General features: G+C 42.8%; 3 protein-coding genes across 3 annotated transcripts in view; 1 reads left to right on the forward strand and 2 right to left on the reverse strand.

Moving 5' to 3' along the window:
• LOC308081622 (HMG domain-containing protein 3-like) overlaps nt 1–6175 on the reverse strand; it is a gene marked incomplete at both ends in the record, with an annotated part of 8336 nt that extends 2161 nt beyond the window's left edge. The window contains 4 exons of the mRNA XM_080457981.1: nt 1–180; nt 2832–2960; nt 5872–5976; nt 6082–6175. The exon at nt 1–180 is cut by the window's left edge and continues 39 nt beyond it. Of these exons, the coding sequence (XP_080314107.1) occupies nt 1–180; nt 2832–2960; nt 5872–5976; nt 6082–6175 (508 nt within the window). The remainder of the gene's footprint in view (nt 181–2831; nt 2961–5871; nt 5977–6081) is intronic.
• A 5548-nt stretch (nt 6176–11723) lies between these two features.
• Nucleotides 11724–30507, reverse strand: LOC308081620 (multidrug and toxin extrusion protein 1-like; the record flags this gene model as incomplete). Its single annotated transcript, XM_080457979.1, has 17 exons — nt 30334–30507; nt 28584–28685; nt 26855–26923; nt 26171–26319; nt 24766–24808; nt 24626–24670; nt 22555–22652; nt 21914–22011; nt 21386–21567; nt 20924–21032; nt 20106–20181; nt 18146–18215; nt 17769–17901; nt 16258–16352; nt 15957–16020; nt 13948–14169; nt 11724–11974 (listed from the first exon to the last, which is right to left on the reverse strand). Exons 1-17 carry the CDS (start codon nt 30382–30384, stop codon nt 11724–11726), a joined length of 1857 nt encoding a protein of 618 aa, XP_080314105.1. The 5' UTR covers nt 30385–30507.
• Nucleotides 30508–46027: 15520 nt separating this feature from the next.
• LOC308081621 (leucine-rich repeat neuronal protein 1-like) lies at nt 46028–51151 on the forward strand (the record flags this gene model as incomplete). The annotated part of the gene is made up of 5 exons (XM_080457980.1): nt 46028–46075; nt 47830–48085; nt 48130–48194; nt 48860–49261; nt 50450–51151. 5 exons carry the CDS (start codon nt 46028–46030, stop codon nt 51149–51151), a joined length of 1473 nt encoding a protein of 490 aa, XP_080314106.1.
• Nucleotides 51152–72089: the final 20938 nt, after the last annotated feature.

Raw genomic sequence — 72089 nt, forward strand, 5'->3', positions numbered from 1 at the left:
TTGTGATGATAACTGGTGGGCCAAGAACTATGTTTCCTGGACAAGCAGAGCACACAGTTTCTAGCGGAATAAGCTTTCGTGGACATTCTTCATTTTTGACAGATAGGACATTGTCAGGTAAAACAGGTGGGTATTTTTTCGAGGAGTGAATGTATGAGACCATCCTGTGTAGTTGGTCATCTTCAGGAGGATATTTTATGCCCACAGTTTCCGATAAGGGTTCTTGTTCATTCTCTGATGTCATCTCTGTGCTCTGTACCTTCCTGAAGAGATGTCCCTGTGTCTCAAATAAATGCCATTTGGCCATGTATTTGTGGATGCATGACATTCTTGGACTTGCACATAGACAGTGCCACGTAATGAGTCTTGTGTCTTAAGTGACCATGACTCGCCCAACTCGGCTGTAATAGCTTACAGTAGGTTCATAGACGGAAATGTATCGTTTGTGTTCCGACTTCATGGTGACATCAACTGTGACTGGTACACGACACACACACACACACACACACACACACACACACACACACACACACACACACACGCACAAACACACACTGTTAAGACCCTGCATGGCTCTTTTAGAGCACCGGTTCTCAACATGGAGTACTGGGGGTCCCAGTACTGGTTTATAGTCAGGAACCAAATGGACCCTTACAGGTCTGTAACTCTGAGAGTGTAAATGAACACTGAAGATTTTCCAGTAGATTGCCGTCCCAGAGATAAAACATGGTTCCATTTGTACACTCTCAGAGTTACAGACCCAAGGGTCCATTTGGTCCCCTGGTGGGTCCAGGAGGTTGATAAACCTATAAAATAGGTGCTATACTGTAGCACCAAAAGAGGTTCTTCTATATGATTATGAGCCAAAGAACCACTTATAGTGCTTTAGCACCACTTTAGTCAGACACAAGGAGTATGAAATGTACAATAAAATACTAATAAGTCATATTATAACTTCATATATAAAAATGGCCTCAAGCAGCAGGACAAGCAAGGGATTATTTTAATGTTCATGAGTTTAGAGCAGGGGTCTTCAACCAGCGGTCCGGGACCCCTAGAGGATCCTCAGAGTTACTACAGGGGAGCCGCCAAGTCTTGTGAGATTGGAACCTTTTTTTTCACATTAACCACTTGAACCCTAGAATTCATTTTCTGAGGGGAACGTTAGCCGAAAACAGCAGATCTACAAGCTCACAACACCTCGCACTGCGAGTAGATCTGCTATTTTCAGCAAAGAGGTTTGATATGGGGGGGGGAAAGGAGCAGACCAAGTACTAAGTATTGAACGTTTAAGTGGTTAAATGTCTGAAATTAACAATAAAAACTGAATTTAAACAACACTGATTATAGTCAATGAAGCTATCTATGAAATCTATGACAAAGTTTAATCTGCAACACAATTGTAATAAATGTAGTTGGGGTCCCTGCTTCATCTCTCTCTCTCCTTGGCCTGAAAAACGTTGAAGACCCCTGGTTTAGAGGCAAAGACAGCAGTCCCTCTTTAGTTGAAGTCTAGTGCCCCCTAATGGCAATAATACTGCATTTAGGGCAGCACTGTTTCCAGAACATATTTATGTAGGCCTAAATATCACTTTAAAAAAAAAGTTTTTATTAATATAAATATTTTTTATTTTTATCTTCAAAGTGTCCCCTCACCCCAAAATAACAATAAAATAAACTAGAAAATGTGCTCCTCGGAGCACAAGTCTCCGCCAGCAGACAAAATAGCACGGGTCGTCTTGGTAGAACGGGTCGTCTTGGTAGAATGCGCGTGGTTTTTGGTGTTCTGCAGGGGCGACTGAATATGTAGTGTCTGCATCTAAAAAAAAATCTTCTTGAAGCAATGTGTCATATGGGAGTCCTCGTAATTGACTGGTTTGTTCAAATGCTTGTCTGTCTTCTTCATCTTCATTGTCTTGAACAGTTTCAGCAGTTGATTGGTGTGTTTGATCTATGTCAGTTTTCTCTAGTGCTACTTAATGTATTTGATCAAGGTGGCCAATTGTTACAGTATTAAGACTTCGGCCTTGTTGTGGGATCAATTCAACTCTATAGTCCTCTTCTGTGTTACTGTTGTAGATGAGTATGCTTTCTTAGCTTTGGCCTTCTGCGCCTTTGCTTGACCAATGTTAGGTGTTCTCAGAGGGACACACACACGCACGGACGGGTGATTTGTACTGGAAGGTACTGTTCCAATCAAGAGTGATTGATCCTGTCTTACCTCACTTCAAAAAACATAAATAAATGAATAAACTGAATGAGTCAACGTTATGATCCTTCAATGAATCACATATTAATATTCTGTGATGCACATGAATGTATTTTTCTCATGATACTGCATGTTCCATATATGGATAAAACACATCATCTTTGGTCTTCTAGATGTATTATATTAAAAATAATCAGAAACACATAAAACAGACACTGACAACGGTGTTTAAGTTTTAATATGAGTTTATTGAGAGGCTGAATATGAACATTATGGGAGCTCTTTAAAGCACTGGTTCTCACACTTGTTCAAGTCAAGGACCCCTACATTAATATGTACTTGGTTGTGGACCCCCATCTGAAAAATGTTTGTGCCAGGGACCCCCAAAAGAGAAGATTTGTGTTTAAAAACAATTAAAAAGGTTTTACAAAATGTTCAAAAATAGCAGATGTACAAGCTTGTATATCTGCTATTTTTTTCAATAGACAACATATAAAATATGGATAAATGGTTAAAATGGTTGTGACATTATATTAACACATTTTGTTGGAGACCCCCTGGAACCCCCCCTTCCCCAGTGTGTAAAGTTAATTAATTATGAAATAATGTAATCTCCACCTACCTGTAGATGGATTGTATGCGTTGCCGATGTTAGTGTGAACGTTCTTGTAGATCACAGTGGTGAGAGAACTAAATGGTCCAACTGTTCCATCATGACTCAAACCAACAGAGAAGGCCACCTTTGGTTTGTCTGTCAACACAGGAGCATTGTTATATTGTTTATAATATTATAAAAGCATAATACGATACTATTAACCCTACTGTATTATACTCTGCTCCTCTTATCCCTCAATACCAAATCTCTTCACCGAACAAAGTAGATACAAGCTCACAACGAGTCACAACACAATGCACTGTGTTTTCTGAATGTTTGAAGACACTATAGGTTCATGTGGTTGAGCCAATCAAATGTATCTAGACAAATAAATAATAATAACAATAATCATAATAATCATAATCGTAATCATAATCATAATCATAATAATCATAATAATGTTAAAATACACATGTAAACAACAGCATTGGAGACAGATAAAAACCCTACCCCAGCAAAAATGATTGATGGTTGGGAACCAAATGAACCCTTACAGGTCTGTAACTCTGAGAGTGTACACATGGAACCAAATGGACCCTTACAGGTCTGTAACTCTGAGAGTGTACAAATGGAACCAAATGGACCCTTACGGGTCTGTAACTCTGAGAGTGTACACATGGAACCAAATGAACCCTTACGGGTCTGTAACTCTGAGAGTGTACACATGGAACCAAATGGACCCTTACAGGTCTGTAACTCTGAGAGTGTACACATGGAACCAAATGAACCCTTACAGGTCTGTAACTCTGAGAGTGTACACATGGAACCAAATGAACCCTTACAGGTCTGTAACTCTGAGAGTGTACACATGGAACCAAATGGACCCTTACAGGTCTGTAACTCTGAGAGTGTACACATGGAACCAAATGGACCCTTACAGGTCTGTAACTCTGAGAGTGTACACATGGAACCAAATGAACCCTTACGGGTCTGTAACTCTGAGAGTGTACACATGGAACCAAATGAACCCTTACAGGTCTGTAACTCTGAGAGTGTACAGATGGTACCAAATGGACCCTTACAGGTCTGTGACTCTAAAGGGCCGTTCACACTGAACACTATAACTATAACCAGGGTCCCCACACATTTTTAGCAATGAATTTCCAAAACTTTTCCAAAACTTTTCCAGAATATTTAGCCCAATTTACAGGCCTATATAACAATCATTCAGCGCAATAATGTGTCTCTTACTCCTATGTAGAATGCCCAAAGATAGGCAGTGTAGCAAAAATAAAGCATAGAATATAGAATAGTACAATGTCATTCAAAATTAGGGCATAGCTCACTGGAAGACTCATTATGGCATCCGTATGACTTATTTTATTTAAATAATATATGCCATCACACAGCCCATTCGGCGAAAAACTACTTATGTTACATATTTCGTGTAATGTTATACATGTTTATGAAAATGTTTTGTATTAACAAAATCAATAGCCAAAAACAATGCATAGCCAAATATTTTTCCAGGACCCTTGATAAATTCCAGGACCTTTGATCAATTCCCAAACTTTTCCAGTACTGGATAATTTTTTTTTCAATTTCAAAATATTTCCAGGAATTTCATGACCGTGGGGACCCTGTATAACTATAACTATAACTATAACTATAACTTTAACTTTAAGTATAAAAATATAGTTTTAAAACCCTTTTAAGTCAAGTGAATGGCAGAGTTCACACCAATTAAACAAAAAATACAATACAGTTATAGTTATTGTTATAGTTATAGTGCTCAGTGTGAACGTTGCTTTAGAGGGTTCAAATGGAAGCAAATGCACCCGTATGGGTCCATTTGCTTCCATTTCTCTGCTTGTACTTGTAGTTAGTGACAAATAAAAGCTTCTTGATTCTACATGTGTCTCAGAGTTATGAGGCTGTGTTGGTCCTGAATTGAACTGTATGTCAGAGCTAGACCAGAGTCTCAATGTGATGAGTAACATTTTAAATCAATTCTTAAAGAGATAGACATACAGTGTAGTCATGCTAGGAGGAGAGAAATGTGTTCAATTATTTAGTCTCCAGTTAAAGCCAGGCTGTCTGCACACATTTCAGAAGATGGAGAGACTTTAGACTAAGATAAGATCTGGACAGAAAATATAACATTTTGGCATTCAAGTCTTTTGTATTAAAACTAAACAGTTGCTATATTACTGCAGTGTCAAATACAGAGCAGGATATTATATAATGATGTTGTCAGGTGGAAACATCATTATGTCTAAAACTGTTACTTTCCACAATTCAAATAAAAAAATACCAACAAAATAAAAGCAGATCTACAATATCAAAACATGTTGCAATGCGCCGGGTTTTGAGCTTGTAGATCTTTTTTGTTACTTTTTTTTAAGTGAAAAGTATTGAAAATGGGAAATACTCCAGTAAAATAAAAAATCCTCAAAAGTGTACTTAAGTACAGTATTTCAGTAAATGTACTTAGTTACTTTACACCACTGCCACGCAATACTTCCCCCCCTACACAAAACCTCTTTAACAAAAATAGCCGATCTGCAAGCCCTCAACACCTGGCAGCACGAGGCATTGAGAGCTTGTAGATCTGCTATTTTCTGTTGTGGTATCTGAAAATATGAAACACCGTACTTATGTTTGAAACGATACTTCACTGTTCCCCTCAGAAAAGGGATGCTAGGGTTCAAGTGGTTCATGTAAAAAGAAGTTCCTATCACACAATGATTATTTTTAATACAATCCTCCTGAATCTATAATCCTAATATGTATTAAACATACTTACTCAACAGTTCCTGAACTTGACCCTCAGCAGAAGTCAGCCTGGTTACTACGGTGGACAGCTGAGCATGGTGGGCTGAAATCACAACCTTAGCATTAAGTCTAATCCATCAGAAATACTCCTGCTGTTTCATTTAAAATGCATCAACAAATACAGTGAATTACATCTAAACAGCATCTATTCTCTGTTATTTACCAAAGTAAGTTGTTTTTCAAGTCTGTCCTCTCCTACCTGCATTCACTGAACATCTGCTGTTCAAATTACCTTCACTTCCTTCCTTCAAGTCTTGGATCTGGCCATCACTGGTACTGAGTCTGGTCTGGAGCTGTTTGACCTGGGTCTCGCTAGCAGTCTGTTTGGCAGCCATGACTGAAAAATATCACAGAGAAACACAAGTTAAACTATAAAACATTTTCAACACTTTTCAGCCTGTACCTTTACAACTTCTTCAAGGTAGCTTTAGTCCATCCTCACCTTCCACTGTGATCGTCAGCTTCTTGGATTCTTCCTCGCTGGCCGCCACCTTGGCCTCCATGTTCCTGATCTTCTCTTGCTGTACCACCACCATGTCTCTCAGCTCCTTAAGCTCAGTCCAGAGGTCAGGTTGTAAGAGGGCACCTGGTTCAACATTGTTCTTATTATGGCAAACATGATACTGTCCATACAGGAATGTGGATGTAATTTGCAAGTTTATTTATAAAATCATGAAGCAAGTAGCATGTTAGCCTAACAAGGCTTTCTCCTGGGTCCTCTGTACCTCTCTGCTCACCTCATCCTCCCAAAACATAACTCCCCCCGTACAGAGTTAACCTTCTTATACTGGAAAGAATAGGTATGTGTTTCCCCTGAATTTAACAAGAAGGAATTCACATTAAAGCAGGAGTCAAACCCTTAGATCCCCTTAACAAAAGAAATACACACCGTTGTCCTAAAAGAAGGACCACACCACCTTGCCCTGGGGGTCATCATATAGCAATAGTGGTGTAATACATACACACACACATATATATATATATATATATATATATATATATATATATATATATATATATACACACATATATATATATATATTATCGGCCTTTCTCTGTCCCAGCAACACACTCAGTGGGATACCCACTGAGTGTGTTGTTTACTGGTGCTATAGATCCCACTGAGTGTGTGTTGTTTACTGGTGCTAGATCCCACTGAGTGTGTTGCTGGGACAGAGAAAGGCCGATAATAAGGTGGATTTTCACAATCTTGGGAAGATTGTGTGGCTCATTTTAGTCGACTAAATCAACTGTACATTTAGTTGACTAAAATGTTCTGATCCTAAAACATTTCACATGACTAAAATATGACTAATTCTACACAAAAGAGTCAAGACTATGACAAATACCAAATCAACATTTGCTGTCAAAGTCCACACTGCTGCCATGCAGCCAAAACAGGTGCAACTCAGGTCACACACCCATGAGGGCATGACTCAGGACATTATTTATCATTATGTTAATAGAATGAATGCGTAAGTAAAAGTATCAATACTGCAATGTAAAAATACTCTGTTACAAGTAAAAGTCCGGAATTCTAAATTTACTTGAGTAAAAGTACAAAACTATTGGTATAAAAATGTACTTAAAGTATGAAAAGTAGAAAGTACTCATTGTGCAGAATGTCCCATTTCACAAGTTATACAAATGTATAAAATGTCTTAAAAATCATTAGAAAATATCCGATCTACAAGCTCACAATGTTTTGTAATAATAATCAAAATCTACAAAGTAACTAAAGTTTTCAAATAATTGTAGTGGAGTAAAAGTACACTATTTGCCTCTGAGATGTAGTGGAGTGGAAATAAAAAGTACACACACACACACACACACACACACACACACACACACACACACACACACACACACACACACACACACACACACACACACACACACACACACACACACACACACACACACACACACACACACACACACACACACACACACACACACACACACACACACACACACACCCCCCCCCCCCCAGGCCTGGTGCCAGGATGAAGTGACTGAGGGGGCAGTTGAAAATGGCGAGGGGGCACATCATTTCTATATAGTAAAACATTATGTTATCATTTTGTTATTCCTATTCATTGATTTAACAAAACAACAGCCCCTGAAAGGCTAATATACAACACAAGAAAGACAACTATTTATTTCACAGTGAAGAAGTCATAAATCTGAGTTTTCTCATTGACTTTACATTACAGAACCACACAGTAAAAAAAACTCCAACTAATTGCACGACTTTGCGTCAGATGTTTTCACTCAAAGTTCGGACAGTAAACGTGTATTTAGTCAAATATCTCCACTTTTCCATGATATTCACAACATTCTCTACATGACGGGATGACATTCATAGCAGCAGCAAACACATGTAAACCTCCTTCAATGAACACATACAGTATGGACACACATACAGTATGGACACACACATACAGTATGGACACACACATACAGTATGGACACACACATACAGTATGGACACACACATAGTATGGACACACACATACAGTATGGACACACACATAGTATGGACACACACATAGTATGGACACACACATACAGTATGGACACACACATACAGTATGGACACCACCCGGTCTGAAAGGGTTAATGGCTCCAGTGATTGTACGGTGAGAAATTAGGCCGGGGCAAGCTTCAGATAAAAAGAAAGAACTTCAGTTTCCTTACTGTTAGTAGTACATCTTTATTTCGGTCCATTTAAAAAACAAACAACAAAATACAAACATACATTAGAGTCCACTTATACAAGTGGCACCGAAAAGGTGTAGGCTGAAGCCGTGGCTTATTTTGCCTACCCTTTTTGAAACTTCTTTGGTTAGAAAATAAAAGAAAATGTAGTAACACATTGGTTTAACTAAACTAATTTCATCAGATAAATTGATAGAATAGAAGAGAAGAATCTACGCAAACATTGTTTTTAACAAAACTAGAACAAGTCTAAGGAAAAGACAAAACTTTTACATACACTGTTTACAGAGCAACAGAAGTTCAAAATTTTCAAAAAGTTTCACAACAAAATAAATATCAGTTTCAAACATTGTTATATCGAAACAAAGCATAATTCAGAAGGGCTATCCAGGCACCAAGACAGAAAAAAGACAAAAAAATAATAATCTGGTTTCACCTAGTACAATTCAATTCTATGGTTCACCATACCGTGTGGTTTTTTGACCACAGAATATGGGTCCATTTTTACACACCGATGCTTCACCATACCCTACTCTGTGGCTAATTGGTCACAGAGTAAGGTTCTGTCTCCACACACAGATTTACATACACATACATACTCACCACAGCACATACACCCATTTCATGCTTGCACACTTATACACATACTTTATACTTACACTCACACAGGCACGTCACTATGTCCAAAGAGAAGCATGATTTTACAAGTCAGCTTTGTCTGCTGTACATTGATTTTTTTAATTATTGTTGAATGTTAGTTGGAATGCTTTATCATAGTACTGTTTTATACTTGTTTAATACCTTGTTTTTGAACATCCTTTTAAATGTGGTGACTGTTTTGCACATTTTTAGTTCTTTATCTAAGTTATTCCATAAAGTAACCCCCTTTACCGATATACACCTGCCTTTTGTGTTGGTCCTTGCACTTCTTGTTTTAAATATACACGCCCCCCTGAGTGAATACTGGGACTCCCTAGCCTCGAACAGCTCCTGCATGCAGGGTGGAAGTATTTTATTATGTGCCTTGTGCATGATTACAGCTGTATTTAGATCCACTAGATCTTCTAGTTTGAGAGTTTTTGTACTGATGAAGAGTGGGTTGGTGGGTGCAAGGTAGTCACTTTGAGTTACAATTCTTATTGCTTTCTTTTGTAGCATGTAGATTGGTTTGGTGTTTGTTTTGTATGTGTTCCCCCATACCTCCACACAGTAGGTTAGGTATGGAAGTATGAGGGAGCAATACAGTATGTAAAGTGAATTATTATTTACTAAGTGTTTCATTTTATATAATATTGCAATTGATTTTGATATTTTTGTTTTAGTGTTGTTTATCTGCTGTTTCCAACTGAGTCGATTATCTGTTGTGATTCCCAAAAATGTATGCTCATATACCCTTTCAATTTCAACGTTATTGATTGATAATTTGACTTGTGTGTAAATTTTTCTGTTGGAGAAGATGATATACTTGGTTTTGGTTAAGTTCAAAGATAATTTGTTGACATCAAACCACTTCTTAAGGATCTCTAGTTCCTTTTCCACTGTCTGCAAGAGCTGCCAGGGATCTTTCCCGGAGCTATGTAGACTGGTGTCATCAGCAAATAGGACGCACTTGAGCAGTGGCAATGCTTTGCATATATCATTGATGTACATGATGAATAGTTTGGGGCCCAATACTGAACCCTGCGGCACTCCATGTGTAGTTTTTAGCAATTCTGAGTCAACATTGTTCATGTGAACAAATTGTTGTCTGTCATTTAGGTAGCTTTTTAGCCATGCATGGGCGACTCCTCTGATACCATACCTCTCCATTTTCTTTAGTAGTATGTTGTAATCTATAGTAAATGTTATATTTTTATATATATCATATTTTTGAGAATGTTAGTGTCATCTCTATGACAATCATAATTATATTCCACATTTTGTTGTTTTTCATATTTTCAAAACCCTCTATAGGCTATAATGATCTAATATGCTCTGTAAATGGGAATAGTCTTACCTTTAATGTGCACCATTATGATGAGGAGACAGCTTTGTGTTATCACGTTCATTCTGTTCTTCATTCAACAGCACGTCAGTCAGAGGTTTGAGACATTCAAATGCACCGTGAATTGTACAAGTAAAACGAGCTATCAATGATTGACACACTGTGTAACTCTATCTATCAAATTTGATAGATAGACTTTAAAGTGAGTTCAGTAATGTCATGAAATGAAATGAGCCTTAGTGACGTCATTGTGACATAGAGGTGAACTTGTTACACCATGAAGTCAGCAGGTCTACTTTAGCAAAACACATTTTTGGCACAAAATTCCTCAAATCACGAATGCCGTGTCCGATTGCCGTGAAAGGCCTAAGAATAAATGGCACCCTTTTCACATTGGCCTACTATAGCGCCTACTATAGCGCCACCAGGAGGCCACAATAACCTGCCTGACCTGGCGGAGACCTGTGCTCCGAGGAGCACTTTTTCTAGTTGGATCTGCTTTTAGGTACTCTGATAAAGCGCATCTCCAACCATAGGGACACCGAATCCCCCGTATATACACAGCAGATCCAAAATGACAGGTGGTAGCTGGGGTGGTGGAGGGTGAGCAGCTTTTTTTGTTTTGTTTTGCAAGACAGTAGTGGTGAGAGCAGCAGCATCAGCATTAGGGGTGGGACGATATATCGATATCGCGATATATCGCGATACTTTCTCCCGCGATAACTAATCTATATACTGCTGAGAAATATCGATATATATAAAAAAAAAAAAAAAAAAAAGTTTATTTTTTTATTTTTTTTTAAAGTTTGTGATACGTTGTTTTCCTACTCTGTATTTGTGTAATGATGATTTTGAACTGTTTGGTGCTATTTTATGTGTTTATGAATTGAATACAAGGACTATCGTGATATATCGTTGGTGAAATTTCATGCAATATATCGTGATATCGCAATATATCGATATTTTCAGATATCGTGATATATCGTTGGTGAAATTTCATGCAATATATCGTGATATCGCAATATATCGAATATCGTCGAATATCGTGATATATATTGTTATCGTGGGCCTAATATCGTGATATATATCGTATCGTGAGGTACCCATATCGTCCCACCCCTAATCAGCATGAGCAGCAGCAAAAGCAAGCAGGGATGAGTAGTGCAAATGTCCAGTTAAATAGAGCGGTCTGAGCATGAAATGAGTGTGTGAGTGGATGTGAACGTGGAGCTGAGGCGGCTCAATGGTCAGCCGCCAACAACTGCACTGAGTTCCCTGACAGAACTTGCTCTGCGCATGTCTGTGCCAAGCCCGACGCTCATGCCTTCCTGTGAACAACTGTCTGTTGGAACATCAGCAATGTGTCGCTGTGTGGTCCCTCACTGAAGCAACCGAGTGACCAGCTCACTGACAAAGATGCCGGCAGCGAGGACGAGGAGCATGACCACAAGAGTCAGGCCACGCCGTACCACCAGCTGTCTGCATGACAGAGCCACCCCCACTGTTGTGGCAGCTGCCACGCCCTCGCCCTGACTCGAATCAAGCGCTCCTGATACCACGTCCGCCTTCTGAGAGATCAGAGAATCAGTTGCAGTGGCCAACACCTCCTCCAGGGGTATGATAGAATGCCCTGATTGAGGGAGAAGCAGAGATGGGGAACAAAAAGGTGTCACGAGCCGTGGCTTATTTTGCCTACCCTTTTTGAAACTTCTTTGGTTAGAAAATAAAAGAAAATGTAGTAACACATTGGTTTAACTAAACTAATTTCATCAGATAAATTGATAGAATAGAAGAGAAGAATCTACGCAAACATTGTTTTTAACAAAACTAGAACAAGTCTAAGGAAAAGACAAAACTTTTACATACACTGTTTACAGAGCAACAGAGCAACAGAAGTTGAACCCTGCGGCACTCCATGTGTAGTTTTTAGCAATTCTGAGTCAACATTGTTCATGTGAACAAATTGTTGTCTGTCATTTAGGTAGCTTTTTAGCCATGCATGGGCGACTCCTCTGATACCATACCTCTCCATTTTCTTTAGTAGTATGTTGTAATCTATAGTAAATGTTATATTTTTATATATATCATATTTTTGAGAATGTTAGTGTCATCTCTATGACAATCATAATTATATTCCACATTTTGTTGTTTTTCATATTTTCAAAACCCTCTATAGGCTATAATGATCTAATATGCTCTGTAAATGGGAATAGTCTTACCTTTAATGTGCACCATTATGATGAGGAGACAGCTTTGTGTTATCACGTTCATTCTGTTCTTCATTCAACAGCACGTCAGTCAGAGGTTTGAGACATTCAAATGCACCGTGAATTGTACAAGTAAAACGAGCTATCAATGATTGACACACTGTGTAACTCTATCTATCAAATTTGATAGATAGACTTTAAAGTGAGTTCAGTAATGTCATGAAATGAAATGAGCCTTAGTGACGTCATTGTGACATAGAGGTGAACTTGTTACACCATGAAGTCAGCAGGTCTACTTTAGCAAAACACATTTTTGGCACAAAATTCCTCAAATCACGAATGCCGTGTCCGATTGCCGTGAAAGGCCTAAGAATAAATGGCACCCTTTTCACATTGGCCTACTATAGCGCCTACTATAGCGCCACCAGGAGGCCACAATAACCTGCCTGACCTGGCGGAGACCTGTGCTCCGAGGAGCACTTTTTCTAGTTGGATCTGCTTTTAGGTACTCTGATAAAGCGCATCTCCAACCATAGGGACACCGAATCCCCCGTATATACACAGCAGATCCAAAATGACAGGTGGTAGCTGGGGTGGTGGAGGGTGAGCAGCTTTTTTTGTTTTGTTTTGCAAGACAGTAGTGGTGAGAGCAGCAGCATCAGCATTAGGGGTGGGACGATATATCGATATCGCGATATATCGCGATACTTTCTCCCGCGATAACTAATCTATATACTGCTGAGAAATATCGATATAAAAAAAAAAAAGTTTATTTTTTTATTTTTTTTTAAAGTTTGTGATACGTTGTTTTCCTACTCTGTATTTGTGTAATGATGATTTTGAACTGTTTGGTGCTATTTTATGTGTTTATGAATTGAATACAAGGACTATCGTGATATATCGTTGGTGAAATTTCATGCAATATATCGTGATATCGCAATATATCGATATTTTCAGATATCGTGATATATCGTTGGTGAAATTTCATGCAATATATCGTGATATCGCAATATATCGAATATCGTCGAATATCGTGATATATATTGTTATCGTGGGCCTAATATCGTGATATATATCGTATCGTGAGGTACCCATATCGTCCCACCCCTAATCAGCATGAGCAGCAGCAAAAGCAAGCAGGGATGAGTAGTGCAAATGTCCAGTTAAATAGAGCGGTCTGAGCATGAAATGAGTGTGTGAGTGGATGTGAACGTGGAGCTGAGGCGGCTCAATGGTCAGCCGCCAACAACTGCACTGAGTTCCCTGACAGAACTTGCTCTGCGCATGTCTGTGCCAAGCCCGACGCTCATGCCTTCCTGTGAACAACTGTCTGTTGGAACATCAGCAATGTGTCGCTGTGTGGTCCCTCACTGAAGCAACCGAGTGACCAGCTCACTGACAAAGATGCCGGCAGCGAGGACGAGGAGCATGACCACAAGAGTCAGGCCACGCCGTACCACCAGCTGTCTGCATGACAGAGCCACCCCCACTGTTGTGGCAGCTGCCACGCCCTCGCCCTGACTCGAATCAAGCGCTCCTGATACCACGTCCGCCTTCTGAGAGATCAGAGAATCAGTTGCAGTGGCCAACACCTCCTCCAGGGGTATGATAGAATGCCCTGATTGAGGGAGAAGCAGAGATGGGGAACAAAAAGGTGTCACGAGCCGTGGCTTATTTTGCCTACCCTTTTTTAAACTTCTTTGGTTAGAAAATAAAAGAAAATGTAGTAACACATTGGTTTAACTAAACTAATTTCATCAGATAAATTGATAGAATAGAAGAGAAGAATCTACGCAAACATTGTTTTTAACAAAACTAGAACAAGTCTAAGGAAAAGACAAAACTTTTACATACACTGTTTACAGAGCAACAGAAGTTCAAAATTTTCAAAAAGTTTCACAACAAAATAAATATCAGTTTCAAACATTGTTATATCGAAACAAAGCATAATTCAGAAGGGCTATCCAGGCACCAAGACAGAAAAAAGACAAAAAAATAATAATCTGGTTTCACCTAGTACAATTCGATTCTATGGTTCACCATACCGTGTGGTTTTTTGACCACAGAATATGGGTCCATTTTTACACACCGATGCTTCACCATACCCTACTCTGTGGCTAATTGGTCACAGAGTAAGGTTCTGTCTCCACACACAGATTTACATACACATACATACTCACCACAGCACATACACCCATTTCATGCTTGCACACTTATACACATACTTTATACTTACACTCACACAGGCACGTCACTATGTCCAAAGAGAAGCATGATTTTACAAGTCAGCTTTGTCTGCTGTACATTGATTTTTTTAATTATTGTTGAATGTTAGTTGGAATGCTTTATCATAGTACTGTTTTATACTTGTTTAATACCTTGTTTTTGAACATCCTTTTAAATGTGGTGACTGTTTTGCACATTTTTAGTTCTTTATCTAAGTTATTCCATAAAGTAACCCCCTTTACCGATATACACCTGCCTTTTGTGTTGGTCCTTGCACTTCTTGTTTTAAATATACACGCCCCCCTGAGTGAATACTGGGACTCCCTAGCCTCGAACAGCTCCTGCATGCAGGGTGGAAGTATTTTATTATGTGCCTTGTGCATGATTACAGCTGTATTTAGATCCACTAGATCTTCTAGTTTGAGAGTTTTTGTACTGATGAAGAGTGGGTTGGTGGGTGCAAGGTAGTCACTTTGAGTTACAATTCTTATTGCTTTCTTTTGTAGCATGTAGATTGGTTTGGTGTTTGTTTTGTATGTGTTCCCCCATACCTCCACACAGTAGGTTAGGTATGGAAGTATGAGGGAGCAATACAGTATGTAAAGTGAATTATTATTTACTAAGTGTTTCATTTTATATAATATTGCAATTGATTTTGATATTTTTGTTTTAGTGTTGTTTATCTGCTGTTTCCAACTGAGTCGATTATCTGTTGTGATTCCCAAAAATGTATGCTCATATACCCTTTCAATTTCAACGTTATTGATTGATAATTTGACTTGTGTGTAAATTTTTCTGTTGGAGAAGATGATATACTTGGTTTTGGTTAAGTTCAAAGATAATTTGTTGACATCAAACCACTTCTTAAGGATCTCTAGTTCCTTTTCCACTGTCTGCAAGAGCTGCCAGGGAGAGCTGCCAGGGAGAGTGAAGCTTCCCAGTGTCAAGAGGTAATTATTTGGGGTTGACCGCTGTTCATCTAAGCGTGGTTTGATAGCGCAAACATGTGATGTTCCTTAAGGGAGATGCTGGTTTAGCTATCAGAAGTGGTACATTATTAATCCTGATGATGGAGGCTTATTTTGTTGTGAACTGTGAGGAACATTTCAAAAACAATTCCACAAAAATCTAAAGTTTGTGCAGAGATGTGTCAGGAATAAGAAAATGGAGTTGACTTACTTTTATTTCCGATGCCAAACATCTCTTTCCCCTCAGTGATTGGAACTCCTGCTCTCTCCAATGCCTAATTACAATATGTAAAATGTCAGTTCAAAAGCATCTCATCCAAGTAAATTGAGTGATTTAATTTTCAGTGTATAATCATAACAGAAAATGCTTTCCACATTCAGATTGAATATGTATTGTAACTGTATTGTAATGATAACATTTTAATCAAATGTAATGTAATGAAAATCTAATCTACGAGTCATGACATTCATCCATTGACAGGGAATACCATAGGTGTATGTCAGGCACCTACCTCTGCAGTGGCCTTTTTCCAGTCCAGTTTACATAGGTAAACTATAAAAAATATGGACAGCAATGTGACAGAGGTGAAAAGTCCCAACCACAGCCCTGCAACAGATAGGGTAAGGATAGAATAATTGGCTCTAGTGCAGTGACTCTCTCCAAGAACAGCTGTACTGACTCACTACTGTCTGTTTCTACTTTGGACTGTGGATAATAACTGACATGTAAATAAGTTAGTACTGGTCAGATCTATCGACTGAACAGTGACCTGTTCACCTTTGTGTATCCTGGCTGCTGTAAAGACTGAATTCCCCCCTGCGGAATCAATCAAGTGCAATCCATCTACGCATCTATCTAAACCAGACTGAGTCTACCTCTACTTCCCAGGTCATTACTAGTTCTAGCAGTAACAGGGTCCACAGGAAATCAGTTGAGAACCACCACAGTTATGGCTAGTTTATTAACACGTTGGGTGCCAGAGTTTTATTTTAAAAAGTGACGTTGAGTGCCAGAGATCTCACCGTTTGTAGCGCTACGCTGTTTTCAGCTGCAGACTCCACGGCGAGCACCCGATTGTAAACAATAGATGCGTGCACGATGGTGGATGGTCCTGGCTAACGCCTGGAACAATAACATCTCTCACGCGAGTCACCACGGCGGAGTGATCTCGGATCGAAAATGAGTGGTTTTCCCCACTGTAAAAGAAATATGTATTTTTTTGCACGGAGATAGAATGGGAGCGGACGGGAGCCAGTTTCTTTGGCACGGTGATCCATCTGTCCCTTCCTTCTCAGAGTCACCGTGGGTGATTCCAGAGCTGCGCTAGCCCCCCCCCCCCTTTGAGGAAAAAAACGCCAATCATGGAATATGAAAAATCTGAAAAACCTGTTTCGTTCAATGACCATAGAGATACTGTGTACCGATTTGCAGGATTTTTGGACAAAATCTGTAGGAGTACTGTCAAAAATGTGTGCACAAATCGGCCTCCTGGTGGCGCTATAAAAGGCCCATGTGAAATATTTGGGGCAGAGGTTCTGCTCTGGCATCCAGGGAGTGTGTGTGCACAGTTTCCCTGCGATCAAGCCAACGGTGGCAGAGATTAGCTGATCACAGACGGACACACGGACGGACAGACGGACACACACACGGACGGACGGACGGACGGACGGTCACACAGGGTAAAAATGTGCCTTTACTTACTGCATGGGTTCTCAAACATACTGTATGCATGTCAAGGACTCACAGATTGATACGTATTTGCCCATGGACCCCCATTTGAACATAGTTTGTAAGAGAAGATTTGTCTAGATTTGTCAACATTGTTAAAATTTAACAGCCCAAGCTTGTCGATCAGCCATTTTTGGATAGCCGGAAAATAAAATAGGGGATCAAACTTTTCCTCATTTTAATGTGGACCCCCCCCCCCCACCCCCAAGGACTCCCTGGGGGTCCCCAGACCCCACCTTGATAACCAGTGACTTATTGGACCTCTGCCATTATACACCGTTCATCTCTACTCACCTACAATGCCCATTTTGACATGGAACATTAAGACCACTCCAATGGGTAAGCCGATGAAGTAGAAACCGATGAGGTTAACTAGTGCACCGACAATCTGTTTCCCTGCTCCTCTAACAACCCCTCCAGTCACAGCCTGTGAAGATTTAATACACATGAATCCAAATGCCAATCTATGTATACATGTTATACATACAAAAAAAAATCTAATCATGTGGATCTCGGGAAAGGAATATAATCTTTGACAAGATCTTTGTCCATATTTTAGAAATTTGCCCAAAATAGGGTCAATGGATTCCCCCCAAACTGAACCCTGTACATGACCATGCAAAGCAGGCTAGAACTAAAATAAGACATTATAAAATTGGTATATCCCTCACCGAAGTGGCATCAGACAGATGGATAAAACCATACATTATCATGACATCAGCAACCCTCGTAACAACATCTCTGAAAGAAAAGCAAAGCCATTAACATTGTCCATCTTAAAATATATACACTTAGTTTTAAAAAATGTGAGAGAAGATACACTGAAACAGGGGCATCAATTCGGTCCAGAAACGTTGTCAATGGCCAGGTTTCCCAAAGAGATGCTGCGTAGGGAGTTACGTGCGGTCCTTACGAAGGGTCTTACGTGCGGTTTCCCAAATCCGCACGTAAGATCCTCTCTCCACACAGGCTACGCAGTACCTTAGCAAGCACGTAAGGTCGGAGCTGTCCTATATCAATCGATGCCAGACTAACCGATTGTTCCACGGAGTTTGGCTGTAACAAGTGGGATTACTCGGCCCATCAATAAAATAATGCTGAAAATGAATACGCTTTAAGCGCTGGTGGTAACTGTGACTGCACAATACCCTCGTTTTAATTTTAAAATCTATGACTTCCTTTTTCTATATCAATGTAGGCTATAATATGAAGATAGACAGTGGTGTACTGTGGATGTTTAAACTAATGGAGTGCAACATCAGGCGCGCGTGCACACGCTCGCGCATACACATGCATGATCCTATTTAATATGTAGGCCTATTAACCCACAATCGAATGTTATTCTATTTAATTTACTTTTTCTTTTTTCTTTTTTTAAAATAGCAGATTTACAAGCTCACAATGCGTGTGTTGTGAGCTTGTAGATCTGCTATTTTCAAAAGATTTGTATACATATTAAACTTGTGAAATGGGACATTCTGCAGTTTAGGCATATTTAATTTACAGTTTATCTCAGCATCATCTATCTACCTGTGGTCTGTGGTCTGCTCCTCCAGGAGCAGACCACAGAGAGGAGAAAACAGCAACGTGTGCAGCGACACCAGCGTGCTGTAGGGGCCCCCCTCTCATGTGTGGACTTCATCTACCCCACATGTGGCAAACCATGCGGGTCACACATTGGCCTGCACAGTCACATGCAATGGCACAACCGCAATCCCCCTCAATAACCCATTCTTGGAGCAACGTCATCATCGAAATCGATGGACAGCCATAAGCAAGTAAGTAAGCAAGCAAGCAAGTAAGTGTGTCTGTGTGTGTGTGTGTGTGTGTGTGTGTGTGTGTGTGTGTGTGTGTGTGTGTGTGTGTGTGTGTGTGTGTGTGTGTGTGTGTGTGTGTGTGTGTGCGTGCGTGTGCGTGCACGTGTGTGTGTGGTCTTTTTATCTATCCATTTCACTGCATATATTCGCTACGAAGGGTAAACTGCTGCGTAGGACAGCACTACGTAGGCTACGAAGCTTCTAAAAACGTCATCCAGGAGGTCTTTGTGCGGTTTCCTGAAGCCAGATTGGCAGACACGTAGCGCTGTGCTCTTGAGAACCTACAACGGTGGTGTTTCCCGAAGCCAGTTAGATAGCACATAACGCACAACCAGCTGCTACTAATGAAGGTAGTGTGTAGCGGGGTTGCTAATGCGCAGCTGCGTGGAGGCTCTTACGTAGCTGCGTAAGCTACGCACGACATGAAATCGCTTTGAGAAACCCGGCCATTGAGCGTTTCTGGAGATGACAACGTTCCCTCTGGCGATAGGGTTGGTCCCGCAACGAAAATAGCAGACCTACAAACTCACAAAGTGTCACATCCGTGACGCATTGTGAGCTTATAGATCTGCTATTTTCGGCACACGACACCGTCATGCAACAAAGTATAAATTAGGCTAAGAAACTGCTAATAATCGCCCCACCGTTTACTTGTGACCCCGACGTTTATTTGGACCGGTGTTTAATACGCAAAATGGGGTCAGAGCCCCGGTGGCTATTAGGTTCCCGGCGGCTATTTGCTAGTAGTAGTACAGTTCAGTACAGTATATAGGGGTTAAGTGGTAAAGAGACACGAACGTAAGAAATTACTCACTGCTCTGGGGTGAAAATATATCCTACAACGTCTTTAGTGAATCCAAGAACGGTCCCGACACAACATGAGACTATAACTGAATTGGGGAAAAGAAATACATACAGTGCATTAGTAATATTGGCCAAAGCATGGCAGAATACTTGAATACAAAACTGACACTTCGAAAGGAATTAGAGGACATCCTTTGTCAATAGGATTTTGATGTAATAAACCAAATTAAGACATTTAAAGTTCAGTTTATACATCAGCAATTAGTATTACATATTAACAAGCCAAAGACTAAAGGCTAATTTATACTTTGTCAAATGACCCTTTCAAAAAGTTATATATTTTCAGTTGAAAATAGTAAAACAAAAACAAGATGCTAAACACAAAAACTCAAAGGACCACAATGGAAATATGCTATTGAACTTTGTACTTTATCATTTAGAAAAATATGTACAAATGCATATGTTTATGCAATATGCATTATGCATTTTTGTCAATAAAGAAGTCAATCAAACAATATTTACAGAAAATATTGGATTTTTGGCGAATGACACTGTTTTACGATAAAGTATAAATTAAACTTTAATCACAATTTTTATACTATGAGCTCACAACGTTTTGAGCTTGTAGATCTTCTATTTGAGCTAATTTTGAAAATTGTTGAAAATGTTAGCCTGGGCTCCAGGTTTAAAGTGGTCTTTTTCATATGGATACCACTTCACACAGAAGAACTCCTGTTCTGTGTGAAGTGGTATCCTCATTGAATGTCTGCATTAGTAGATTTATTACAGTCGTGCATAAGCGCATTTCATTGATGCAGTGGTCCGTACTTGTGCAGATGAAGGAGACCTTGGCCGACAGCTTGGCCTGCTCCATGTTACCAGCACCAAGAGCATTCCCAACACGCACACTGGCTGCTACAGAGAATCCAATTGGGATCTGTGGGAAAGGATGAGGTAAAACATGTTTTATGTTAATAATAAAACTAAAAACATAATGTACTGCAACAACATAATTATTCCATTCTCTTTCACACAGATGCACATACTGTATATCTAAAACACATCTAAAATATATTTGTGAAACTATATTTCCATAGCCCAAAATGTTTTTCCAAATAAATGTATCATGTACAATGCTGTAGGCCAACGTTTAAAAGAATAAGACCTTTATTGCTTCATTTTTTCCTGTTCATTGTGTCCAATTTCACTATTTCTACCCATACTTTGTCTGCAAACTATATTTGTATACAGTACTACTTCTACTAGAAAACATGTGTTTTCTAATTTTACCATGTAAGCGACAGATGCCAGTTGCCAAACAATAGACTGAGCGGCCAGCTCAGTTTCACTTATGACACCGGCCAGGAAGCCTCCAATCTGATACAACCACAACTCCAGGCACAGCATGAACATGCTGGGGATGGCTAGCTGGATGAATGGTCCCCACTCCTGAAAACATTCAGTTGACCACCCTAGGGATCAGACGGTCATGGGTCACACTCTTATTTAAGTTAACAAACGTTATTATATCGTGTAACTTTACACTGAAACAGAAGGCAGTCCACATTCTAAACAGAAAAGGACCCTGGATGCTGTAACAGTCAAATAAACTGCATTTCCCTTTAAGCTGCATTACTGTTTTACAGTATGCATACGTGCATGTGTGTGTATATCAATACTGTTAGCATGCGCGTGATGTCGTGCATGTGTCATGCTAAATAAATGTCATGATCAGTAACATTACAACACTCAAAACTGTATTGTGGTCTAATGACTCGGATTTAATTAAACATTATTCCAATGGGAGACACATCTCACCTTCCCATGTGGCCTTGTGTAGCCTCCTCCAGCAAATGTAAACGTACAGGAACACAGCCAAGGCATACTGTGTGATAGTATTAGCTGCAGCAGATCCACTTCAACAGGGATGAAGAAGAACAAAAAGGTTTAGTGCAGTTAGTGATAAACTCTGTGGCATTACAGGGATCCCCCACACAGTAAAATCCTCCTGTTAATATAAAAGCTGCAATCCATAGGATGTGTGTCCTTCTGGGGTTTTGAACGCAGGGCTTGAGGATTGTACTGTGCACCTAGTGCCACCTACTATATCAGGGTAGGTCATTTGCTGAAGCCGGGTATGATGCAATGTATGATTGATTGACTTAACCCTTTTTAAATAATGCTGTCAATGGCGATACTGTTAAGACTAATAGCAACATCAAACAAGGCTGTAAAGGCTAATTTATATTTTGTCACATGACCCTTTTAACACTTTTTTCACTCTACAAAAATTATGAATGGCAGAATGGCATGTTTTCATTGTGCGACAGCAATGACATAAGTAATAGTGGCCAGAGAATTGTTTTTGTTTTGCTTGTTTTTTTTACTGTAGTACTCTACAGTAGAGTCATGAATGAGTGAATGCATTCGGACATAGCCATAGAGGAGGAGAAACTTACGCGACACCCATGTCCAGAGGATAGAGCAAGATATAGTTGATAAGTGCATTAAGGAGATTCCCCACAGCTCCAGTTATCACCTGAGGCCATATGATGCCCTGCAAATAACAAACACCTTGCTTTTAAGATCACTTAGCTGTTTGTTCTTTTAAGAACTTTTCTGCCTTTATTGATAGTTCAAGTGAAGATGGACAAGAAAGATGCTTTACTTTCATTTGTTTCACTCCGTTTTATTATTTTACCTTGCTCTTATTATTTATTTTATACTTGTTTTACCAGCTCAGTGGCCTTGTGGTTAGACTGTCCACCCTGAGATTGTCAGGTCAATCTCAATCAGGTTCAATCTCCAGCCGAGTCATAGCAAAGACTGTAAAAATGGTACCCAATGCATCCATGCTAGGTACTCAGCATCAAGGGTTGGATTGGGGGTAAGTCCCTGTGACATACTAGTGTCATGTCCAGGGGGTACTTGCTGCCTAAGAAACAGGCGAAAGGCTCCTGACCTCTGCGCCACGAGAACCATTGGTTCCCAATACTACTTTATCCTCTTCCTCCTCTACAGCTCATTCTAAACAGAGTGATTCGAATAATAACTATTCGAATCACGCCAGGTCAGGTAGGTTATTATGGCCTCCTGGTGGCGCTATAATAGGCCAATGTGAAAAGGGTGTCATTTCTTCTTAGGCCTTTCACAGCAACCGGACACTGCATTCATGATTTGAGGCATTTTGTTCCAAAAATGTGTTTTTTAAAATTAGACCTGCTGGTGGCGCTATAACAGGCCAATGTTAAAAGGGGGGTATTTCTTCCTCGCCTAGTGGGAATGTGTATGCAAAATTTCATGTAAATCGCATACTGCGTTCATGATTTGAGGAATTTTGTTCAAAACGGACCTATCCTGCAAACTTTGGAAGCCAATGTTAGCCAAGTAGGATGGAATATGAAATATCGAACAGAATTGTCTTGATCACATGACTATAGAGATACTGTGCACCGATTTGCGTGATTTTTTGGACAGAATCTGAAGGAGTAAGAGCAAAAAAAATGTATTACAAAAGTCAGCCACCTGGTGGCGCTCTAAAAGGCAGATGTGAAAAATGCAGAGTAAAGGTTTTTCCTTGGCCTCTAGGGAGTGTGCGTGCAAAGTTTGACGCATATCGGTGCAGTTATAGGTAAAAACGTGAATCGGCCTGTTATAGCGCCACCATGAGGCTGATTTGAAAGTTTTCAAGTGGCATTTCTTCCTGGGTCTAGTCGGAATCTACGTGGAAAATTTCACGGAAATCACATGCTGCGTGCATGATTTGAGGCATTTTTGTGCAGGATGGAATATGGAAAATCGGACAGATCCGTGTTGATCACATGACTATAGAGATACTGTGTACCGATTTGTGTGTTGTTTGGACAAAATCTGTAGAAGTGTTTTTCAAAAGTCGGCCTCATGGTGGCGCTATGACAGGCTGATCTGAAAAATGTGGGCCAGAGGTTCTGCTGTGGCATCCAGGGAGTGTGTGTGCGCAGTTTCACAGCGACCGGCCCAACGGTGGCAGAGATTAGCTGGTCGCAGACAGAAGGACTGACGGACGGACGGACGGACGGATGGACGGACGGACGGACGGACGGACGGACAGGGGGCAAAACATACTCTCTTGCCAGCCTTTCGGCCTGGCGGAGACAATAACATCCATTCCAAGTCAACGCAGACTTTTCTGTTTAAGAAAGCAGACATCTCTGTGAATACAGATATAATGAATCCTAAATTAACATTAATTACTATCACTAATATGTCAATTTATAATTTAGGCATTTAGCAGACGCTCTTAGCCAGAGCGACTTACAATAAGGAAGGTAAAACATCAAATGCAGGGGAGACAGTGTAGTGCCTCAGTAAAACTGGACCACAGGTAAACCAACAACCTCGCATCAGTCTAAACAATATACTATAAAAATAATAATCTGTACATTGAACTATAGGATACCCAGTAAACAATGGACCTAGATAAATGACCTGTCTAATAACATGCTACCTATAGATTTTAGGCATCATAATCTGTGGCATCATAGACCGCACCTGATTTTGAAGATATCGCCCCTGCAGCTGGTACATGAAGTTAGCCTGTGAAAGAAAGCCACAAAAATAGCAGGGTTGAATGGGCATAAACAAACCATTAGGTATCAGAAATGGGTATACTCGGAGTGAACTCGACTCACTGGCAGAGCTGGCATGAAGATCATCACATACAGCTGGGCAAGTCTTTATGGGAAACGGACATAAAAGGTAAGTTGTAATGACAGCAAGGACATGCAATCGTGGCTTCACTTAAGTCACACAATGAAACAGTACACAGGACATGTGACTTCTAAACATCTATGCCATTTATTTGGCAACATTGTATGAAAGTATCAACAACTTGCAGTTTTGTGTGGTTCATTGTAATCTGTCCAGGGTAATGCTGACATGTAACCAAATAATCCCAGATGCATTAAATAGCCGATCTACAAACTCAACTCATCACGATGGGACACATTGTGAGCTTGTAGATCTGCTTTTATCATTCTTGTCATATCAACATATACCTAGAAAAAGGTCCTCGGAGCACAGGTCTCCGCCAGGTCAGGTACGTTATTGTGGCCTCCTGGTGGCGCTATAACAGGCCAATGTGAAAAGGGTGCCATTTCTTCCTCGGCCTAGTGGGAATGTGCGTGTGAACTTTCACAGAAATCGCGAGCTGCGTTCATGATTTGAGGCATTTTGTTGAAAACTTTGGAAGCCAACATTAGGATGGAATATGGAAAATGGGACAAATCCGTGTTGATCACATGACTATAGAGATACTATGTATAAAATCTGTAGGAGTAAATGGGTTTTGCACAAATCGGCCTCCTGGTGGCGCTATAACAGGCCCATGTGAAAAATGGAGATTAGCTGCTCGCAGACAGACGGACACACGGACGGACGGACGGACAGGGGGTAAAACATACTCTCGCCATGCCTTTCGGCCTGGCAGAGACAATTACTGGATAACCCATTCTAACGTCTGTTATCGTGTATGAGTTTCTGCATGCATGTTGCATGTACTGTATTGCAAACTTTAAAGACCGCGACCCCCCCAAAATAATCATATTTTAACTGGGGACCCCCCACCCTAACAAGATCTTGGAATTGTAGGCATTTAGTTTGACTTCTGCTGTGGCTGCACTGCGAGGCGTTGTGAGCTTGTAGATCGGCTATTTTCACAAAATGTGCCTCCTTCTTACGTAATATTTGACAATATGGCCAATTTGGTATTAAAAAGGTCTTAAGTCATTTAATTGTAACTTTAGAAATGTGCAGATATACCCTGTATACACTTATACTGCATGTTGGTTTGCTTACTGATGAGTGAGAAAACATTGCACATTAAGCTAATCATCTGGGGACCCCCCCCCCAAATAATTTGGGAACCCCCCCTCCCACTGGGGTGTGTGTGTGTGTGTGTGTGTGTGTGTGTGTGTGTGTGTGTGTGTGTGTGTGTGTGTGTGTATGTGTGTGTGTGTGTGTGTGTGTTTATGTGTTTATGTGTTTATGTGTGTGTGTGTGTGTGTGTGTGTGTAAGTGTGCGTGTGCGTGGCTGACCGGGCGACCTCAGAGCTCTGTCTGACAGCCAGCAGTATGGTCTGGGTGTTAAGGAGGAGCGCCCAGCAGGGGAAACAGGCTAGCAGCAGAATGAGGACCCCTCTTTGGAGAATCACTCCTACACGCTTCAGGTTACCACTCCCATACGTCTGCATGGAAGAGACGGTACAGTCAGTCATGACATGTGTCAATGGATTTGTAGAACTTTTTCAAATCACGCAAGATAACGTGAATTACTGTGGGCATGCTTCCATCAGCTAAGCTGAAGCAAGTCGATTCCTCAAAGAACTTTGTCATCTCACCTCGAGAGAGGAAGTTTTATTGATCCAACAAACACATAATAATACACAAAAACTCTCAGATGGAAATATGGATGATATGGATGATTATACTGAATAGCTATTTGTGTCCTCTCTTTCTATTGTTGCTTGTATCTACATATTGTCTACCGAAGAAAAAAAGTGTTTAATGTTATACAGACATTTTAACCACTTCATTCCTATATAGTTTGCTGTATGACTACAGTAATAGTTGCATGTCGCAACACGTTGTGAGCTTGTAGCTCTATGTGAAAAGGTTTAACATGTTTTGCATTCTCAAAACAGGGATAGCAGGTTGAAAGCGGTTAATGAGTGTGATATTAAAGTGAGTGTGAAAACAAATACAAGAAGTATATTTTATTACCTGAGATATTAGAGTATCAAAGGCCAATGCCAAACCAGAGCCAATGGATAAACCAGTGACGTTAATCACCTAGATTGAAATCAAACATTTGGGTAGAAATTTTAATCCGCTCCAGGCACAATTAATGAATTTCAATTATATATCTTCAAAAGCCCAACAATGAAAGATTACTCTAAGAAAGTGGCAAAGATGTTTTTTTAACCAGAATGTAGTTAGACTACATGTCTGCAATGCTTGGAGAAGGACCTGTCACCATGTAGGAGGGCTGACAACAAAAGGAAAGATTAGCTTTATCACCTATACAGTAGGTTCAAAATATGGTAAGTTTCCACCCCGAAACACACACTCAAAGGACATTTTTGACACAAAAAACATCTATTAACTAGAAAAAGTGCACAGGTCTCCGCCAGGTCAGGTAGGTTAGTTTGGGCCAACAATGTTCGGAATTCGCCAATCAGGCTGGATTGTGAAAAATCAGACGGATCGAACGGGTCTTGATCACCTGACTAAAGACATAATATGTACCGATTTGCGTGATGTTTGGACAACATTTGTAGGATAAATATAAAAAAAACATTGTTTAGCTAAAATTGGCCTCCTAGTGGCACTATAATAGGGCAATGTTGAAAGGGTGGGATTTGGTCCTTGATGTACTGTGAATATTCGTGCACCGTTTCACCGCAATCAGGCACTGCGTTCATGATTTGCGGCATTTTGTTCAAAACGGGCCACTCCTGCAAAGATGTCATTCTTAGCCAATCAAGATGGAATATGAAAAATCAAACAGATCCGTCTTGATCACATGACTATAGAGATCATGTGTGCCGATTTGCGTGAAATTTTGATACAATCTGAAGGAGTAATAATCCAAAAATGTGTTTTACATAAGTCGGCCTCCTGGTGGTGCTATAAAAGGCAGATGTGAAAAATGCAGGGCAAAGGTTTTTCCTTGGCCTCTAGGGAGTGTGCATACAAAGTTTTACACAGATCGGCGCAGTTATAGGTAAAAACACAAATCGGCCTGTTATAGCGCCACCATGAGGCTGATTTGAAAAATGTCAAGTAGCATTTCTTCCTCGGCCGAGTGAAAATGTGCGTGCACAATTTCACGGAAATTGTTGGCTGTGTTCATGATTTGAGGCATTTTGTTCAAAACAGAGCACTCCTGAAAACTTTGGAAGCCATTCTTAGCCAATCAGGATGGAATATGAAAAATCTTAAAGACCCGTTTCGTTTAATGACTATAGAGAAACTGTGTACCAATTTGCGTGACGTTTGGACAACATCTGTAGGAGTACTGTCAAAAAAATTGTTTTACAAAAAGCGGCCCCCTGGTGGCGCTATAACAGGCCCATGTGAAAAATGTGGGGCATAGGCTCTGAATTGGCATCCAGGGAGTGTGTGTGCACAGTTTCGCTGCGATCAAGCCAACGGTGCGGGAGATTAGCCGTTCAGACGGACGGACGGACGGACGGACGGACGGACGGACGGACGGACGGACGGACGGACAGACGGACGGACGGACAGGGTGCAAAACATACTCTTGCCATGCCTTTCGGCCTGGCGTAGACAATAAATCAATTTGTGTATTTTTTCCCCTATAGACAACTCAGAAATATGGTGCTGATCGGTGTATCTTGTAAACAGTGGTCACCACCCTCCAAACATTCCACAATGAGAGGTCTCTACGGGAACAGATGTTATTAGACTGTATACTGAGTTTTCTTACAGCGATTGCCATTGCCACTCCTGCAAGTTCGGTCTTGCCCAGGTGTCCACAAAATACCATGCTGACAAAACCCACCAGAAACATCATCACCTGTGAGACGACCTGAAATACAAAAGGAAACTCAATATTTCTAAACTGTGTTATCCTTCCTTATCTTATCATCTCATTTTATTTTTTCTTCAATGCATGGTAGCATGGTTGTTTATACACAGAAAATATAATTTCTTAAAAAGCTTGTATCGTCCAAATGCTGTAGATATTGCATCATCAATCAATGCAGTTCTGTGCACCACAGAGAAGGTTTATATACAGTACAATGGCAATGGTTCCTTCTGACACTATAATAGTTCCAAGCATCATTTGGTGTGTAATGAGCATAGGCTACTGTACGGTAGTGGTTCTTTGGGTGGTTTGTGAACTTCTCTAGATCAAACAGTTATGGCTGGTGTAGGGTAGGGCATTCACAACTAATGATTTGTGTGAGTCGACTGTTTTGACCAATTAGTAGTCGACTAGTCGACTAGTCGAAATTAACATAAAAAAAAAAATACAAAAAAAAGGTTGTTTTTTTTTTCTTTTTTTTTTAGGGGGGGCATTGTTTTAATGCCATCCTACTACTATATTACTATTATTATTATCCTCCTGCCCTTATTTTTATGGCGTTTTAAGGGAAGCGCTTCTGGCACAGCAGCACAGCACCACAGCAGCGTCTCCAAGGATCCCCATTGCCCAATAATAGGCTTTTATTGGGCATACTAAAGTCAGGAGGATAATAATAATAGTAAGACGGGCCATTACTATGGCATTAAAAAAAAAAAAAAAAAAATATTCGACTAGTACCAACAGAGTCGACTAGTGGTTATACTAGTCGACTGTTGGTGAAAGCCCTAGTGTAGGGCTCTGCTGTTAAAACCGAAAAAACAAATGAGCGTCGCGCCTGTCACAGACATGCACAGAGCAAGTTCTGTCAGGGAACTCAGTGCAGTGAGGATGGCCTACTATTGGACCACATCAGCTCCACGTACACATCCACTCATCCACTCACACTCATTTCATTCTCAGACCGCTCTATTTAAGCTGGAAGGTTGCACTTCTCATTCTGCTTGCTTTTGCTGCACACACACCGTTGCTGCTGCTGTTCATTGCTGTTGCTAAAATTGCTGCTCACCCACCACCACCACATGCTACCACCTGTTGTTTTTGGATCTGCTGTTATGTACGGGGGATTCTGAGTCCCTATGGTTGGGAAATGCGCTTTATCAGAGTACCTTAAAGCAGATCCAATTCATCGCCAAACCATAATAAATATATTGCTCATTTTATATTCAATAAATATATCTTATCCTTCATGATTTGTCTTTTTCTATTTATGAGTTGTCCTGACAGAACTATGATAAGGCTTTTAATAGCTAGCTTTAAACATTAATATCTCAGTCAGACACCACATGTCCTCTTCCACCCAGCACAAAGTTTATGCCACAGTTATGACAGAATATACTGTAGATGATTAGCTAAAATGACCTTTGTGGCTATTTTTGACCATGTTCTCTTGTCTATTCAGTCCATGTTAAGGATATAGTCTGAGGTTTAAAACTTGGCAAAAGATCTTGTAACATCAATGTAACATAGTACATTATACCACATAGTTTCTGCTGTTGGCAGGGAGAGGCTTGTGAATGTTGTTTAACTTTAAGGGACACAAACAGGCCTACTGTACATTAATAATGCACACATTCAAAGTAATTCTTACCGCTGGTCCAGCTAGCTTTAAAAGTTGAATCATCTCATTCTTGTAGTCCATGGGTATCCAGGCCTTGGTGCATTTAAGGCATGGACCACAGCATACATGGGAATCATTCTTATGAGTAATAACATCTGTTTGTTCAATTTTGGTCTGTCCATTTACTCCATTGGCAGTTTTTGTTGTAGAGTCGTCCATAGTGGAATGGGAATGGTATCTTGCACTAGTTGACAGAATAGTTCAATTCACTATCAATGAATGAGCCCCTTCAGAGGTTGTCAGTGAGGCCTGATGGGAAGGTACGGGACTGGTTGGCAAACCCCACCCCCGGGAATCCAAACCGCGCCCCCGACCGTCTCCATTGGCTGAATCTCGCCTGCTTGAAAGGTACTGTACATAGGTGGGCCTTGCTGTATGTTATGCCACGCAATCAGTGACAGGACACTTTAAGAAAAACGTATCTACAAGCTCACTTTACTTACTTTTTGTGCATTTGCAGTAGGAGAGGTGTGAATATGGTCTATATAAGCTGCTGAGAACCGATGCTCACTTAATGAATATTAACTACTGTCGTCAGTGTTGCCGGCAGGGGTCATCACCATGCCAGTGTAGCCGGTCTGGGCCTACTTCTCAGCAGACCCTTGCTACGACTCTGCGTTGTGTTGTGCGTGTTTGATGGACAAGGAGATTCGGGTGTTGACTTTAGCCGAAACTGTGGCGTATTTATTTCTCTGCATGAAATAAACACAGGGAATAATGCAGCAGCATTAGAACACATGGACGTCTGCAACACACCAGTCTCAGTCTGCCATACAAACAACTCCGTGACTAGTACTTATAAAACATTCAGATATCAAATCTGTCACAATAGATCACAATACACTTTACAATTACACTTGAAATTAATACACCACCGGCTAATTTGTATTTTTTAGACATGTAAACAAAACAATAAAATAAACACATAGTACAAAACACAATAGACCAAAACATGGGAGCAACAAACATACCTGCATGAAATAAACACAGGGAATAATGCAGCAGCATTAGAACACATGGACGTCTGCAACACACCAGTCTGTGGTGGGGAAAAGACGCCATTAAACATGCTGCAGGTGCTGTGTGTGAGTCCTCACAAGTGCTGCTAAACAGTACACTTAACAAAAAGTTTGCTAAAACACTCAAACTTCTGCAAAACAACTACACAGCAACACATTAGCACCATGGAATGATATTATAACCTTGTTTCACAGTTTAAGATTATATAAACACTGTAAACAGCTTTTAGAACAGAAATCTACAAGAGCACAGGACAAATTCTCCTCACCTCAGTCTGCCATACAAACAACTGAGTGAGAGAGGGTGCAACGCAGGTAGATGACGTCACTACAGGAAGTGAAGACTTCAAAATAAAAGTATTAGCTCCCAAAACGGTATTTTGTAGTAAACATACCAAAATAAAAGTGACAATAAATAATATTGGAACAATAAAATAAAACGTGAGGGATTATTGGTGGAATGCATTCCTGTATATTTATATACCTGCTACATCCACCCCTCCTGAATTACACCAAAATCCTGAGCGGCTGACAGGATATAACACTGACAGGGACATCTAACACTGTGTTAAAACTGGCACGGGTTCACATAAAGATACCATCTTTACAATCAGCTAGAAGCTACCTGGTAAACAGGTTCAGAGAAATCAAAAGGGTGATCAACCCTTAGTCCCTCTTAGAATTGCTTGGTGCCGTGTACACCAAACTACCCGGCCTACTTGAGTCCCAAGTCATACTTGTGAGCACATACAGCAAGTACATCACTTACAGTGACACATTGCAAAACGTAAAAAAAACAACGATGAAAAAGAAACATCTCAATAAAAGAAAACAAACAAGACAAAATAATACAGCCCCTCTAGAACAGGGTAAGAAGAGACTGGGATCTCTTACTGAAGGAGTTGGCGAACCCCCTCATGCTGGTCGGCCTCTGAGCCATTGTCTCTACAAAACAGCTGACTCTCTTAACAACCCTGCCAGCACGTGTCCTGACCACACCCTGCGTGTCTGCTTGTGTGGGTGCTTGGTTGTCTCTGCCCTGTTCTGCAACAGTTGGTAACGTGTCAGGAATAACGGTCGGGACATGGCCTGTGTCAACCATCGACACTGTGACTGGTCTGAATGACTGGACACTGCTCGCGTCAATCACTGATGCTGTATCTGGTACACTTGACAGATCTTGCTCTGCATCAGACTGATCTTTGTCTGTATCAGCTTCGTCACAGGACCGGTGACTGGTAGGCATGTAACGATTTATCGTATATCGATTTAAATCGATTCAAAGTGGTGACGATTTAAATCGATGCAATAAAATATGACATCGCGATGCAACCAGCAGAGGGCGCAATCGAGTCAGACTCCATTCCTTTTTATCCGCCTACTATTTTGTCCCCTCAGGGCCACCATAGCTTTCTCCGTCGGTCTCTTCTTCACTCACTCAACGGCAGGCTATGAACGGCAGAGTGGGGTTCACGTCCTCTCTGTCTATGAAATCTAAACAACTAGGCGATCGCACTGCATAAAGAGGGAAATGTGCGTCGCATGTAAACATGTTTATTTGATTGATGAAAAGCCCAAACTATACCGTTTACCCCCTCCCCCATCTGACAATATTGTTAGCTGTTGTTAGCCTGTCTGATTTAAACTCTGTAGGAAACATACAACTGATAGGCTTCTAATGAAAACGGCTAATTCTGGAGCGCCTCGGTGCGGCTGCCGCTGCAGAGTACAATGAATAATAATCTATATGAATAATGATAATTTAACAATTGTATCAGACTGCTGACAACGTCAAACTCCTTTCAACACTGTCTGTCAGATATATAGCGAATTACATTGATATTAATCAATAAATGTTTAATCTAATCTCATTTGGAGCAGTTTAAAACAGTTTCCCTTATTACATAAATGTGTACAGAATGCTGAGAATATAGCACAGATAAAAAATTACTTGTAAATCCCAAGCTTGGAACAAAGGCTAAGCCTTAATTTGTTTATTTGGAGGTTTTCTTTATAATTTATTTCATCTGGGACATATGTTTTAAAATTCATTTATTTCATAATACTTATATATTTAAAGTTATTATTTTACAGATAAAAAAGTATATGTCTTAATGTGTACCTTACAGTTAATGCATGTACCTCATGAATAATAAAAAAGGCTTAATTTCATATATTGAGAAGAGGACAAGAGAAAATACAGTTGTTAAAAAATACATGATTTTTGTAAGAGAAATAATCAAGGTTTTTCAGTAATTTGTCTCGAAAATAAATGTGCTTAAAAATCGTGAAAAATCGTATCGTGAACCTCGAATCGTGATTCGAATCGTATCGTGAGTTGAGTGAATCGTTACATGCCTAGTGACTGGCAGTGTCTTCCGCCCCACTCAGTAACCATGCACTCGTCCTATCCTCCGAACCCTCCTCCTCTTCCAAAGAGTTGACGAGATCCTCCATACGAGACCCGTCCTCTGAATAATCAAGACCGTCCTCAGTCTCCGACATGTCTCCATAAGAAGACTCTATGGGCAGGAAGCTGATATCCAGGATAAGGTTGCGATGCACTACCTTTGTTTTACCCTTGTCATCTTCCAACATGTAGACATGAGTCTGTGGGTTGCTGTCCACGACAGTATAGACTGGTGGTTCCCACTTGTCCGCAAGTTTCTTCTTTCCCCTCTCGCCTTTGTTGGCGAGAAGTACTCTGTCTCCCACGTTCAGGCAAGTCCCCTTGATCTTTCGATTGTAACCTCTGGCTTGCTTGTCTTGCTCCTTGATGGCATGCTTTCGAGCAATGTCTGCTGCTTCATGGAGGTGGGACATAAGCGTTGTTACATAGCTGCCATAGTCAACAACCACTGGGTCGTGTAGGACCTGTTTGAACATCACATCAACGGGGAGCCTTGGAACCCAACCAAACATTAGGTGGAAGGGTGCGTACCCAGTCGTCTCATGCACTGTCGCATTGTATGCAAATGTCAGGGTCTGGATTTGCTGGGGCCACTTGGCCTTCTCTCTCAGTGGCAGTGAACGGAGCATACCCCCCAGAGTCCTGTTAAATCTCTCAGTCCCTCCGTTCCCCATGGGGTGGTAGGCTGTAGTGTGTGACTTGGAGACTCCTGATAGTTTAAGCAGTTCTGCGATGAGCTCACTCTCAAAGTTGGCTCCTTGATCTGTATGTATGCGCCCCGCAAACCCATACACACAGAAGACGTTATCCCACAACTTCTTAGCAACTTGTTTTGCCTGTTGGTTCGTGCAGGGAAAGGCATGGGCCAACTTTGTGAAGTGATCTGTCAGGACAAGAACATCCACTGAACGCTGCTTGTTATCCTCTGCACTTCAGAAATCCAAACACACTAGTTCCATAGGAGCGGTGGTCCTGATACTTTCAAGCGGAGCTCTGGCAGAAGGATCCGGCGTCTTGGCCAGGATGCACCTCTGGCAGCACTTCACATAGTTTTTAATTTGGTGCTCCATTCTAGGCCAGAAGAAGCGTTGTCTTGTCAGGTAAATCGTTCTTGCCTGCCCTTGATGTCCGGCCAAGTCATGTACACCACGCAAGGCCTTGTCTACCAGACTTTGGGGTAAGACAAACTGATGCCTCTTCTGTTTGCTCAAGGGATCCTTCGTGACTCTATAGAGCACTCCATCAATGACCTTAAGTCTCTCCCACTGCTTTATGAGTACCAGAGCACTTGTGTCCAGACCGTCTCTCTCCCGCCTTGAGGGTCTTCTCTGTCGACTCAGAAAAGGCATGACTCTAGAGATGCCAGGGTCAAGCTCTTGGCTTTTTCGGAGCTCTTCCAGGGAGAAGGCAGGTAGCAGATCCTGCCCTGGTGGAACAAGGTGTTGAACGGACTGGATCAACTCTGTCGCCCTGGACTCTGCAGCTGCATCCCAGTGGTCATGAGAATCAAGGACAGCTTTCACAATGTTGTTACACAGGGGCGGGGAACAATGGGACTGAGTCACAGCACCTTGTTTTGACCTCTTCGTCCGCTGACACTGGACCTTTAAGCGAAAGACATCCTGAACTCCATTTTCTCCAACTTCATCAGATTCGGCAAGCAGATTGCCATAGGACTTTGTAACAAGTCTACGCCCAACTGTCTTGGCAAACGGGTCCCGACTGAGCATCAGCCACTACGTTCTTGGTTCCTGCAATGTGCTTCAGGCTGAAAGTATAAGGAGCGAGCTTTGCGACCCATCGTTGTTCACAGGCTTAGTCATTATGTATGTGAGTGGATTATTGTCCGTCCATACTGTGAAGGAATTGCCCTTCAGCCAATGGCTGAATTTGTCACACACACTCCACTTCAGTGCCAAAAACTCAAGCCGGTGAGCTGGATAATTCTTCTGAGAGCTGCTCAGTGTCTTACTTGCGAAAGCTATGGGACGGGCTTTACTTTCACCAGCTGCTACTTGTGACAACACTGCGCCAAGCCCGTCGAAGGAAGCATCAGTTGACAGAATCAGGGGACGTGAGAAATCAGGATGTGCAAGGACCACACAGTCCAGCAGACTCTCTTTAAGACTGTCAAAGGCCATGTCACACTTTGGAGTCCAGTCATCAGGTTTCAGTTTCCTGAATGTTCCTGACTTCACATTCACTTTCACTTTCATCCTTCCTTTTCTCTTTTGTCCAGCAGTCAGAGCAAAGAGTGGCTTGGCAATGGAAGAGCAATTAGGGATGAAGTGCTGGTAGAAGAACACCATGCCCAAATAGGATTTGATCCTCCTTACTGAGGGTGTACATCCGTCATCTTCCATGAGATCAGACTTCGACATTGTGGATATGACTTCCACCTTTGCGGGATCCACAGCTACTCCGCTGCCATCTATGATATGACCCAGAAACTTGACAGACGATCGCATCAGGTGACACTTCTTAGGACTCAACTTGAAATTGTTGTCTCGCAGGCGCTGGAAGACGACCTCCAGTCTCTGTAAGGCCTCCTCTTCAGTTGATGCGAAAACAAGCAAGTCATCCAAATAACATAATAGGCTGCTGAAGTTCATGTCCCCAAATATACTCAGCATCATGCGCATAAATGAGGCAGGACTATTGCACAGTCCCTGCGGCATCCTGTTATACTCATGCAGGCCCAGCGGTGTGGTGAAGGCTGTGTATTTTTTGTCCTCTTCAGCCATGGGGACGTTGTAGAAGCCGGACGTTAAGTCCATCGTGCTGAAGAAGGTGTTCCCTCCCAAGGCAGCCAAGCAGTCTGACTGATGTGGAAGAGGATGGGCGTCCTTGAGTGTTCTCGCATTCAACCACCGGAAATCGGTGCAGATCCTCAAGTTTCCGTCCTTCTTCCATACCATCACCAGTGGTGAGGCATACTCACTCACAGATTTCCGACTGATCCCTTGCTCCTCCATGTCCGTCAAGACTTGACGTAGTTTCTGGTAGTGAGCAGGGGGTACTCTCCGGTAAGGAAGGCGGAATGGGCGATCATCGGTAAGTCGAATGCGGTGGACAAAGCCCTTCGTCTCACCGCAGTCCATTTCATGCTTGGAGAAGACATCGTTGTAACACTCGAGCAGTTGGACTAACTTCTCCTTTCCTGTGTGGCTAGTATGGCATGGTTGTATGTCAAGTTTGTCAAGGCCAACATCTCGCAGCCTCTGTTCGAGATCTGAAGGACTGGTTGGTGTATGGTGCTTGCTTGGGACAGCCTTGTCAATCTGACTAGAGCCTTGGAGGAGCTCAAAATCTTCCACAGCTAAGCAGGGGGACACATCTGCCAGTTTACAGTTCCTCTTCAGCGTAACTGGTCTATCAGTCAGATTGGTGACCTTCATGGGGACCCACCTATCACCCCACAGAGGTGTCACGATCCGGCCAACCATGATGTTACGTGGCATGGACTTGGATGAGGTCGGCTCAACTATCACAGTGCTTCCTGGTGACATGGGAGTATCGTAGAGTGACTGACTGCTTCAGCTTGACTGTGCCAATTTTGTCCGGTAGCTCCTCACCCCTCCAACGGGACGTGTTCGCCATGAGGTCCAAGAACTGTTCACACTCTGGGGATGAGGAAAGACTGCAAATGGAGATAAGCCGCCAGTAATAATCACTGTTCTTCAACTTGCGCATGAGAAACTTGATCACATTTGTGCCAATGATGAGATCATCTCGCTGGCCTGGCACCACAAGAACTGGAACGATGCAGCTCACCCCATACACCCTCAGTTCAACTTCGTACATGCACTTCGGTTTAGTGAGTTTTCCTCCACACCCAACTAAAACCACTTCCTGAGTCATCGGTCTTGGTTCTGACAATACTTTTTTCACTCAGCATCTTTTCCACTGCTTCTTCACTGAAAGTACAGGCCATGGAACCTGAATCAAGCATTCCCTGCATCTGAAACATATTGTTCACATTGACCGGAGCATAGAATAGCTCATCATATGGCTCAACTCTATGTGTGTTCTGTGCTATTATCGTCACACCAGCCGGTGCTGCACCGCACAACTTCACATAACACTGTTCATATTCACTGTCATTTCTGAGGGTTTGTTTGTCCTCACCCACACGTCCCCTCTCCAAATGCGGGCCAGTCAGTTTAAAGGCTGCTGCTCTCGAGGCGAATGTGCGGCCTGGTCCTCCCGTCCGGGAGTGTAACTCTGACAGTCTTTCTTGATATGGCCAGGCTTAAAGCAAGACAAGCACAGGCGCTCCCGCCGGCAGTGTGCTAGAGTGGAGTGTTCCATAGACTTGCATACCTTGCAGTGTTTTCTCTGGTCAGACGGGTGCTGCCTATACATTGGCTGGTTGTTCTGAGCCATCGCCTGGCTGTTCTGAGCCATCGCCTGGCTGTTCTGACCTAGTGTGCGGTCAAGCAGGCCAATCAAAGTCTTTAGGCAATTACCATCAAACTGAGGAGCAGATGTGACATTCGCTTCAGCCTGGACAGGGGGCAACACTGGAAGGCTAGGCATAGACACCTCCTCAGACACAGGTGTTTGAACATGAGCTGTCACATGTCTTGCTGCGCCGGGGCGGTTTGGTCTGGTGTACAGCTGTTCTCTCATGTCGATTTGATAACGGTCAACATGCTCCTGTATTTCACCAGCTGTCCACTTCTCTGGTGCTTTGAACCGCAACACTGCAGCCAGGGAGGGATCTGGACAATACTTGACAAACATCATGGTTACTTCTCGACGGGGATCATCAATATGTCGCCCATGTCTGCTCAAGCCCTCCTCAGCTGCATCAACAGCTTTGTTAAGGCGGATCCAGTACTCGACAGGGTCCTCTCCTGCTACAGGCACAGCGCTGTAGAAGTCTGCAAGGGGCATACTCGAACATGACACACCACCAAAATGCTGTTTCAATATGTCAGTTATAACTTTTGGGTTCTCGTGAGGCTTCAATAACGGATTGCTACGGAGCGTTATCTTCACAATGTCTCTGGCTTTGCCCATTAATCTAGTCAACATCTCCTGATGCTGCTCACCCAGCTGTATGCTCCTCTTCCTCAAGTACGTGTCCATGAGCTCCTCCCACTCATGCACTGAGAGCTTGTCAGACCCATCTCCTCTGTACACAGGAGGCTCTCTCACATCGGACTGCATGACTAACTTCACACCAGTCAGGTTAAGTGTGGAGTCAACGTGCGACTGGCCTGCACCTGAGTTCTGAACCCGTGCTTGACTGCCTTCATTCGCTTGACTCTCTTCCTTTAACTGAGCTGATATAGACTGTCCCACTTGCTGGGCGATGTGTGCGATGAGATCACTCAAAACTGGGTCACTCCTGTCTGGGATGGCCGAAAGTGAAAAGGTAGGTCTGTCGGTAAGGGACGGGTGGCTAGGTAGACGGGTGGAGGTGAGAACTGGGGAACCTACATTGTCTGGAACAATAACTGGGCGGGTGTAGCTGGGCGCTGGCGACATCATGTCGCCTGGACTTGCAACTGAAGAATTAAACAGCTGTGCCCCCCTCCCAAAAGAGTTAAACAGCAGTGCACCCCTCCCCAAACCAGCAACTGGAGAGTTAAATAATTCCAAACCACGAAGTTGCGCCCCCCTCCCAAAACCAGAAACAGTATGAACAGCTTTCCCCTTTACAACATTGAAATCCATCTCTCTTTTTTTTCCAAAAAAACTTAGTTAATGTCAACAAAAACAGAAAATACTGATTCACAATAAACAATGGACATTTTTTTCAATGTCTTTTTCTTTCACTTGACACACCATTTTTTTCAGAAAGAACACAATGTCCTAGTAACTGTGACAAAGTCACTTCAATATAACCTTCATAAGGGAACCTCTTTTTTGTTGTTGTTTTGACGTCCGACAACCTCCGGTGACCAAGCTGGTGTTGATCCACGATGTCGAACGGGTCACGGCACCAATGTAGCCGGTCTGGGCCTACTTCTCAGCAGACCCTTGCTACGACTCTGCGTTGTGTTGTGCGTGTTTGATGGACAAGGAGATTCGGTTGTTGTCTTTAGCCGAAACTGTGGCGTATTTATTTCTCTGCATGAAATAAACACAGGGAATAATGCAGCAGCATTAGTACACATGGACGTCTGCAACACACCAGTCTCAGTCTGCCATACAAACAACTGAGAGACTAGCAGTGGCGGCTGGTGGGAACTTTGGGTGGGAGGGCTAAGCGTGCGCGCTTCAGATTTTTTTTGGGGTTCTCAAAATGCATATTGATGCTCAAACATGCTATCTTATATAGTACATGTGCACAGTAATAATCTGTATAGTTTACACATCCAGATTTAGGAAAATATACTTTTATTTGACAAAAGCATAGACAAAAGTATACAAATCACACATCAACTAGTGATGGCACATATGGCATCCTGCCTGAGAGCATTTGAGCATGATATCATGCATTTGAGCATTGATATCAGGGCTGCCAACGTTCAGAAATTTCGAAGAGTGAGACTTAAACTGTCTTAATGCGTTCGGCCGCCGGCTGGCGGCGAAATTTTTTTTTGGGGGCCCAAAAATTTAAATGGGCCCTTTTTAACGCTGATTTAGAGGAATTTAACATTAAGACTGATGTCTTCACCCCCATGCCAGCTGCTCTCCCTGTCGGCCCCCTCATGCTTATATAGTGTTAATAATTGCATTTATTCATTAATTCTGATGAAAAACACGACTACATTATGCTATTGTTAGTCACATTTATTCAACATTGGGTTTGGACACAGGTTTCACTTAGAGCAAAGGTATTATAATATGTTACTCTCTACCTCCCCCTACAGGCTGGTATTATAATATGTTACTCTCTACCTCCCCCTACAGGCTGGTATTATAATATGTTACTCTCTACCTCCCCCTACAGGCTGGTATTATAATATGTTACTCTCTACCTCCCTCTACAGGCTGGTATTATAATATGTTACTCTCTACCTCCCCCTACAGACTGGTATTATACTATGTTACTCTCTACCTCCCCCTACAGGCTGGTATTATAATATGTTACTCTCTACCTCCCCCTACAGGCTGGTATTATAATATGTTACTCTCTACCTCCCCCTACAGGCTGGTATTATAATATGTTACTCTCTACCTCCCTCTACAGGCTGGTATTATAATATGTTACTCTCTATCTCCCCCTACAGGCTGGTATTATAATATGTTACTCTCTACCTCCCTCTACAGGCTGGTATTATAATATGTTACTCTCTACCTCCCCCTACAGACTGGTATTATACTATGTTACTCTCTACCTCCCCCTACAGGCTGGTATTATAATATGTTACTCTCTACCTCCCCCTACAGGCTGGTATTATAATGTGACTCTCTACCTCCCCCTACAGGCTGGTATTATAATGTTACACTCTACCTCCCCTTACAGGCTGGTATTATAATGTTACTCTCTACCTCCCCCTACAGGCTGGTATTATAATTTTACTCTCTACCTCCCCTTACAGGCTGGTATTATAATATGTTACTCTCTACCTCCCCCTACAGGCTGGTATTATAATGTGACTCTCTACCTCCCCCTACAGGCTGGTAGGGCCTGTAATAAAGGCCAATCAAAAAGAAGGCCATCAAATAAAACGAAGATTTTTTTAAGTCCACGGAAATAATGAATTTAACTTGAAGGTTAAGGATGATTTAATTGTAATATAGTACAAGAATAGTGTAACTACTGTATCTGTAAAATATAACCCATTTATTTCATAAAATTATGTATTGGGTTATAGCCTATTCGTCTCAATATTTGTCACATTCAGCCCTGGACTTCACTGACTGTAGGGGTCACATTAATCACATTAGAATCACAGATTAGAGATTTTCTGTATTTTCCCCTATTTTCTGTATTTTTCACTATTTAAAATATATAGTATTTCTTAATTTTTAATAATTATAGCTCGTAGATTGGCTTTTTTCACCATTAGAAATTGTTTTATCATAAAAGGTAAACAGTTTTCCCAACCGACAGAGAGTCAGAGACAATATTTTGCCTATATATGGTTCTGTATTAGTGTATGAGTCAGTTTTAGCAGATTTCATTCTAATTGGCTACTGTAGACTGCCTATGAATTTCATGGGCCTGGGTAGGGCCACCTGGCCTGGCGGATATCTTCCCTGTTGCGCAGCAGCACGTCAGCAAGTGAAGGAAATGAATAAATACAAATAAACATAATGTTTTGATGGATAAATGCAAATGATTAAATCATATATATATCTTCGCTGTCAGGCCGAAACCTTGTATTTCCATATTTCAACTTTATGTTTTTTCATAAATGAATGCCTTACTTCAGCGGTTCTCAAACTGGGGTCCGGGGACCCCCAGGGGTCCTTGAGGAGTTACATGACTTTAACTATGAGAGTGTTCCATTTGTACACTCTCAGAGTTAGGATTTCTTAGTATAGATTGGGGTCCCAGAGATAGCATTGAGGTATCACATGGGGGTCCGTGGCCTAATGCTTATTAAACTGGGGGTCCATGAAATTAAAAAGTATGGGAACCACTGCCCTACTTCATCATACAAGAGTGTCACACTATAAGAGTAAAAATAGCCGATCTACAACTCCCAACATGCCGAGATATGATGTGTTGTGAGCTTGTAGATCAGCTATTTTCACAAATTACAATTTCCTATAGTATTGTTTGTTGATTACTTTTCATGCAGTAATGCTATTTTATATTTCATTTCTTCTTTTTGTATTAAAAAGGTCTTTAAAAAAATGGTCACTTTACTGTCAGATATCAAAAAAATAAAATCATACTGTGGAAGTCAGTCAGACAGACAGACAGACAGACAGACAGACAGACAGACAGACAGACAGACAGACAGTCTGTCTGTCTGTCTGTCTGTGTCTCTCTCTAAGAGTTCTCCACGGGCCTGAAAATTAAGGCCTGGCCCTAACTGGGCCCTACTGGGCCGGTCCGAACAATTACCATACTTTTAGGCCCAAAAACCCCAAAACCCCGTAAAGGTGTTGCTATGAGCTTAATGTCCTCAAAGTCACGCATTAAACAAGCTTTGAACTGAGCAGATTGGACCTTCCGTTCCAGAGATAATGGCCAAAACATATTGAAAACGGCCACTTTTGCCGATTTTCGATCGCGGATTTTCGATTGAGTTTTGGCCATTGTCGCCCGTTTTTCTAACTCGGTCTAGGAAGGTCGTACGGCAACAAACTAGATACCTGAGTAAAGTTCACTTTGAGCTGCATCCAACACATCCACTGTCATGTCCGCCAGCCTTACCGTTAGATCGCTAGGGGCAGTTGAATTCTCACACACACACACACACACACACACACACACACACACACACACACACACACACACACACACACACACACACACACACACACACACACACACACACACACACACACACACACACACACACACACACACACACACACACCCCTTCCCAGAACAAAAACGCAGGTACACCTTCATTGGTCAAAAGCCAGTGAGGGCGGAGCTTGGGGGCTAAGAAAAGTTAGCCCCAATGGTGAGTAAATCAAGCAGGCGTGTCATGTCAGCTGTCAATCACTCAACTCAATGAAAGCGAATGGAAGCTGATTTGGGCTAAAAGAAATCAGCCCATTTTGACATATTTAGTGTTTTCCTTGTAACGATTTGATGCTGTTGCTGCGCTAGGTTCCACCAGCATGTAAAATAATCTATTCTAAAAAAAAATCATAACATGTATTAACATTTAATAACATTTTAATAATATTTTTTAATACAAAAAAAAAATAAAAAAAAATTAAACTTTTTTTTTTTTTTTTTTTTTCCAATAATATAGGGGGGGCTTAGCCCCACTAGCCCATTGATACCAGCCGCCCCTGGAGACTAGTACTTATAAAACATTCAGATATCAAATCTGTCACAATAGATCACAATACACAATACACAATTACAATTACACTTGAAATTAATACACCACCGGTTAATTAGTATTTTTTAGACATGTAAACAAAACAATAAAATAAACACATAGTACAAAACACAATAGACCAAAAACATGGGAGCAACAAACATACCTGCATGAAATAAACACAAGGATAATGCAGCAGCATTAGTACACATGGACGTCTGCAACACACCAGTCTGTGGTGGGGAAAAGACGCCATTAAACATGCTGCAGGTGCTGTGTGTGTGAGTCCTCACAAGTGCTGCTAAACAGTACACTTTAACAAAAAGTTCTCTAAAACACTCAAACCTTTGCAAAACAACTACACAGCAACACATTAGCACCATGGAATGATATTATAACCTTGTTTCACAGTTTAAGATTATATAAACACTGTAAACAGCTTTTAGAACAGAAATCTACAAAGAGCACATGACAAACTCTCCTCACCTCAGTCTGCCATACAAACAACTGAGTGAGAGAGGGTGCAACGCAGGTAGAAGACGTCACTGCAGGAAGTGAATACTTCAAAATAAAAGCATTAGCTCCCAAAACGGTCTTTTGAAGTAAACATACTAAAATAAAAGTGACAATAAATAATATTTGAACAATAAAATAAAACGTGAGGGATTATTGGTGGAATGCATTCCTGTATATTTATATACCTGCTACACATAGGTGGGCCTTGCTGTATGTTATGCCACGCAATCAGTGACAGGACACTTTAAGAAAAACGTATCTACAAGCTCACTTTACTTACTTTTTGTGCATTTGCAGTAGGAGAGGTGTGAATATGGTCTATATAAGCTGCTGAGAACCGATGCTCACTTAATGAATATTAACTACTGTCGTCAGTGTTGCCGGCAGGGGTCATCACCATGCCAGCTTGTGATGGACATTTCCATCAATATTTTATTTTTGCCACGGACATGCAAAACAAGCGATCAATAATATTACCAGAAACACATACATAGGCCTAGCCCCAAATGTATACAGTGCTATGGACTCTTGATGTGCCATAGTCTACTCTATTCCACTGCACTACACATTTTAAAACAAGCCACTTATATTAAAAAAATATCAAAATTGTTTTTTGGGAAACAAAGCTACAAGCTCACAACAGATCACGGCATGTTGTGAGCTTGTAGATCGATACGATACGATAATACTTTATTGTCAGTTCACACTAAATTTGCTTTTGCGACCCAGCAGCCATGTATGCAGCACATATACAGTACACACATTTGACATGACACAAATAAACTAAATACATAAATAAAAACATAAGGACAAGAGCAATGTCTACCACTCAGCCTACCCCTGGCCTAAACTCCTAAATGTTAATTAAAACTATTTGTAGTTAAACAGCTGAAAACCCAGTGTAAAAAGGAGGAGAAAAAAGACGAAATCAAAGACAGAGACAGGCTAGTTCTCAAATTAAAAAGTTGACATTGTATTAAGAGAAAGAATCAATACACGAGGCACGTACAGCAAAATATCTCTCTGACTAAACAGTCAATGACCACAATAGTTATACACAAATGAAGTTATCAGCTCTGACGATGACATCTGGCCCTGAGGAGCCTCGCTCGTAGGTTGAGCGAGAACATGGCAAGCTGATGGTGTGACAGTTTATCTTGGACAAACAGCGTCCAAATGTCTCAAACAACACGTTGATCTCGGCTCTGACCGGCGGGTGCGTGGCGCTGTTCCGACGCCTCGCAGCTCCGACAGCCCGCTAGTCCGACAGCCGTCCCTGGGAGGCCTCGACCCGGCCCAGGGAGCCTCAAAGCTGGGTACTCGCTCCAGTCCGGGGGACCCACGCCTCCGGGGGACACCCGGCTCTCCAGGCGGTGTCTCCCACTCTTAAGCACCCCTCGGCGGGCGTTAAGTGAAGTGGCAGGCCGCGGCCAAAGCACCGCGTGGACCTGGTGGTACAAACGGCGACGAGCGCCCATGGGACTATTATGGACTTAGCGCGTTGGACCCGGCTCACCGGCCGGTCCCGCGGACCTACTCTTAAGCACCCCTCGATGGGCGATAAGTCGGGGGGTCCCGCGGCCTATGGACCGCAGGCACCTGGTGGTACAAGCGCTGCCGCAAGAGTTTTCATGCCCATTAGCAGGGTCTTATTTCCTCGCTGAGGACTGTCTTCTTCACTCTACGGCTTGAGCCGATGTCATTTCTCTTGGCTAAAGGTTTCGCTGGGTAGAGGACAGTGGGAATCTCGTTCGATTAACTCGGGCGATCCCCGCGGCGTGCGGATCTCCTCGCCGAGCCCCGTGATGGGGCTCGAGGCGAGGCCGGCCGCGGTAGCCCTCGAGCGGTACGTGGCAAGACAATGGGAATCTCGTTCGAATTAACCCGGGCGCAGCCACTGCCGAGATACGGGACAACCGGGCCGCAGGGCAGCACGACCAGCATAGATACGTAGCTGCTCGCAGGTTCATGTCAGGCTCCCCCACCCCCGACACCATCAAGGTAACTTGACTTGCGGGTCGGGGGCTCTGGTTTACTCGACTCCTGCGTGCCCCACACACTATGTGGTCTGCACCCATTCAAGGTACTGTCCCGGCGTGGACACTTGGCAGTGCCTGCACGCCCAACTCACACAAGTCTGCTGCGCCCTTTAAGACAAGCATATGCTACTGGCAGGATCAACCAGGTAGGCCTCCTGTTCCGCCGCGGACGTCGCGCCCAGCTGAGGCGCGCGCCGTGGGGTTGCCGGTCCGCGGAGACCGCCCAGGCCCCCCGTGAGGAGGGCGGCGGTGTGGTGTCTCCCGGAGGCGCGCACTGCGTCGGTCACCACTTCTTCCGTTGCCCCTCAGCCGGACGAAAGCATGTTACAGGGGATTGGTGCCCGTGGCCCGTTACGCAGCTGTTTGGTCGGTCGCCGGAGTACGCGACGCAAGCAGGGTTTGAGAAACGGAGTCTCCGGAGCGCGCCTTTGCGCCCCCGCGGCGTGCGGATCTCCTCGCCGAGCCCCGTGACGGGGCTCGAGGCGAGGCCGGCAGCGGGGGCCCTCAGGCGGTCCGTGGCAAGGCAACTAGGGCAGACGGTGCGTCTCGGTCTCGCTCGGCCGGGGTCGGCCGCGGAGGAGTGCGGTGGACAGGCCACCGAGGCCTCTCCGCACGTGGTCCCTCCGCGCCTGGTCGGGCCCGCAGGCTGCAAGCAGCGTCCACCGAAGCACACGAGGTGACGGCGGGGCTCTTGCAAGAGGCGGCTACGAGTGCCTATCGGTCAGGGAAAAGCAGCGGGTTCCACGGCCCTTGCGGGCGGCATGGTTCCCGTGAGTGGCCACCGTGGCCGACGGCGGGCCCTGCATTCGGGCAGGCCTGCCGTCCGTGGTCCCAGCGTCCGCACGCTGGTCCTTATATCCGGTCTGGGAAAAGTTGGCGATACTCCCGGGAGAGAATTTCAAAGGAGGGGGCCAGGGCAGAGCCCAGATCCTCGTGGGCTCCACCAGGACCTCCAGGGCGACTGTCCGCCCGGCCGTGCCCGAGCGGAGGCCTCTCTCTTCCCATAAGCCCGCTGGCAAGAGGCCTCCGATTTCATGGTTCTCTCCCCCCTCGCGGGGAGCGGGGAGAGGGACCCACGGCCACCACCACCCGGGCGCCCCGCTCGGGCACCCCCAGGACGAGGCCTCTTCCTGGGCATGGTCCCTACCTACGAGATGGCACCAGTCGGCCCTTCTCCCTGGCTCTCCCTTCCACACAGGCCAGGGGCCAGGGAGCCCAGTCCCTCACAACACAGTGCCGGGTGCACACTCGCCCGCTCTACCCGCCCCGGGAGCCACCGTCCCTGGGTAGGAGGTGGTCCATGGACCCCCGATGGGGACCAGGGACCGGGGACGGCGCCGCCTTGTGGACGCCGGCGGTATTGCGCCCCAAGACAACAGCCTTTTACAGGCTTGTGGATCTGCTCTTTTTTCAGCCGTTTTGAGCCCAGATTCCGGCTGTCGGACCCGCGGGGCGTCGGAACAGCGCCACGCAACCATATGTTAAACATATATGTGGAATATTTAAAACATATATATGGAAATGGGATGTCTGAACATGTATCATTATGGATCTTGACCCTCTTACAGGTGCTGCTGCTGCAGAGCAACCTGATCTCTCACACCAGCGGAGAGCTGCAGGTCCTGGTCAACCTGACGGAGCTGGACCTGTCCCAGAACAACTTCAGCACCGTGGCGGCCGCGGGCCTCAACGGCATGGACCAGCTGACCACCTTACACCTGGAGGAGAACCGGATCACCACGCTGCCGGACCACTGCCTGAGAGACCTCTCCGGCAGCTCACGGGCCTCCACAGCCTGCTGCGCCTCCACCTCAACTCCAACAGGTATACTACTCAACTCAACCAGGGGAGGTTCATATGATCTTGGAGATCCCTGGAGAGCCTGATGCTGAACAACAATGCGCTCAGCTCCCTGTACCAGCGCACCGTGGAGGTTTGTTTGTTTGTTTATTTGGATCCCCATTAGCTACTACCTTAGCAGCAGCTACTCTTGGGGCCCACGCAGAAATAAATTACATTACATTACATAACATAACATGAAAACATTTTACATGACTGTATCAAAAAAATGTATGAGTTGTGATGGAATACTTTGCAGCTCTTTCATTGCTCTATACATTACTGTGTGTTGCATTGAATTAGTGTTTGAAATGGGAAGCGTAAAGAAACCTTGTGATGATGTTGTAGGTGTTTTCATCTGAGCTAAACTTCAGCCGGCCATACAGGACAGCCGGGACCCTGGATGAAATAATGCCTCTGACAAAAGACAGCAGGGAAATATGAAGTCTGTCCTCCACCAAAGGCCATCCCAAAACACCATGCATTCTTTTGGTGTTTGTTGTTTATTTTTGTACAGTACAGAGCAATTCGTGCAGCTCTATTTTGGACCAGTTGTAATTTTACTAAATCTTTTTTGGCAGCACTAGACCAAACCGTTGGACAATAATCCAAATGTGTGAGGGCTAGTGTTTGCACAATTTGGGGAATGCATTGTTGTGGTATGTATTTGGTACATCTCCTGATAACGGACAGACTTCTTCCCATTGCTGCAACAGACTTATATCAACCTGCTTTGACCGTGTAAATGTACTCATTTAGGTCCTGCCCAACCTGCGCGAGATCAGCCTGCACAGCAACCCGCTGCGCTGCGACTGCGTCACCCAGTGGATGTGCTCCAACCACAGCACGGCCGTGCGCTTCATGGAGCCCCTGGCCATGCTGTGCGCCTCGCCGCCCGAGCTCCGGGGCCGGCGCCTCAGGGAGCTGCGGCCGCTGCCGGACGCCCCGGAACAGTGCCTGCCCCTCATCTCCCACGACACCTTCCCCGCACACCTGAGCCTGGAGCTGGGCATGAGCGTCAGCCTGGACTGCCGCGCCGTGGCGGAACCCGAGCCCGAGATCTACTGGGTCTCCCCTCTGGGCGCCAAGATCACCGTGGACACCGTGTCCGAGCGCTACCACCTGAGCAGCGAGGGCACCCTGAGGCTGAACCACATGCAGGTACAGTGGGCCCGCCTGTCACTATTATTAACGTACATAATGGCCTGGTCACAATTATCCTTTATTAACACATTGAGTGCAAGGTAATACGCATCCAAGTCATCCTCAGAGTTCTAGTGTTTTTTTACCGTGTTTTGACGATCTTTGATGCGCCACAGAAGCCACAACGTGGACCCGGATGTAAACAAAAAGTGTCCGGAGGGTGGGGGAGGGTCCCGTCTATCCACTGGAACAAAAACATTTCTTCCACGATCGGACGTTTTGGAGCGATCGCCCGTTGATAATGTCTGGTTTCGGAATTCGACGTCACATCCGCCGAATTCCTTCTAGCAGAGTCGAGGGAACATTCTGAAGTTGCGTTAGAGCGCCCTCTTGTGGAATTTTCAAAAAAAAACTTCAATGTGTTAAAATTGGCTAATGGGAGGGAACCATAAACAAACCTGATAGGCCCATATATAGGCATGTCACTATGACTCAGACATAACCATAAACAAATCCGATATACCCATATATAGGCATAATGAGATCCGGTTGTCCGACCGCTAAGCCCATAGGTGGGCATGCCAATATACAGGGTATGGGCATATACTACTGACATCAGGGATCTCCATGCTGTATGGGCATAAAAGGGACAAGGACTGACACATACAGAGATCTCCATATATGGGCACTAACGGGTACTCTCACAAAGCCCCTGACTCTATGACTCAGAAATATCGGTCGGATTGGCGGTACGCCATACTGTAGGTGTGAGGGCCGCCCGAACTCTAGAGGTTCGGGCGGCCCTGGTTTGAGATAATCTGGATTAATGTTGCATAATCGTCAGAATCGGTTCCATTCGTCCGCGTTGAAAAATAGCTCACAATGTGTCGCAAAGCAATTTTGGAAAACTCTTTAAAAGTATTAAATTCTTAAATATATTAGGCCTGTTTTGGCCAGAGACACTGCATTATTTATTATGATTATTGTTACCGGTCAGTGTCAGTCACTTCTTTGTATATTTATTTATAGTTATTTGTCATACCTGCCCTGATGTGAAATGTTTGTGTACAAAGCATAAAAGCCAAAGAGAAATTAAATTTGTATTCATATGATCCAGTGTTCGAAGGCAAATACGCAATTAAACCGTTAAGTTCAATGATTTATACGACAATTAATCATTAACCCCCCCCCCCCCCCCCCCTACAGGTGGAGGACTCGGGCCGCTACACCTGCGTGGCTCAGAACACGGAGGGCGCCGACACGCGCGTCTCCACCGTGCGCGTCAACGGCACGCTGCTGGGCAGTGGCGAGGTGATGAAGATCTACGTGAAGCAGACCGCCGCCCACTCCGTCCTGGTCTCCTGGAAGGTCAACTCCAACGTCATGACCTCCAACCTCAAGTGGGCGTCGGCCACCATGAAGATCGACAACCCCCACATCACGTACACAGCGCGCGTTCCCGTCGACGTGCACGAGTACAACCTGACGCACCTGCAGCCTGCCACCGAGTACGAGGTGTGCCTGAGCGTGTCCAACGCCCACCTGCAGACGCACAAGTCGTGCGTCAACGTGACCACGCGCGGCGCCGCCTTCGCCCTGTCGGACGCCGCGTCGGAGCGGCAGCGGCGGCACCCCAGCGCCGCGGTGGTGGCCGTCATGGCCACTGTGCTGGCGTTCGTCAGCCTGGCCACCGTCGGCGTCTGCGCGGCTCGCCGCTGGAAGAGGAAGAACTACCACCACTCCCTGAAGAAGTACATGCAGAAGACCTCGTCCATCCCGCTCAACAAGCTGTACCCACCGCTCATCAGCCTGTGGGACGGCGACGGCGAGAAGGACAAAGATGGCGGTGGCTGTGCGGAGGGCAAACCGTCACCCGTTGACACCACGCGTAGCTACTACATGTGGTGAAGGAAGACCGTCGCCTGTTGACACCACACATAGCTAGCTACTACATGTGGTGAAGGAAGACCGTCGCCCGTTGACACCACGCGTAGCTAGCTATTACATGTGGTGAAGGAAGACCGTCACCCTTGGACACCACGCGTAGCGAGCTCCTACATGTGGTGAAAGGAGGCGCCGACCGCCAGCAGCACAAACTAGACACACTTTTGCCATTTTGGTGCAAAAGTCCGATTAATAAAAGTTGCAAAATGTTTTTTGTATTCTCAGCTTTGCTGATAAGAGGCAGAGTGATGAAAGGACTGGATTTTTAATTGTATAGCGTATCGCCTTTGTTTACATTTGTTTAATAATAGTCTCTATGCACCAGCGGCCATATTGGAATGAAATTGGGCCTCTTCCTTACTTCCTTGTTACAAATTATACTCTCTTTTCCATTCTGGTCAAACAGAGGTGCTGACATTGTGCATGTCGGCTCACTGGAAACTCTCTGCTACACCAGTGGGTCTCAAAGTGTGGTCCAGGGACCCTCATGGTTCCTTGAGGGGTTCCAAATGGGCCCTTGCGGTTCCATTTGGTTCCATTTGTACACTCTCAGAGCTATGGTGTATGTGCTACACTAAATGGAACAGAGCCTTCATTAGTATAAGATAAGACCCTGTTACTGTGAAGGAAGTAAGGAAGAGGCCCAATGTCTTTCCAATATGGCGGCTGTGCATGGAGCCTAATCTCTTTTATCTGTTTGGGGCTTTTTCCGATAAGGCAGCTGTGTTTTAGCCTCCAGGTTGTCTTAGTTGCTATAATGCTGATTTTTTTGTAGTTTGTTGCTAGTTTTTTCCCATAACCCAGAGAGAGAGACCTGTGGTCTTCTTGCGGTTATTATTATTATTATTATTAGCAGAGAACAACGTTTTCCTTCTTCTGTTTTATGAAACCGGTATGATGTCTGAGCACCGATAAGGTGACGGAGTTTGTATGAACTTGAATTAAAAAGGCTGACTTTGGGGGTTTAGACTTTCTATACATCATATATATATATATATATATATATATATATATATATATATATATATATATATATATATATATATATATATAAAAGGCTGACTGTGGGGGTTTAGACTTTCTATTCCGTCAACAGAATAACGTTAGCGATTGTGCAGTAATGTTGTATCAACTATGATTTTGAAACTTTGCTTATTTTACTTGCAAGAATTATAGGATTTTAGTTTGTTGATGAATGTGCTGTTAAATAATAGAAACATGAATGTTTAATAATAACATTCCGTGTCATTTACTAAATACAGTAGATTTGATTGTATATCCTTTCTTTTTCGGATACATTTATTTGTTTTTAGTTTTTTTTTGCTTATTTGCTTGTTGCGTAGTTTATTTCCACACGCAAAATGTATACTGACGATGTTTAAATAAATGACTTTTTGTTTTTTCTTTTGCACAAAATCAGCCTCTTTTTCCTAGTATTTTCCTACAGTATACAGCTCAGGTGTTGGACAGCTGTTCGGTCACCTTCCTCCGATGTTATGAAGGTTCATGTGGTCTCCTGACATCTACAAACCTCTCACTCCGCTATACAGCTCCGAGATGAGCTTGGTTCCTTGGGGGGCTTATCGCTTATTTAGTCAGCCTGTGGCCATGTTTCCCATTCAACCCGGAAAACCCCCCTACGTCCGGTGCCAGTGCTGCTCCCGGTTCGGCTACAATGGGAAAACACAGCCACAAGATGACTAAATAAGAGATTTAAACGGTTGTTTCGTGCCGGTCCAAAAAGTTAGGGTTCCGGAACATCCTCAAACATCGGTACAGTTTGGAAACTACCATTAGTGTTTGGATACGATGTGGTGAAAAAGGTAATCCACGGACCCTTTGCGGCCGTTCCACCGATTCCGGTAGAGCTCGCAGTGGAACCTCATCTCGGAGCTGTATAGAGCACCAAAGTCTGACGTAATTTACACATCCTACCTGGTTCGCGGTTTTCCACCCCCGTTCTGAATTCCCATAGACGTATTTAGTATCGCGTCAAATAAGAACTGTGTTCCAAAAATAAACAAATGATCCCGGCGGTTTGACTCTTATGATGGATATGAAGCATCAACTGACAGTGAGAAAACGATAACGTTACTTCCGCCGAATTAGTTACATTTTCGCCAGAAACAGACTGTATAAAATGTAAGTGACTGACTATCATAAACGATACAGAGCCTCCCTGACAATATCTCAGAGACAGTTTGTTTATTTTTGGACCACAATTCTTATATGAGACGTTTCTAAGATGACCCAATGTTATTCTCCATAGAGAAATTACTTTACGAACCAGGGGATGAACGAGTGACGTCAGGACCTCTGTACTCTACAGCGGAGTGAGAGGTTTATGATGGGTCTCCTGACATCTCATCACATGGTCCCTGAAGAACCCAAATCTCAGCACAAAACTGCCAGGATCACATTCCACCGTGACATTTCATCTAAATTAGTAAAGTACAGTGGATCACTTAATGTTTTCATGTCAAGGACCCCCAAATGAATACTGTATGTATTTTGGCCGAGGACGGAGAGAGATAGTTTAGATATCATTTTATTTGGATAGATGCCAGGTTAATTTGTTGACCTGGCAGTACAGATTATTTATTTGTTGATATTATACTGTTTAGACTGATGCTAGGTTCATAGTTTACATGTGATCCTAGTTTACTGAGACACTACACTGTCTCTCTGTATTCTATGATCCTATAGTTTACTGAGACACTACACTGTCTCTGTATTCTATGATCCTATAGTTTACTGAGACACTACACTGTCTCTGTATTCTATGATCCTATAGTTTACTGAGACACTACACTGTCTCTCTGTATTCTATGATCCTATAGTTTACTGAGACACTACACTGTCTCTCTGTATTCTATGATCCTATAGTTTGCACTAATAATAACACATTGGTCGTTATCATCGTTGGTTGAGTCAGTTAAGAGTCCAAACGAACCACATGTGGTTCCAATTGTTCTAATGTCTTGAATCAGCCTTCACATTTTGCTAATAAACAGAAATGGAGAGCCTTCTGAAATAGTATTGGTGATTTTTGAATATTTGAGGTATCGTACTTTTACTTAAGTAAAATATCTGAGTACTTCTTCCACCACTGCCTGGGGACACACCCCTTCAGTGCGTTGTACCAACCAGCCACTAGCACTCCCATGACTGCAGTAAGACCATCTACCAACTCAGACTGACTTCAGATCAAAATGACCGTTTTTTTCCCCTGCTATTCCATTGGTCACTCTCTCCCCTCTGAGATCCAGACGATCTGACACCTTCTCCCCCGCACAGCGGGGCACAGCGGGGGATATTTTGTCTTTTAGATATCGATTAGCATTTCACTCAAAGCTCACATGTTGGCTATAGTTTAATTTGGTTTAAGTTACAGGCAGGCAGAACAAATATAAAATAGGCTAAAACTGGGAACGTGAATGTGTTTGGAATGGTAACTGAGATCATATGTAAAATCTTTATGACAAACGTATACAACGTATACATAGTAGCGGTGAGCTTGAATTAGGCACAATGGGAAACCTCACAAGGAGACATGTCCGAGAGCAGACATGGCCGTCATAACCACTGTAGCCTCTGTCTAATTATGTGACTGTCTCCAAAACACATTGATATCTCTTATTATTGTATTAATAATATTCACATTAGTTGCCTAAGCATCTCCGCAACTCCCCCTTCTATCTCAACAAGCGAACACAAGCGCAACAAGTGAACACACATCGGTATGTTTCACACATTTACTTACTGCTGCCCAAAATATCAGATCTCCAAGCAAAAAAAAACTGTCGCTGCGTTACGCGTTGTATGCTTGTAGATCAGATCTGTTTGCGCAGCATATGTGAAAGTGAAAGTTACTGCAACGTGCAGTGTTGCCAAATTTGCGAGAGAAATAATCAGCCAGGGGCCTGTTCCTCAAAAGGTGAATTAGAGCTAAAGCCTGGCTTTACCACCTATCCTGGCTTAATTTAGCCAGGATTAGAGCTGAGTCGGTTCCTCAAAAGGTGAATTATCTTGAAGATTAGTTTAGCCAGTTCACCCTGGCTAAGTTAAGCCTTATCCGATTCCTCAAAAGAGAATTGAAGCAAGCCTAGCTTAGTTACCATGGCAATTTAGCTGTGAAGTTAGCCTGGTCAGGAGCAGGCCAAGCTTACTTAATCCAGTGTCTTTGTTCTTCAAGTTTTTCCACAGTTAATTCAACACATACACATGTGTTTGTATATGGACTCATTTGAATGACCCTGCATTCAAATAAAATGAAATCAATACAATAAGATATAATCAATGTAATTATATTACTGAAATAGTGTGTGACCATGAATCATAATTGTTTCACAATGACTCATGTGATATGTCATTGTCACTCTGTTAACACTATAGTTCATATTGTTGTTAGATGTTTGATAATATATTAGGCTACCAATTTTTTTTTAATATTATAAAAAATGTCTAACACATACATATACACATATATATATATATATATATATATATATATATATATATATATATATATATATATATATATATATATAAAAATGATTAGTTACGGGTTTAAAGGAGCCTCTTTGTAAGTCAATAAGGAGCATATTTTTTCGAAGGCACGGTGGCGCAGTCGGTAGCGCTGTCGCCTCACAGCTAGAAGGTCCTGGGTTCGATTCCCGCCGGGGACGCTGTGGGCGCTAGGGGCGTGTCTTCTCCTCCGCGTCATCAGCGCCCATACCCTAGGTGGGGTTGGCGAAAGGGCCTACTCTGTGTGGAGTTTGCATGTTCTCCCCGTGTCTCCTAGGGTAGTTAATACCCTCACAAAAACATGTAGTAATCCTGGTCGCTATACCGCCTCCCCCATGACAGCCGGGGCGCCTGATGGAGGGGAAGGGAACTGGTTGGAATAACGTGTTCCTTCCACGCGCTACGTCCAACCAGGGAAACTCCCCCCTGTCGGGTGACAAGAAGGTCAGTTGGCTCTCATGCCTGAAGGAAGCATGAGCTCGGCCCTGGCCTCCCTACTGTGGGGGACTGGTGTAGTGCTGGTATAGGGCTGGTGTAGCGCCCAGGATCACTTAGGAAATTGGCACCGGGTGAAAAAAAATGGGTTACAAAAATCGCGGGATAAAAAATTTAGTAAAAAATAAATAAAGAGCATATTTTAAATTATCAATTTCTAGTCAATGGAGAAATTATTTTTTATTTCTTGTCCACCTTTGGAGTTACATCATGATGGCAAGGTAACTACACAACCCAAATCTCTACCAAAGTGGTCTTGCAAATGTGGGGTTATTGTGTGTCTCGTCCCGTCCCCCGTCCCCCGCTCATCCCGTTGCGGTCAACCCCCCCCCGTCCCCGTCCGTCCCGTTGCGGCCCCGTCGCAGTACACCCAAAACTAATAGGCCACATGACCTGTATACATAAGCAGACATGGCAACACTAGCTATAGTGTCCGACTTCGTTTTGAGCCAAATACGCACGCATGCAGGCTGGGCAGCAGCGCCCATTGCTCAGATGAAATACAACATTTAGAGGTTAGATTTATGGGGACAACACAGTTGTCATTTTTATTTCATTATTATTATTAGGCCTAGAGAAGAGATTTTGCTTTGCCAGGTTCCTAGCTGACAGGGAAATGCAAATGATTCCATTAACTAGAACAATGATGGTCTCCAGGTGGTCTGGAGGTGTGAAGAGCTCTCTGCCTGGGGGAGAGAGGGTGAGGAGAGGTCAAAATATACGTAAAATAACGTCAGAGATGGTATGAGTATGGCTAATTTCATATTTAGAAAACGTTTCAGATGAAAAAAAAACTGATGATTTGAATCGAATATTTAGGAAAAGTCATGGAAGGGGAACCTTCTGAGAGCGTCATGAGAAAAGATTATCCACTTCAAAGTCTCTAAATCGGTCAGGCTGACCACTTAGACACGCAAGTGCTATAGGTGGTAGTAGAGTATATAGTATATATAACTGTAGGTTACAAAGATATTCTGTGAGAATATTACATTGAACACGTATCAGAGTATGTTGTTGTTGACCCTTGTGTAATACAGTACAGATGTGAATCTAGTTCACTTACTGCAATAGAATATACTTCTAGTATACCTTAATGTGGTCAACAGATGGCAGTGCAGTGCAGCCTATAGTGGAGCTAGAGTGGAGTTCTTGAGCATGCGCACCAGAGGCCAGTTGCACCACCTCATACTAAGTTCAAACATAGCCTAGTTATAGCTTAAATGGCTTTAAAAAAAAACATTTAGACCAGGAAAGTATCTGTCATTTTTAGATTTAGGCTATTTGGCTATTTTTAGAAAAATCGTGAACATTTTTTCAAATCTTTAAATATATATTTATACATTTTTTAAAAAGATATTTGTAACATATTTTTGTTCCAGGGACCCCCAGAAGCAAAGATTTGAGTTATATATATGTTCAAAGATTTGCACACATTTTCATGATTTTTCAAAAATAGCAGATCTACAAGCTCATAGCGCGGCACTCGGAGCCGCGCTATGAGCTTGTAGATCTGCTATTTTTGAATAGCCAAAGAAATCTAAAATGACACAGATGCGTGCCCGGATTGAATGGGTTAAGCTATAACTAGGCTACGTTTGAACTTAGTGTGAGGTTTGGTGCAACTGACTCCAGAGCACTAGCAGAGTGCTACAGAGCAAGGGGCTAGCATAAGGGTTGTAAATTGAGGCTGTATATAGGAAGTAACAGTTCATATTAGGCCTGTAGGCTTGCTGTTTCACCCCATAGACAGCAAAAAGAATGGACAGAGGAACGCCTCCGACTCCACAGACCGTAAATTAAGCCAATTGTTCAGCAATTTCAAATCCGCCATCTTTCTATATCGCGTCATATCCTTTGACACCGGAAATGAATGCTATTGATTGAGTAGCTTGTCAATCAAGAGCGGGGGCGGGGAATGAATGCTATTGGTTGTGTAGCTTGTCAATCAAATCGTCCCGCCCCTCCTAGAGCATACCCTACTTTATCATAAATTTAAAATAAATGGGACCATAATTTACCAAAACACATCATGATGATTGAAAGAAGACTTTAAACTAGTGACTGGAAGCATATAGTATTTATGACAATGTTTATTAAGGTAAGAAAGTCAAGTCTAAATTTGTCAAAAACCCACCCACTTGAATGGAGAAAAAATATTTCTGACACCAGTAGGGGTAAAACAGCGAAACTACAGGCCATTCATATGAACTGTCTCTTCCTGTATAGACTCAATTTCAAAGCCGGATGCTGGGCCCTTGTTTCACCCCTGCTGGTGATTTTATTACCTTAATGAACATTGTCATAAATACTATATGCTTCCAGTCGCTAGGTTAAAGTCAGGGGTCCTCACATCACTACCAGGGGTCCTCAGTGATACGTACGTCGAGTTTGAAGTCGATCGGTCAGGCGGTTTTCGAGAAACGCTGGTAACACTCACACAGAGTTATCACATTTATACAAGAATTAAAATTCTCCTATAAGCAGTGCTTATAAATCACCATCAACAATAACATAGTATGTACACTGTGGTTTATTGCTCATAACTAATCTTCTAAAAAATACATCAAATAAAAACATTATAAAAAGACAGGCATTACAGTATATACTGACATTAAAATGATCATGCTAAATACTATTAAGATACGCTAAAAACAGTGCTTATAAATCATCTCAAACATTTAAAAGTTAAGAACAAGTGTAAATACAAAATGGAAATTAAAATGTAAGTACAATGCAGTATAAAATAGGGCTTCAGTGGTTAATCAGATTCACAGATTTAGTCGATTCCGAAAATCTTCATTTTTTCATAATTTTGCATCGATTATTTGATATATAAACAAAATAAAAAGTTAGGGATTTCTGTTTCATAGATTATTTCTGTAACAACGCTTCTTCGCAATAACGTTTGGAAAACTAATGTTGGAAATCCTTTATTTACCTTTTAAATGGTGTCTCATTAGTAAGGAACCTGCATCTGAGGGATGAGCAGACTGCTAATGTTCTCTGACGATGTCAAACAGCTTGTTGCTATTGACTTGTTTTGATCCTCCTATCCAAGGTAAGAAGGACTTTTTGTTTAGTTTATTTAACAAAACACTCTTCTTCATTATTCCAATCATTGAAAAAAGTAATCAATACAATAAACACTAAAGCGCCGTGTCCACTGAAAGTGTTCTATGAGCTTTGTATTTCATGTCCATAGCACTCACATGCAGTGTTTATTGATGCTCCCACAACGTTCAACAAACTGATCAACCATTGCTGTGCTTGAATGTCCTGATCTGTGTTATTAGCACAACTATCTTAGCTGAAACAATGCTAAACAATGGACTTCTCATGGCTGTGGTAATGATTCAGAGTCGGGTCATAAATGACCGGGTTGTCAGACACAGCCAGGAGGATCAAAAGAGCAACGCTCCTCTCCAGAAGATTCCAGCTTGAAGCTACCAGGGTGCAACGGCAAAAAAACACCAGGAGCGCTGATGCACGATGGTCGGGCGTCTTTATCATAGAAATACATGACAGACTGTCTTTATCATAGAAATACATGACAGACTGTCTTTACCATAGAAATACATGACAGACTGTCTTTATCATAGACATACATTACATTCCACATTACATGCTTTAAGTTTCTCGGCCTTCATGTGTCAAAAAATTTGACCTGGACTGAAAACACTGTTGCTACAGTGAAAAAAGCCCAGCAGCGGCTGTACTTCATTAGAATGCTGAAGAAGGCCGGACTCAGTCCCCGGCCCCTCACTCTGGCCTACAGAGGACTCGTTGAAAGCATCCTCACCAGCGGTATCACGGTGTGGTATGGAAACACTACCCAAGCTGAGAGGAAATCGCTCCAACGAGTCATCAAAACTGCAGAGAGGATTATTGGAGCAGATCTCCCTGCCATGGACACAATCTACACACAGCGCTGTAGGAGGAGAGCAAAGAGCATCCTTGAGGATCAACATCATCCTGCTCACCCTCTGTTCGTGTGGAGGGACTCAGGACACAACCTGAGACACCACAGGCCAGAGAGCATCTCCACCCACACAACACGCTTTTTTAACAGCTTTTTTCCTGCCACTGTGCGCTTAGTAGCGGGGACATTAGGGACGGTAGTCAATATGACAGATGAACTGAATCAGAGCAGATGAACTAAATTAGGACAGATCATGATAAGATGAATTGCACCACTATTTGCACGGTTTTTAGACTATGATGTGCTTATTTATTATATTTGATATTTGTCTTAGGTAATGTGGTAGGATATATGTAGGATTATAGGATGTACTGTATGTTTTCTCTGTATTTGTATTTGTCTTCTTTTTAAAATGCTGACCCTGGGAGCTGAGCTCCAAAATTTCCTATGCACTTGTGCAAATGGCAAATAAAGTCTATTCTATTCTATTCTATTCTATACATGACAGAACGTCTTTACCATAGAAATACATGACAGACTGTCTTTATCATAGAAATATATGACAGACTGTCTCTACCATAGAAATACATGACATACTGTCTTTACCATAGAAATACATGACAGACTGTCTTTACCATAGACATACATGACAGATAGGGTTGCCAACCGTCCCGTATTAGCCGGGACGCCCCGTATTTTGACCAAAAGAGGCACGTCCCGTACGGGACTTCACTTGTCCCGGTAAAGGGAAGATGCATAATAATAATAAAAATCTGTGCGTTTGGCCGCCTATGTGTTTGTGTGCTGAATGAGAAGGGCGCTAGGACCCTGGGGGTGCCGGTCTGTTGACAGGGCAGGCTCAGTGTGCGTGCTCTCGTGTCTGCCTGTGTGAGACTTTCCTCATTGAATGTCTATGTGGAAAAATGTGCGCTGGTTCTGTGGTTTAATCGGGCAAAACAAAATAAAGGTGCACGTGCATCTAACATCGGCATTACTCTACCGAAAATAAGTTGCTGCATGTGAGGTTACGGTATATCATAGGCCTACTAACTAGCTTATAGTTAGTTAGACACGGACTGAGCTACAACAGCATAACAGCCAACGTGCCTGGCCCCAAAACTGTGTGGCTATTCTGAAAGAATGAGCTGTCTCCTCTCGTCCTCCTCCGCCCCCCGCGGCTGCAGCAGCAGGTTAGCAACTGTTATAGTAACTGTTCTAAAATGCATAGATTTCTATGTATTTTAGAGGTTTGGGGGGCTGGCTTTTTTAATATAAATTTCATATATTTCTATGCATTTCAGGAGTTTGGGGGGCTGGCTTTTTTAATATAAATGTCATATATTTCAATGCATTTCAGGAGTTTGGGGGGCTGGCTTTTTTAATATAAAATTCATAGATTTCTATGCATTTTAGGAGTTTGGGGGGCTGGCTTTTTTAATATAAATTTCATAGATTTCTATGCATTTCAGGAGTTTGGGGGGCTGGCTTTTTTAATATAAATTTCATAGATTTCTATGCATTTTAGGAGTTTGAGGGGCTGGCTTTTTTAATATAAATTTCATAGATTTCTATGCATTTCAGGAGTTTGGGGGGCTGGCTTTTTTAATATAAATTTCATAGATTTATATGTATTTTAGGGGTTTGGGGGCTGGCTTTTTTAATATAAATTTCTATGTATTTTAGGGGTTTGGGGGCTGGCTTTTTTAATATAAATTTCATAGATTTCTATGCATTTTAGGAGTTTAAGGGGCTGGCTTTTTTAATATAAATTTCATAGATTTCTATGCATTTCAGGAGTTTGGGGGCCTGGCTTTTTTAATATAAATTTCATAGATTTATATGTATTTTAGGGGTTTGGGGGCTGGCTTTTTAAATATAAATTTCTATGTATTTTAGGGGTTTGGGGGCTGGCTTTTTTAATATAAATTTCATAGATTTCTATGCATTTCAGGAGTTTGGGGGGCTGGCTCCCCCAAAATAATTAAATAACATATTCCTAACCTAACCCTAAAACCAAAATAAAGTACAAAAAAAAAGAAAAAAAAAAGAACCAAATCCGCCCAAAACCGCGCACACGCGCACTGGCGACGCACGCGCGCGCGTGCGTGCATGTGTCCCGTTTTTCCATTTCTGAATGTTGGCAACCCTAATGACAGACTGTCTTTACCATAGAAATACATGAAAGACTGTCTTTACCATAGAAATACATGACAGACTGTCTTTATCATAGAAATACATGGCAGGCTGGCGCTGCCAGCTGAAAAGACGCTCTCTGTGGACATGACCTCTAAGTCAATAGTTAATCAATGGTTTCAGTCCTATTTTTGACTGATTTGAGGCCTAATCACTGTCACCAGCATAGATGAATGTATCTCCAGTATCAAGTCAGACTTGAGCGATGTCTCCTGGATGATCCACCTCATACACATGGACTCCTGCTGCTACACTGGGTCCAGCTTCAGAACCTCCTTGTAGATCCACCTCTTCATACTGGTGGTATTCTGTCTCTACTCTGGATCCATGTGGTAGATCTATGTCTTCATACTGGTGGTATTCTGTCTCTACTCTGGGTCCATCTGGTAGATCTATGTCATCATATTCTTCTTCTTCTTCACTGGGTCCAGCAGCTTCAGCATCAGAACCAGCAACGTTATAATAAACTATCTCAACGTTCTCTCGTCTGATGTTATAATAAACCAACTCAACGTTCTCCGCTCCTGCTCTCTGCCCTCTGGTGGCCTGGAGAAACACAGCAGCATCCAACTTTAATTTACTGGATCAGATCAGGTTCTCTTCAATAAAAACAGTGTTTACTACTTTGATCTTGTATAAAATAAGGATAAATAAAGATGAATAATTACCCTCCAGAAGCGATAGAGGACACTGATTATCAGCATCAGCAGCAGCATTATAATAACTTTGGTGATGTTAGATGTCAGATGAGAAGCTGTGAGAGAAATGTGTTAGAACATCATCAAACATCATGTAAGGGACCACTCGCACTCTCAAATTATTATTCTTTTTTTAATATGGTAAAATGCCTTATTATTGGTTAAATTATCTGTGCTTCTTTGATTGCGATTCATATTGTGATTTGAAAAGTTCATTTCATTCAGGTTACCTGTGACAGTGAGAGAGAGGAGCTCGCTCTCAGAGGAGAAGTTATGATTAAAAACATTGATGTGATAAAAACAGCTGTAATTTCCTTGGTGGGTGTGGTTTGCTTCAGGAAACAGGAAGTTGGCAAACAGGAAGTTGGCAGAATGATTGACAGGTGGCTGGGTGTGGTTGTGTGTTGAGTTGAAACTGCTGCCGTTCCTTTGGTGGGTGTGGTTTGCTGCAGGAAACAGGAAGTTGTCAGAGTGATTGACAGCTGGCAGGGTGTAGGTGTGTGTTGTGTTGGATCCAGTGAAGGTGAGGTGGAAGGAGCCTCCTGGGTACTGTGGCTGGATGGAGCAACTGATGGTAAAGTTGGAACCCTCCATCACCTGCTGCCCCTGCTGCTGGCCCTCAGAACCCCCTTTTATGGAGGTGAAGAGGCTGATGATTGGCTTAAACAGCAGATCTGTAAAAAGACAGAGGTGATTGGCTGAAACAGCAGCTATGTAAGCAGAGTAGCCAATGAGATTAAACCAAAGTTAGAGATCAAACATATTGGAAAAAATAATGCAATGTCTACTTCTGAGCTAATACAGAAAGCCTGTTTGGGAAATTGATATATTGCTCTTTTGAGCATCATGCAATAGCTCTTGTCAACCAGTAGGTGTTCTACCTGCCCAAAGGATAAACATTTCTCAATAGACAGGTTTGTTGTTTACAAACATTACTGTATGTGTGAACATTCAGGACAAAACCCCTTTGACTGAAACATTCTGCTATAGCAGTGAGCTGCAGTGTGATCACATGACCTCAAGTCTAAGTTCATCTCAAACTAGAAATATGTTCCAGATATGCTGTAAACACTAACAACTGTTTTCTGACCCATAGCAGAAACCTGTTTACAACCACCACCATTGTTATATTGTATTAATATACTTTACCATACAGCTTGTTCAAAATAATGTTTTATTCACTAAAGTTATGAACTGTAGCTTTAAATGCATTTAGAGAAAGAGAGACATGCTCTCCGTTTCCCTGTTTTCGATGGATAGATGGATAGATAGATAGATAGATAGATAGATAGATATGTATAGATTACGGTCATTGTCTTTGTTCATTACCTGAACAAATCACCTCCAGTGTGTTATTGGAAGTACCAGACAGCACTATTCCACAGTCCCTCAGTGAAGACTCAGAACCAACACATGAAGTACTAATCCTCCATACAGGTTGACGTGTAGAACTAGAACTCCTTCCTGTTGAAACAGCAGAGCCACAGTCCAGCTGTCTACACACTACAGATGATGACTTCAGGTTCCATACAGACCAATCATCATCATCCACTGGTCTCCACTCTCCCTTGTGTTTCATCTCCAGTCTACCAGTACACTTACTTGCTCCTCCCACCAACCTGACATCTGACTCTGTACAGAGACAAGAGAGTAAGAACTATTACTTTAATTAAAATAATAAGAATAAAAAACAAACGTGTATTTTTATTGTGTTCAATGAAAAACTTGTCAGTGGTAATTTAACCCTAAGTGTGTACAATTGTAACCAAATGGATCACACTCTCTTAAGCAGCAGAACACAGTAACATAATCAGTGGTAATTTAACTCAGTAAACGGAACCAAATGGACCATTACATTACACACCACAACATACAATACAAATACAAGTTTATTTTCTCTTATTGACAGAATTGGTGACCTACTGAAGTGTGTGACTCTGTTTTGTCCCCATCAACACATTGTGAACAATGGCATTACTTTATGTTTAAGTTAGTCCTTACATTGTGCAGTTTAGTTTGATAGCTTACATTTAACTACTTTATACCATTACTGTTTTGTATACTGTCGTGCTGCTGGGTGTAGAGGTGTGGGTAATGAGGGCACGACAAAGATTCCTCAGTTTAGTTTAACTCTCTCAGTGCCAGACCCAGAGTTATACCGAGTTTTATCTGAATACCCTCAGTGCCAGAACGAGAAATCCCGAGTTTAAAAAAAAAATATGTTCAGAACCCAAGATATCATTATCTGAAGATTTGCAGCTCCATCCACTCTTTGTTTAACCTATAACTGAAAAAGGCTGTATCTCGCTTCCTAAGCACTTTTTTTTTACTTAAAAAAAGAAAAAAGAAAATGCTGGCACAGTTCGCAATATTTTTTTAATTTCATTGGCACTGAGAGAGTTAACAGACTTTACTGTTGTAACTGCACTCAGGTTAGTACACACAGACTTACAACATACAGTGTCTTCTGTGATCGCTTGATCATAACAATTATGGATATTAAGGAACTCTAGCTCGGGCACAGAACGGGGAAACATGTCCGTCCATGCAGTGAGCTTGAGTACCTGTTAACAACTAACTTAAGGAAGCACCTTTATAACTTAACAACGTAACACAGTCCCATGTTACACACATCACAGTCTGTCATAGAATAAGGTGTCACAGGAATGTACTGCCCATTCCAACACAACCCCCCTCCAATAGTTCCTTCAGTACACATGGAAGTGTACAAAATATAACATGAAATAATGTCAAATAAATTCACTGGGCTTCTTTCACATTTCAGCATGAAATCACATAAACAAAAAGTCTCTTCAACAAAATCACTTTTTAGTTTTTCCTGTCTACTTTAAACTGAACGATAACCCATATGAACTTCACAGTCTCTGTTTCTTAACCTAATCTACAACGACAAGAGTACCACTCTGGTTTGTGTACTTCACGCCCATGGCGTGTTCTTGTCGGCTCTTGTCGTCCCTCAGCTGACGAGTCTGAAGAGCCTTTGCTTTTTTCTTGTCGTCCCACCGTTGACGAGTCTGAAGCGTCCTCGCTTCGTTCTTGTCGTAGTGCAGGTCTGGAGGATGAGTAGGTGGACGACTAGGAGGACAGGACTGCTCTGGAGGACGGGCAGGAGGATGGCCAGACAGGCGGAACCTCCCAGGAGACTGGTGGCATCGGCAGGGCCTCTCTGAAGGGGGCTCTGCAGGCTGGCGATGCCGGTGGGACCACCCGGGAGGATGATCTCGGTGCTGGCATCGTTGACGTGGCCTCGCTGGAGTCCGGCGACGTCGGTTGTCCCTCCTCCCCGGAGGATGATCTGGAAGCCAGCGATGTAGACAGGACCTCTTTGAAGATCGGTAGTGCCAGTGGTCCCACCCTGGAGGATGATGTGGAGGGCGGCAAAGCGGGCGGGACCTCAATTGGGACCATTCAGGAAGCTGCCTAGAAGGCCGGGTACCGGGAAGGTGACCCCCAGGTGCTGGAGAGGGCCTGGCTGTCACACCAGTTCCGAATCCAGCATTGTCGAGGAGTGTCCCCTGTAGGTCGATCTGGTCTCCTAGCTGCTTGTACAGGTCGTCAGAGATGACAGTGGTCTCAGCTCTGGTGTCCACCACTGCATGAGTAGGGATGTTATTCACACTTAAGGCTTGGTCCACTGGCTTTGATGCGGCTCACCTGGAACCCAGGAGGATTTCCACCTTGACCACCTGCAGGGGCTGGACTATGGGACCTAGAACAGTCTCTCAGGAAACGTCTTTCCTCTCCACACTTGAAACACAGACCTGTCATACCTCGTGTGAGACTCAGGGAGTGAGACCTCATACAGCCTTGCTGCCCTGAGCGGGGGCCTTGGTCAGACTGCCTGTCACGTCTATGCTCCATTGCGTTGGCCTAAGAATCTCTGGACTGTAGCTGAGGTTCTCCAACGTCTGCATTATAGTGTCACGATCACAGCCTCTACAGTGGGCCCATGTGACGGTTTGCCTCTGAGTGTGCCTCTGCCCCTCCCTTGCTCTGCTCCATGAGTCTGATTGCCCTGAATGCCATCACCTGTGAGGATCAGCTGAGCCTGGTTTGATGACGAGCTGCTGTGACTATAAAGACTGTGTTTCTGTGAATGTTCAGTGCTGGGTCATAAGTTGTTTGTCAGGTTCCTTGTCGTCATGTTTAGTGTAATGTTATGAGTTCTGTATTGGTTGTTAAATCTGCACTATTCCTACTAGTAAAGTTATGTTTGAGATCCTCATCTCCTGCTTTGTCTGAGTTCCTGCTTTTGGGTCCTACAACACCTTTGTTTGGGAAGTTAAGCTTGAAATCTTTACTCTCGGTTACATCATGCAAGTACTGTTTTAGATAAATTGTACTTGGAAGAGCAGTTTTAACATGAGAAGAAACACTACTTGTACTCCATTACATTTGGCTACATTTAGCTCTGATTCATAGCCTAGAAGGAGTTCTCCTTAAGGCTATGGGACTTTCGATTCTTTGTGGTCGCACCACAGGCTGCGTAGCCTCTCGTCTGTAGTAAAAATAAAAAAATACTCTTTCGCTACTCATCAAAACAAAGATGGTTTTATGGAGTTGAAAGCCAACTCTACTAAGTGGGAACGCTCTGAGCCCCCCTCCTCACGTCTAAAATACACTTTTTGGCCAAAATGTTAAATATTTCACCGGAAAGAAAACATTATTTAGTTACTCCACTGCGGCCTCTACAGATTCGGTTAATGGAATTTTTCTATTGACAAGAAAAAACGGAGCACTCCTGCAAACTGCCATTTTTAGCCAATCAGGATGAAATATAAAAAAATCTGAAAGACCAGTTTCGTTTAATGACTCTAGAGATATTGTGTACCAATTTGCGGGATTGTTTTGCACAACTCTGCCTCCTGGTGGCGCTATAAAAGGCCCAAGTGAAAAATTTGGTGCAGAGATTCTGCTGTGGCATCCAGGGAGTGTGTGCACAGTTTCGCTGGGATCAAGCTGTCCACAAGCTGTCCACAGACAGAAAAACACACACACACGGACGGACGGACGCACGGACGGACGGACGCACAGACGGACAGGGGGCAAAACATGCTCTCTCGCCATGCCTTTCGGCAATTACATTACAGTCATTTAGCAGACACTTTTATCCAAAGCGACTTACAATAAGTGCATTCAATATTGGTAGGGAACGAAACTACTTATCACCAGAAGTCCTAAGTGCATTTTCTGCTAAAACAAGCAACCAACAACAATAGGTTTGGCTTGAAACACTCTGGGGGACTGGTGTTAGCCTGGTAAACCCCCCTCCCTCCGGAAAACTCATTTGCATTTGATTTCAGGAAGGAGTCTGGCCTACAGGCCTGTATGGGCAATTTGGGAGCTGGGCTGGATTAGTACCATTGACTGACAACCCCTTCAGCCAATCAGCAGTTCGTTCCCCTTCAGCCAATCAGCAGTTTGTTTTCCCCACCACCAGCCAAAGTGACGCAAGGGGACTTTTGAAGGGGCCATGCCGATAATAGGTTGCTTTATTCGGCTATATGCGTGTCACTGGCCGCCCCTGCAGGTTCTCTGAATTTTTATTTTTAAATAGGCTCTATCATGATTAATTGACCACATATAGGAAGTTAAAGTAATACTAGGTAACGTTTTCAACAAAACTAAAGTTAAATTGTATATCTTTTGTGAGTGGCAAAAGTTTCACAACACCCACTCCATGAATTTCACCCCCGGAAGCCTTTTATTTATATATTTTCTATTGAACGCTGTCGGGGGGGACTTTCCTGGGAAAATGACGTTCCTGGCCGACGTCATGACGTCGTGGCCGACGTCCTGGCCGACGTCATGACGTCGGCCAGGAACTACCGCAACGGTTTCCTGTTTGGCCAGGAACTACCGCGCTAATAACAAAAAGGAACCTCACGCTGATTTTAAGAGAATGTATGATTGGAAGATCGAAAAAGAACAGAAAAAGAAAGCACAGCTCATGGTAACTAATGCTCCACTGGCTAAGAGAAACGATCCGCAGATAGTATAAAACAATTAAAAGATCGCTTTTTGAAACGCTTCCGGCTTCCGGTGAAAACAAATGGAATTCTGGGTAATCGAGGACTACGGAAATTGTATGCAGTGACGGTAGTGACCAGCAGAGGTTGCTAAAAATCGTTATTTGTGAATCTGCATTGTACAACTTTAAACAACTAAACTCTATCCGAACGATATCTTAAAAGTAAATTCCGTGCCTCAAAAAAGAAGTTTGAGAGCGTTTTCAAGTTTTAAAACCGAAACCAAAAACAGCGGACAGAAAAAATGGCTGCCGTTCCATTTTGGTCGGCTGCACTCGGTTCCATTCGATTTCACTCGAACTCGCCACCTGATTGGCCAACCTTCGCTGTCAATCATAGAACAATCAGCGAGGACGCTGATTGGACACTTCATGTTATGAACTGCGGAGAAACGCCCATAGAGGCCAGTAGGCCAGACTCACTTCTTTAAACAAATGGAAATTAGTTCACCGGAGGGAGGGGTTTACCAGGCTAGACTGTTGTTGGTTCACACCTAAACATGGGCTCTTCAACTTAATACAATGGGCAGGAACTCTTGAAGTGTTGACTGATTATATCAATGAAGGAACAACAGCTGAGCCCACCAAACCAGTTTGGTGACTTTTGTCTCAGCCTGTTGGCACTCTGTCACAGTCTTACATGAAAATCCTTCAAGGGTTATTGATTATAATGAATTGGTAAAAGTAGTTTAGACTTCATAATCCATGTTTCATAAGTGGTTCAGGATCCAATAAACCACAGAACCTCTTGCAACGAGATCTAAACTGAATACCGAAACTGTGCACACACACTCCCTGGATGCCAATTCAGAACCAGAATTTTTCAGATTGGCCTGTTATAGCGCAACCAGGAGGCAGATTTTTTAAAAACATATTTTTTGATATTACTCCTACAGATTTTGTCCAAACATCACGCAAATCAGTACACAGTATCTCTATAGTCATGTGATCAACGCAGATCTGTCGGCTAAGATTGGCTTCCAAACTTTGCAGGATTGGTTCATTTTGAACAAAATGCCTCAAATCATGAACACAGCATGCAATAACCGTGAAATTTTGCACGCACATTCCCACTATGCTGAGGAAGAAATGCCACTTGAAAATATTCAAATCAGGCTCATGGTGGCGCTATAACAGGCCAATTTGCATTTTTACCTATAACTGCACCGATCTGCGTGAAACTTAGCCCGCATTCTCCCTGTACGAACTCTTGTTTTATTGTTGTATTGTTTTATTGGATCTTGTTTAGCCGATACACTTATTTGTTTTACCTCTTGCTCATTTGATTTTGCTATTTTGTCTCATCTGTTTAAGAAAGTAGGTAGCTGATATATTGCACTTTTACCTTAGTGCTAGGTATACTGTTGGTTGCTTGTTATAGCAGAAAATGCACTTAAGATTTCTGGTGATTAGTAGTTTTGTTTCCCTACCTATGTTGAATGCACTTATTGTAAGTTGCTTTGGATAAAAGCGTCTGCTAAATGACTGTAATGTAATGTAGAGCCCAAGGAAAAACCTTAACCCTGCATTTTTCACATCTGCCTTTTAGAGCGCCATCAGGAGTCAGGAGTTTGACTTTTGTAAAACTCATTTTTTGCTATTACTCCTTCAAATGTTGTGCAAAAAACATGCAAGTCATGTGATCAAGACGGATGTGTCCGATATTTCGTATTCCATCCTATTTTTTTTAACAAAATAACTAAGACACAAATGAACAAAAACAAAATGCCTCAAATCATGAACGCAGCGTGCGATATCCGTGAAATTTTGCATGCATATTCCCACTAGGCAGAGGAAGAAATGCCACCCATTTCACATTGGCCTGTTATAGCGGTCTAATTTTGCAGAACACATTTTTGGTACAAAATGCCTCAAATCATGAATGCAGTGTCCGATTGCCGTGAAATGGCACCCTTTTCACATTGGCCTATTATAGCGCCACCAGGAGGCCACAATAACCTACCTGACCTGGCGGAGACCTGTGCTCCGAGGAGCACTTTTTCTAGTTTATGTGTGTAATCTCTGCATCATTTTAAATGAGGGTCTCCCTCAATGATCTCTCAGAAAAATTTTAATAAAAGTTAAATGAAAAATACACAGTACATATATACACATATTACACATATACACATACACATAGTACACATTAGAATCAACACAATCCCACAATAAAGTACGTTTACCCACATAGTGTTAACCATACATTTAAAACAACACATTTGGGTTAACACAATGCCTCCCATCCACCCTGCAATTGTCACATTCTGCCTCTTACACAGCACTGGGTAGGCCACCCGGCCTGGTGGGGATATGTGCCTGGCAGTGTGTTCCTTTCTCATGATTATTATTACCTGCATTAATGAATTAGCTAATTAATAGATATATTACCTGAGCAGGTGAGTCCAACAGTCTTGTCAGGTGAGCAGGTGTTTCTAGTTGAGTTTGAGGTTCTACAGTCCAGGAGAACAGACTCACTGCCTTCACACTGGAACTCTTTGGTCCACATTGAAGCATTCACTTCTCCATAGAGCGCCCCCTGGAGGACTGAAGGAGCCCCACAGCCAAGCTCCCTACAGACCACCTCTGCATCCTGCTGGTCAAAGTCACCTTCACACACTGAGACCCATGACTGATTAGACTTCACCTCCACTCTGCCTGAACATGCACTAGTCCCATTCACCAACCTCACTGACTCTGGGGAGAGAGAGAGAGAGAGAGAGAGAGAGAGAGAGAGAGAGAGAGAGAGAGAGAGAGAGAGAGAGAGAGAGATCCAACATTTCATTTATAAAAGATACTTTGTGCAAGACAGGCAAGAATATTTTGCACACACACACACACACACACACACACACACACACACACACACACACACACACACACACACACACACACACACACACACACACACACACACACACACACACACACACACACACACACACACACACACACACACACACACACACACACAGGGGCCAATACAGAAAAGTGCTTCAGAAATGACTTTTGCTAACATGTTTA

Source organism: Gymnoscopelus braueri, assembly GCF_963280865.1.
Source record: "Gymnoscopelus braueri genome assembly, contig: SCAFFOLD_103, whole genome shotgun sequence".
NCBI lineage: Eukaryota > Metazoa > Chordata > Actinopteri > Myctophiformes > Myctophidae > Gymnoscopelus > Gymnoscopelus braueri.